The sequence below is a fragment of the Peromyscus maniculatus genome, chromosome 10, assembly GCF_049852395.1.
Source record: "Peromyscus maniculatus bairdii isolate BWxNUB_F1_BW_parent chromosome 10, HU_Pman_BW_mat_3.1, whole genome shotgun sequence".
Lineage (NCBI taxonomy): Eukaryota > Metazoa > Chordata > Mammalia > Rodentia > Cricetidae > Peromyscus > Peromyscus maniculatus.
Window position 1 is genome coordinate 18,294,475 of NC_134861.1, and position 72,089 is coordinate 18,366,563.

The following is a 72,089-nucleotide window of genomic DNA, read 5'->3' on the forward strand; positions in this document are numbered from 1 at the left end:
TGAGAAGGATAGGAAGATTTTTATTATATGTATGCATAAGAAAACTTTGAAATATATTCATGGGTAAGTCTTTGTTCAGAATTCAAGTTATTTTCTTAAAGACACACAAAAAATAATGGAGGAATGAAAACCATCTTTGATTCTATGAGTTAAAAAGTATCATTTGAGGAAAACCATAACCCAGAAAGTGCCTGTGTTTACAGTGATTCTAGTCATTACGTTGCCTGAATATATCAGGATTTACTAAACCACAACTGTCTTCAGGTGTCTATGAAGGGACTTCCTCAAAGCAGCTTGTGGGAAATTTGTTGTTGTCCATTTTCTTTGCCACATAAGCTGTGGGGAAAAAAATAAAGAAAATGTTAATGCTGCTAGCTGTACATGAGAACAGATGTCCTACATTTCCCTCTCAATGATGGTCAAGAATTTTTTCAAGTACATTTCATAATTTTATAGCCCTAAGGGATTTAATAAAGTACCTGGAAGACTTACTTTTAGAACTGTAGCCACACAGCTGTGCCTCTGTGTGTGGGTTCTTACTGGGAAAATCAGAATTTAACTGAGTGACCTGAAGGAATGCTTTCTTTAGACATGTCATCCTTGTGTGCCTAGCTAGCCTCCTGCTTCACTGTGTCACATGACCATTGCGGTAGAGAGATATTCTAAGTAGAACACATTTGGCTTCATTTTGATGATTTAAAGAAATATTTTTGTTTAAAATGCTACTGTTGCATTTTATCAGTTACATTTAACTATTGTTATGATTAACTTGATTTCATTATTTTGAAATACACAGTGACCTAACAGTTTTGTTTCTACTTTGGCGCACAGTCTTTTTAAATAGATCTTTTTTTTTTTTTTTTTTTTTTGGTTTTTCGAGACAGGGTTTCTCTGTGTAGCTTTGCGCCTTTCCTGGAGCTCACTTGGTAGACCAGGCTGTCCTCGAACTCACAGAGATCCGCCTGGCTCTGCCTCCCAAGTGCTGGGATTAAAGGCATGCGCCACCACCGCCCAGCTTAAATAGATCTTTTTGGAACAGTGTCTACATACTATTTGAATTTGTACTGTTCATGAATTACCATTATGATTAAATAAGCAATAATAGTCACTTTAGTCAATGCTGTGCATTTTTGGTAATTCCATATTGGAAGAACACATTCACTATTTTCTTTAATTTGCTGGTGACTTGAATGTAGCTACACCAAAAGATTGGATATTTTCATGAACTTTGTATGGTGGAGTGCTGCATGATTTTTTCAAGAGATGTGATAACCAATGAATTGTGAAACACCCTGATTTTATCTAAGGTGGGCAGTATAAAGATGATTCCAATCATCAAATGTGGTGTCACCCTTCATATGCTGATATGAAAAGGCTTCCTTACTTCAGAACCTGATCACAACAGGTAGAAGCCTGAAAACCATAAAAGGAAACTATAGCTGCCCATTGTCTCATGCTAGGAGCTAGGAGCACTTTAAGAACCATGGGAATATTTTTCTTTTCCTTTCTGGTTTTTTCTTCTTATTTTTTTTTTTCAGAATTTCCTTGTCAAAGTCAGACAACTCTTAGTTTTCACTATGACCAGGAGATTGTTGGAAGACTTCTGCACCATTCTTTCTTGAAGTAGACTCTCTTTTAGACAGGGGGCGGGACTGATTCCTCTGGGCAGTTATGACATATCTGTGGGATCAGCAATGAACAGCTGGCCAGGGAAAATGGATGTTTTGACACATTTGTTAAGATTGGCCATCCTGGTTTCTTGTTTCAGCTTTGAAGTGGCACAACCAAGCAACATCTTGCCTAGTATGGTAGTCATAACACCAAGTTTATCTATTACTTTTACAAATATGCCAGTTTTATTATCTAAATCTGAATCGTTGACTTACAATAAGGAAACTGCTGCCAGAATTCAGCCCTGTCCTAAGGCATCCTGAGTGAACATTGAATCCTCAGGGGTCAGTGTCAAACTGTGTTCACTGACAACTCACATTATTAAAGAAATGTTATTTTTGTTGTTGTTCAATTCTGTCAAGTCAAAATGTTCCCAATATGTCAAGCAATTGCTTATTTCCGGTGTCTGTCAGATTTTCACTGCCACTAAATTAAGGTCAAAGTGGACGATGATCCTGACAGGCAGCGTGAGGCTGGAGTCTTATTTCTTCCTAGTTCTGTTTTAACACTTCAATATTGTACACAGTAGGAATGTTCCTGCTAAACACGTGAGAAGGTACAGGCTGACATTTTACAGAGATTAAGTTCTTGAAAACCATTCTGTCTGCCATGATCGACACTCTGGCTGCTATTACAAATGCAAGCCAATGTCTGCAAATATCTAATCCCCGAGCATCTTGTGGGAGGCAGAGGCTTCCAACGTGTGTTTGTTGTAAGCACACATCTGCTGGTTACACATGACTAGTTTATCCTATCTTGGGGCTGATTATGTAAAAATTCTGGCACCATATGTCATCATCTTACAATATTTATATGGTATATTTTTTTAATTGTAAAATATTATCCTTTACTGAAAACTGAAATAACTTTGGTTGTGCAATCAGGAGCCATTTTAAAGCACATATGTGTCTTAGCAAAAACAGTTCCTGGGGGTGAGACACAGATGCTCTCGCTTAGCATCCTGCAATGGCAACTTAGTCAAAGTTACTTCTATGATGCCATAATTGATTGTCAAGCAAAAGTTATATTATAAAACTTATTATCAAAAGGATAATGTTTCATCCATTACAGGAAAAAAAACTCGTTTGTAAGTCATTCAAAGAATGTTTGATTAATTTACTTTCAATAATCTGATTTTATTTTCAAGCTTAAAGCATTTCCAGCAAACTGGTGTACCTCTCACCAGATAATAACTATGCACACGTATGCTTTGTTTATTCACTCACTTGAAAACATAACATGCTTGATTTCCACATCATAGCTTGGCATAATAAAAAGATACAACTACAGTATATCTTACTACACAACCCAATTGGCTTTTCTTGGCAATTAATGAATCAGGAAGCATCTCATCTGCAAACAATTGTTGCCCTGGGCAATACACAGCATCTAGTTTACAGCTGCAGCCAGCTGGAGCAGGAAGATGGGAACAGGAGAAACTCAGTACAGGCTAGCAAGCGTCAGGTGATTTCATTCCAGTCATGGAAGGGGTTTCCTCACTGCAGTCCTGATTGGGGATTTGGCTAGCATCATTTCTCAGAAGATCAGATCAGCAGTTTTGTGTGGTGTTTTGTGACTTGAGTGTGAGGGTTGCTGTGCTGGTTTGGGTGTGGGGCATGTGCAGAAGCCCAGTGGACACCAATGGCTTCCCCTGTAAGACTTTAACAAGCCTTGGTGTGTTTCTACATTTCCATAGTTTTGAAGAGAATCATATCTCTATTGACGTTACTTTTGAGAAAGAAAGGTGCTTAATAATGTTCATCTAAACCTGCACTTCAGTGTTGGTCAGGCAAGTTTGTTTTGTTTGTATCTAAGATAAAAATATGTTCCCTCAGTCCTAAATTCACTTGTTTTCAATTAGTCTACAAAGACTCTCATGTACAATAGCTCCTCGGCACAGACTTCCTGCAGGCTGTTGTGTGCACAGTGACCCACAGCAGCCAGCAGTTCCTCCAGCAAGGTATTTCACTTTGATCAAATACCAGGAGAATCTCTGGATTGCCAAAGACTATGTAAGTGAAGCCGTATCAAAAGGAATATTCTGTTTGGCAGTTTTTATTTGAAGTAACTATACTCAGACTGAGAGAGTTCAATTTTTTTGTATTCTCTAAAACAAAGACAGAATTTTTTTTCTTTCTCTTTTTGAAAAAAGCATTAAGAAGATAGACTGGGGAGAAACATTGCCTATAAACAAATGACGGTGGGAAGACTGGTAATCCACTTGCAGGAGGATGTATTAAGCTACACACTTACACAAAAATAAATGCAAAATGGGTCAAATATCTTATTATTATTAACATAAATCTATTTTTTCAATTACATCTTACATTAATTAATTTTGTTAATATATTTTCTTCTTTTAAATAAGAATTTTTAAATTCATGGATTTTTTAATGAAATTTTGTACACATAGAATCATGTTGGATGTTGAGATGACTCAAAAGTATCAAAATTTTCTATTTCTAAATCTTAAGGTATATAGGAACATAAGAATATTTTAGTCAATTTTAACTTAAATATAAGGAAACATGAAAATTTTAAAAATAGGTGGCTATCAACACATGGAGTTATTATTTTGGGACACTCTACTCATTTTATTGGTCTACATTTTTTTCAATGTCCTAAATTTGCTCATTGTTTAGGTTTTTTACATGCTTGGTATGGTAGTCTATTACTAGGAATGTTTTTTCTTTATTTTTCAGCAAGACTGGAAGTTATATAAATAATACTAACTTTCGCATATTGCTTTTGTATACTACAACTTTACTGGAAGTGTTAATTAAATATAAGAATTTTCTGGCAAATTTTATGTCTTTTAGAAATATTATCATGTTGTCTGTTCTTTTATAAACTTTACCCCATTGAATGGTCTTTCCACTCTGTTGGTAATCTTGGCCAACTTTGAATACTTTCCCATTGATCTATGTCTATCCAACTCTGTTTGGCTTGGATTTGTATATAGTAAAGTGTGAGGACTTCAGCTTCATTTATCTTTCCAAGCTAGTTTGGAAGAATTTGGTGAATGAACTGTTATTTTCATAAATGGTATTACAGAGTCTTCCCCCAGCACTTTATATCACCCCTTATCTGGATAACATGAGTTCTTTGCAATTTGAATTAAAAGCTATAGGTAATTTTCTCAAAAGCTATAGTTAAAAAGATTTGAGTCGTATGCAGATTAGAGGTCGCATTCACAGCAGTTTATTATTTTTGAAAATTGCAGGTATTTCATTTTATTATTGGTGCTGCAGGCAGTTATTATATAGTGTTTACTTTAGTACCTTAAAGTAATTATAGAAAACACTGGGCTAAAATTGTACTGGGTGAAGAAAAAGTACTATGGAACTGTGTTGTCCAGAAAGTGTCACCTTCCAGGTTCATTCTGAACATACAAAAACTATACAGGGAATGGTTTGTCAAGCACTCTTACCATGGACCTTGGGGGTAGATGGAAGGAACTCCCTCCCCCAAGCACATTCACTGACGAATCTATGAGATAGGGACAGACTGAAAACTCTCTTATTATCTTTTGGGGTAGTTTGAATGAGAATGCCCCCCTTAGGTTCACATATTTGAAGGCTTAGTCTCCAGGAAGTAGAACTCTTGGAGAAGAATTAGGAAGTGAGGCTTTATTGGAGTAAATGTGGCCTTGTTGAATGAAGTGTGTCACTAGGGATGGGCTTTAATGTTCCAAAAGCCCGTACCAGGCCCAGTCTCTCACCCTGTTTCTGCCTGCCCCATACAGATCAGGAAAAACACCAATGCACATAAAAAAAATTATAACAGCATAAATAGTCTTCCCCGGGATAGGCCCCCAATCAGTTATCCAATATCAAGTGATCAATTTTGAAATATATACATATAACTAGCATTATGAAGGGCTGAGCAGATTGTATTGACATATTTAAGAATAATATGTAATATATATACATATTTAAGAAAAATAATGTAATATATATTTAAATAAAAGGAGGTCATAAATTTGAGGGAGCAAGAGAATGTAAATTTGAGGTTACATAAGAAGTGTTAGCTCTGTGAGTTTGAGGCCAGCCTGGGCTACCAAGTGAGTCCCAGGAAAGGCACAAAGCTACACAGAGAAACCCTGTCTCGAAAACCAAAAAAAAAATAAATAAATAAAAAGAAGAAGAAGAAGAAGAAATGTTAGGGACTGAAAGAGATGGAAAATGATGTGATTATATTTTTTTAAATTTATTTTACAATACTATTCAGTTCTACATAATAGCCACAAATTCCCTTGTTCTCTCCCTTCCTGCCCCCTCCCCTTCCCCCCAGCCCACCCCCCATTCCCACCTCCTCCAGATCAAGGTCTCCCCCGAGGACTGGGTCTATCAGGATGTGATTATATTTTAATTTCAAACTATTTGTTGAAAAATGAAGAAACATAATCTGAAAATGTGGCATTTTTTAGTTAACTTTTTATTTTTGTGTTTTTGTAGTGTATAAATTTGTGTGTGGTCATATGTGAGTGCAAACGTGTGTGCATGCATGTGATCAGAGGTCCATGCTGAGTGTCTTCTTCTACCACTGTCTTTTATTTGAGGCAGCATCTCTCATTCTACCTGGAAATCACCCTCTTAAGAAGACTAGTTAGGCCAAAAGCTCTAAGGATTCTTCTTTATCTCCTCAGTGCTAGGATAGGTGGCATCTACCACCATGCCTGTCATTTCTTGTGAGTGCTGTTGATCCAAACTGTTGCATGGTAAACATATAAACACTTCACTGAGCCCTTTCCAAATTCTGATGTTTATAAATTACTCAGAAACTTAGAGAACAACACAGGGCAAGGAGAGACTTATTGAATAATTATTATAGATATTAGTTGAATGAATGATGTTACAATGTATCTTAACATGTATCCAGTGTAGATTATGGTTAAACCTGATGCAGATATTGGGGGATTGTTCTGATCTTATTACCATGTAATCAGATAAATATTAGGGAAATGAGAAAAGGCATCAAAGATATGAACTCAGATATGTAAGTAAATAAGTAAATACATACATAAATAAATACATAAATACATAAAGAGACAGAAGAACACAGGCTCAATCTCAGCAGGCTGAGAATGCTTCATTGTGATAGTGAAGGGCTACAACCTTTCCACAGAAAGAGGTTGAGAGCATTTACAAGACCTAGGGTGTGTGTGTGTGTGTGTGTGTGTGTGTGTGTGTGTGTGTGTGTGTACCTATCAAAAGTCAGAGCTATTTATTTATTTTTTGTCATTTGACTGGGAACAGGGTATGTTGTTTTCCAGTACCTAGGCATACTGTTTCTGCATATAGAGTGGAATGGCCAAGCTGGAACTAAGTCATTCTTCATGGCTATGGGCTATTGCACAGTACAGTCTGAATCAATTCCTCATCACACGAGTATCATCCAATATATTCCAACTCTGGAAGGGTAAAGGAAAAAATGAGGGAGGCTTATAGTTTCAGGAGGCTGCTTCCTGATAAGGAGCAGAAATGGTCTTAGCAATGGAAGGGACGTTTTGAGGTTGCTTTCAGGCTGCATAGGGGCTGCCAACTTTTAGACATGAATAATTAAGTGAACGTCTAGGTGGTAAAAGCTTGTAGTCTTTGCAGGAGGAACTTGGTAAGACAGTTCAAAAAATGGCAGTGACCAAAGAATAAAGTAAGTACAATCATAATGATCAGGCCACCCAAGTGGGCAGTTCACAGTCGAGCATTCTTCCATGAACTATTGTCAACCCTTTCTTTGTGTTTGATTCTTGCTAATGATTGCTTAGCATTTTCCTATACTAACTTTGATTGGTTTTCATAAAAAATAGCATTCCTCCCTCTAGGAAGGCACAGATGCCTTGTTCACAGTGAAAGCCATTGAGAAGACTTACATGGAACTTTTTCTTTAGATATAAGGTGAAGGTCAGTAATTAAAAAACAGGTTAAAATGTGGTGTGAGGATAATAAGGAGGAAAAAAAATAACCCAGAGGAAGAGCCAGAGTGGGAGGGAACTGAATGCCCATACATAGGAAGAGCCTTGTTAAATTTTTGTCTGGTCCTTGTATCTTTGGTCCTCATCTCAAACCAGTTAGAATCTGTTGGTGTGGAAAAAGCATAGTTTGTGGAGGAGGGCACAAACCCCTTCCTTAGCAGTAGTCAGATTTAGTCATGAAGTACTGATGTAGCCAGAGAATTGAGTTGGTCCCTAAGGAAATTAAGCTGATCTGAAATTTCCCTAAGGTTTTTGACAGCTGTTGAGAAAGGGGGTTTATTTGTATAGAAAGGCTTTGGTCCAGCTGTCTTAGTTCTGTTCTGAAAACAATGCCCAGAGTGGCAAAAAGAAGGATGAGTTGAATGGCATTGGATCTCCTCTTTAGCTGACAAGGGCAGCAGCAGTTAAAGTGATTCAGTGGAGGGGCCAACCAAGGGGCCACAATCAAACAACCCATGGCATAACTCCAGAGCAAAAGTCCAGAGGTAATAACTGTACAACCTGTGGGGAGCATGAAGAGACAAAGTTAACATAGGTTCTGTTTAGTAAGAGTAAACGTATTTGCACAACTGGCTAAACCATGTACCAGAGTTCTGTATAAAGATAAGGTAACTGTAACAGCAGTTTGTTACATCAGATTCCTGCATAAGGAATAAGCAGTTGGAAGCTTTGTAAAAGAAATCAGCTAAATTCAACATCTAATTGCAAATTTAAAAGAGAAATGGGATCCTACTGAAACATTTTTATAGAACTGTCTAGCAACCTTTCCAAAGACACTTGGGTAGTCTGAATAATTACCTAACACTGTAAGTTTGATGTCAGACTTTCTGGCAGCCACTTTTAACTGGAGAGCTTGGTTGGTTAGGGTATGTGTACTATAATTAGCCTTTATTAAGAGGAAGAACTAAAAGCAAGGATAAAGGACATGGCCAATATATGGTCCCATATCAGTCAAATTGTAGGCTTAGGTACAAGGGTCCACTTTTCACAGCATCCTCATAGGTCAGTTTGGGAGACACTTAGGGAAGTGTAACTGCTATTTGGCTTACTATTGTTTGAGACATTTAGGGTATTAGTATAGACTATAAGATCCTCCATTTGGCAAAAAAAAATCTATCCCCCTGTCAATGAAACATGAGGATAAGTATAAATAAGGAGGAGGGTTTTGTTGTTTTGTTTGTTTATTTGTTTGTTTGTTTGGTTGCTTGCTTCTCATCTTAGGGAAAGGATGAAAACAAACCCACATTATACAAAGGGTGTGGACATGCTCCATAAGAGTGACAAAGTCAATTAAACATAGGAGGTTCCCAGAAGCTCCAAGACTTTGTGAACCAGAAAAGAAGGGAGAAGCTCCAGATCTTCTGGAGTCCAGTCAGAACACTGGGTTAGACTGGATGGACAGTTACCTTGTCCAACAGAATTGGATGAGTGGATGACAATGTTCAACATTGAAAGACTCAGCCTGGTGATGACAGTCTATGAGGACGAGGTCAGGGAAGGGTCAGTTAAAGATCCTGAGTGAGGATCAACCAGTTCAGGGGAAAATAGGAATAAGAAGAATGTGGCACATTACTGCTGCTGACATGCATGGTGCACAAGTTTATCTCACTAGAGGGCTGACTGCACTGTAGAAGGGCTGCAAGGACCACCGCAGGGATGTGAGCAGTGCCCACGTCAACAGTAAGCTTCCTGATTGTCAGTCTTGACCAAGTCTAGATTTTGGTAATCGCAGCTTGTGACAAAGGCAATAATTTATCAAACACACTCCAAGATGCCTATAACTAATCTATATTTGTTGTAAATCAATTTGTTATTAAAGGGAGAGGTTTGAGTATAAAAGTCTTAGGTGAGGGCAGTTTTCCATACTTCCAAGGACAGGGACAGAGGGGGAAAAAAAACAGGTCCATGGGTCGAATACTGATAGTTTTCACATCAGTCAGCTTAAAAAAAATGTCATTTCTTCATAGTAAACTAATAAAAGATCAACACTTAAGCCCTCTTCAGGGATATCCATCATTTAACCACATCCATTTCTGTGTTGGTTCTGCGGCAATCTGTTGCACTTATGGTCCCTTGACTGCTACACGTTTAGACTCCTTAAGTACTGAAGTGTTTATGAAGTCTCCAGTTTCTTTTCATAAAATAATGTGATGAAGTTTAACACGACATCCTGGTGTGGGGATCTTTACAGTTTCCAGTTGTTATATTTATTATAGTATGTAGAAATATTTGGGTAACTGTGTTTTAATTCAGCACTTCAGTGTTTAAACCTCAGGCTTACTGTGTCTTATTCTACATTTTGAACCTGAATCTCTGTTAATGTAAAAGTCTGACTTGACAGTTCCTAAACTCTGTACACTTCTGACTTCACTGTTGTCATCTGTAATGTGAATTGCTAAATAGTCTTTAATAAAAAACCTGGAGCCAGAAATTGGGGTGAATACTGAAAGACCAGAGAGACAAAGGAACAAGCCACCTCTTACCTCTAGGACTCCTCAGCCAAAGACGTTAGTTCCTGTCTCCTCACGCCTTATATACCTCTCTCTGCCTACCCATAACATTTCCTGTCTCAACTTTCCTAGTGCTGGGATTACAGGCGTGTGACTCCCAAGTTTTGGGATTAAAGGTGTATGCTACTACTGCCTCACTGCCTGGCTCTGTTTCTCTCCTAGACTGAGTCAATCTCACGTAGTCTAGGATGGCTTTGAACTCACAGAGATCTAGATGGATCTCTGCCTCCAGAGTGCTAGGATTAAAGGTGGGTGCCACCACTGCCTAGCCTCAATGTTTAATCTAGTGGTTTGTTATGTTCTCTGATCTTCTGGCAAATTTTATTAGGGTACACAATATATCACCACAGTCACCTTTGGCTTCTCCCATCATTGATGCATTAGAAATGAATTCATTTCAAATAATATTATTATAATTTGTTAAAAATTAAAAGGAATGCCATGTATTGTCATAAAATTATGCTTTAAAAATAAGTATTTTTTTCCAAAATAAAATTATGCATAATCATGAATTTTGTTGCTTTAGAGTTTTGTGAAATGTTAAATGCCTGACTTAGGAGAAGTAAACAGAAATCTCACACCAACTTCCACGTGCAATTGTTTGCCACCTGGTGTTTGGGTTGCAACATATAAAGAAAATCCAGTCTTCTGAACACATATATTAGACACAGAGGATGTTTTAATTAAGTTTTTGTTTGGAGATAATTGTAAATTTGCATGTAAATGTTAGCTATCATAGGGAGTGTGGGTATTCTTTGCCCTGTTGCTCACAATAGTAACACCTTCCTAATTATGCAAGCTATTACAGTCTGGTTAGTGATGTTTAATAAAGTGAAAATACAAGATGCTCCTGTCATCACAGGTACCCAAATATCCCTCATGTTGTGCATTCATTGCTGCATAGCATCTCTCCTCCACACCTAGCAGTCACAGTCTCTTCACTCCCATTATATATGTCATTTTCAGAATATTATACAGTGATATGACCTCTGGGATGAATTGTTTGCACTCAGCAAATAATGCATGAGTGTGCTGTGTGTATACAACAGCCTTTCTTGTTTACTCCTGGATATTATTCCACAGTGAATGACTTGAAATTGCTAAGGACATCTGATTATTTCCAGTGTTCTCTTCTTTTGAGTGAAATTGCTAGAATAGGTGTGAGGTGGTGAGTCTTACACCATTGTGTGTGTGGTACTTTTAGAATCTGGCAATTTTTTTCTACTTTGGGCTACTTCTGCTCTCCTAAGAGTGATTTATTAGCAATCCCGATTCTCTTAACCCTCCTTAGCTTTTGTTATGTGTGATAGCAGTATTTTTCTATGATACCAGGCTAGGAGGGGGGAATGGATGGATTTCTTGGTGAGTTATTTGCCACCTCTCTAAAGGGTGATGATACTGGACATCACTGCATGAAATTATGTACTTTCTGTAAGCTCAATACTGGAATGCACATTTTCTAATCAGAACATTTTCTCCTTTGCTTGTTGAGTTAGGAGATTCTTTTTTTGTATTTAATACATTTTTTTATTTATTTATTTTTTCTTTTATTTTACAATACTATTCAATTCTACATAACAGCCACAGATTCCCTTGTTCTCCCCCTTCCTGCCCCCTTCCCCTTCCCCCCAGCCCACCCCCCATTCCCACCACCTCCAGATCACGGCCACCCCCGAGGACTGAGATCGACCTGATAGACTCAGTCCAGGCAGGTCCAGTCCCCTCTTCCCAGATTGAGCCAAGCATCCCTGTATAAGTCCCAGGTTTCAAACAGCTATCTCATGCAGCAAGACCAGGACCTGGTACCACTGCCTAGATGCCTCCCAAACAGATCAAGCCAATCAACTGTCTCACCTATTCAGAGGGCCTGATCCAGTTGGGGGCCCCTCAGCCTTTGGTTCATAGTTCATGTGTTTCCATTCGTTTGGCTATTTGTCCCTGTGCTTTATCCAACCTTGGTTTCAACAATTCTCACTCATATAAACCCTCCTCTTTCTCACTAATTAGACTCCCAGCGCTCCACCCGGGGGCCTAGCTGTGGATGTCTGCATCCAGATTCCTCAGTCCTTGGATGGGGTTTATGGCACAACTATTAGGGTGTTTGGCCATCCCATCACCAGAGTAGGTCAGTCCCGGCTGTCTCTCGGCCAATGCCAGCAGTCTTTTGTGGGGGTATCTTTGTGGATTTCTGTGGGCCTCTTTAGCACTTTGTTTCTTCCTTTTCTCATGTGGTCTTCATTTACCATGGTCTCCTATTCCTTGTTCTCCCCCTCTGTTCTTGATCCAGCTAGGATCTCCTGCTCTCTTTCCCTCAACCCTAGCCGTTCATTGCTCCCACTCATGTCCAGGCTGTTCCTGTAGATCTCATCCATTTCTCCGTCATTGGGTGATCCCTGTGTCTTTCTTGGGGTCCTGTTTTACAGGCAGCCTCACTGGTGATGTGAGTAGCAGTCCAGTTATCCTTTTTGCACATCTAGTATCCTCCTATGAGTGAGTACATACCATATTTGTCTTTCTGAGTCTGGCTTACCTCACTCAGGATGATTTTTTCTAAATCCACCCATTTGCCTGCAAACCTCATGATGTCATTGTTTTTCTCTGCTGAGTAGTATTCCATTGTGTATATGTGCCACAATTTATTTATCCATTCTTCAGTTGAAGGGCATCTAGGTTGTTTCCAGGTTCTGGCTATTACAAACAATGCTGATATAAACATAGCTGTGCAAGTGCTCTTGTGGTATGATTGAGCATTTCTTGGGTATATGCCCAAGAGTGGTATAGCTGGATCTTTGGGGAGATTGATTCCCAATTTTCTAAGAAAGCGCCATATTGATTTCCAAAGTGGTTGTACAAGCTTGCATTCCCACCAGCAGTGGAGGAGAGTTCCCCGAATTCTACATCCTATCCAGCATAAAGTGTCCTCAGTGTTTTTGATCTTAGCCATTCTGACAGGCGTAAGGTGGTTATTTTGATTTGCATTTCCCTGATGATTAGAGATGTTGAGCAATTCCTTAAATGTCTTTCAGCCATTTGAGTTTCCTCTGTTGAGAATTTTCTGTTTCTATAGCCCTTTTTTTTAATTGGACTGTTGGGTATTTTGATGTCTAATTTCTTGAGTTCCTTATATATTCTGGATATCAGTCCTCTGTCAGATGTGGGGTTGGTGAAGACCTTTTCCCATTCTGTAGGCTGTCGCTTTGCCTTGTTGACCATATCCTTTGCTCTACAAAAGCTTCTCAGTTTCAAGAGGTCCCATTGATTGATTGTTTCTCTCAGTGTCTGTGCTACTGGTGTTATATTTAGGAAGTGATCTCCTATGCCAATACATTCAAGACTACTTCCTACTTTCTCTTCTAGCAGGTTCAGAGTAGCTGGATTTATGTTGAGGTCCTTGATCTACTTGGACTTAAGTTTTGTGCATGGTGACAGATATGGATCTATTTGCAGCCTTCTACATGTTGATATCCAGTTATTCCAGCACCATTTATTGAAGATGCTTTTTTTTTCCATTGTACACTTTTGGCTTCTTTGTCAAAAAGTATATGTTCATAGGTGTGTGGTTAATGTCAGGGTCTTCAATTCGATTCCATTGGTCCACATGTCGGTTTTTATGCCAATACCAAGCTGTTTTTATTACTGTAGCTCTATAGTAGAGCTTGAAGTCAGGGATTGTGATGCCTCCAGAGGTTGTTTTATTGTACAGGATTCTTTTGGCTATCCTGGGTTTTATGTTTTTCCATATGAAGTTGAGTATTATTCTTTCCAGGTCTGTGAAGAATTGTGTTGTTATTTTGATGGGGATTGCATTGAATCTGTAGATTGCTTTTGGTAAAATTGTCATTTTTACTATGTTGGTCCTGCCTATCCATGAGCATGGGAGATCTTTCCATTTTCTGACATCTTCTTCAATTTCTTTTTTCAGGGACTTAAAGTTCTTTAACTATCTCTATACTAGTCTTTTGAAGACGTGTGTTTTCTCAATTATTTACTCCCATTTATTCTCTAACTATGGTTGGGCACAATAAAATATCTTAGTTTTGAGGAAATCAATCATATCAATTTTATCTTTTGAATTCTTTTACACAAAAATTGGTTCTAAAGATGTTCTTTGGGATTTTTTCCTCAGAACATTTTACTGTTTTACATTTTGTGATTGTCTTTGATTTGCTTTGTGTTTATTTTTAAGTAATGTATAAGTTGTTAATTTGTGTGAATTTTCATATACAATATTAGCTCAGATTTGTGTTTGCCTGTAGATGGCCAAATCTAAAGATGCACTTGTTCAAAAAGCTAATATGCCTACACAAATTTCTTTCAAACCATTGGCAAATTTGTTTGGATGTTTAATTAGGTCTGTTTCTGGAGTCTACCTTTGCCCCATTGATCTGTGTATGGTTCTCCTTCTATAAATATTCAAACCTTGATTGTTATAGTTACACGATACTTTTACATATTAAGAAGAGCAATTTTTCACACATTACTTGTAGCAACATTTTTTTTTCTTTTTTCAAGACAGAATTTCTCTGTGTAACAGACCTAGCTGTCCTGGAACTTGCTTTTTAGGCCAGGCTGGCTTCAAACTCACAGAGATCTGCCTGCCTCTGCCTCCTGATAGCTGGATTTAAAAGCATGCACCACTACCAGGTTGTAGCAATATTTTTATTATGGAAAAAATATCTTCAATGAGGTAAGAACATCCTCATATGAAATCCTCACATTTTTAAAATAATTATTCTGCCCATTCTATTCCTTCTTTAAATATCTTAACTATTTTAGTTCTTTTACCTCTTCATATAATTTTTTACTATGAATTTCTTTATAAATATCATTATTCATATTGACAGGGTTTGTTTTTAGGTTTGTTTTTAATTATTAATGAAGTTAATATATTTAAGGCAACAAGTCTTCTATGATGTGAGAGGAATGGGCACCATCCTGTAAGTCTTGTGTTTTACCCATCTGAGTTTGTAATTCTCCTCACGTAACCTGTGTATAAATTTGTTTAATCCACACCTATTTCACATTAGCACTGTAGATAATTCCTGGAGCTCTCTCTGATCAGTGTGTTCATACTACATAGTGATGTTATTAAATGCTTTCCTGCTGAACTCCAACAGCTCTAGAAAGGATAGAAACACCTTGTCATATCCTGGGCACTCATGGCATCTGAAGAACAGAACACTTTCTGTTCTTTCCTAGGCAAACTATATCATTTTTCTGGTCCTTTTATTCTTCTCTGGCCAGACTCCCATGCTTCCTTCTTCCCTAGCTTGTCTTGGTTTTTCATGTTGCTTGGGTTTCTGTGGTAGAAAATAGTCATGTAGCATTAAGTTACTGGTTTTATCTTTTGGTATGGATAACCATTCTTGCTTTGTTGAGTAGGCTTTAGAATCTCTGTTTGCTGGTACCCAATTTTGGCAAGTTTTGGTTCAGCGGGATGACTGAAGTTTAAGTCTTGTGACCACTAACTAGTCCTTAGTGTTTGAGGAAACAAAGGTGGTCCTGATTCAGTTATGAAAAACTGTGGCTTCTGATTTCATGAGCAGACAGGTTCTCACTGTGTTAGGGTCCTGGAGAAGTGTCACAAAAGACCACCATCCACCTATGCAATTAACAAGAGCATTTATTATTCCAGCATGCTGGGACCCTCCACCTTACACAAAGGCAAAATGGTAATGACCCCCAGAAAAGCTTGCAGGATTCTCTTAAGAACTGACAAAGGGAGTTCCTAGGGCAGTTAGGTCATCTTAGATATGATTGGCTTAAGCAAGTAGCAATCATATTAGTATGTTCTAATTGGCTAGGGCTAGTCAGGGGCTGGTTAAGGCTACAGCTTTTCCATTTTGGGGCAAGCCTAGATAAGTCCCTGGCTCTGTCCTTATTTGGTTATTACCATGAGCTATTGGTATGGCTGGCTAGCCTAGTATGTGCTGACTGTGGGGGCTGATTCAGGTCTGGTACACACTATTGCCCTCTTCCCTGCTGTTAGGGGCATTAAAGATTGATTGTCCTTTGTTCATGGCTTCCTCAGAAACTGCCTGCTCAGTTCCAAGAGGCAGGGACTGAGGCCTAATTCTTAACTGAGTTATTAGGGCAGGCTGTCATATTTACCTGGCCCTCTCAAATGCAGTCCCTCAGAATTTGAAGAGATGGTACTAGAGGAAAGTGAAGCTGAGAGCTATGAGTGGGCATACAGTAACTCAGCTAGGTCCTCTGGTCATGGAATTAGATTTTCAGGAAGTGAGGGAAGTAAAACTGCAACAGAGAGAGCAGGGGGCTGACAGAGACCTTCAAATGGCTATGGTAATAGGATCCAAAATAGAGGGAGAAGGGCAAGTTACCTACAGAGTATATGATCCCTCAGATATTACTGATCCTGGACACTGGGGTAGACATGGAGGGGTGGGCTGTATAGGTAGCTCAGAAAGATTGTGCAGGTCCTCGGATAGCTACTACATTAGTGTATCAGTGAACGGGGGTGGGTAGGCTGCCTGAAAAGCACACAAGTAGCTTGGGCATTTGTAGTTATGATTTATGTTTCCTTGATGAATTCATTAGGATTTGAGAAAATGTGTTATAATTTAAGAAATATCTGATACAATTGGTAGTATGAGGGAGTAATAGTGAAGGTCTGCAGAAGTAGAATGGAAAAGTAATGAGGCCAAAAAGTGCTGGCAGGGTGAACATGTTTGTGCCACTCTGGCATGTAGTGTTGAGGATGTCTCAAAATTATACTTCCTTTGGGTCTAGAAAGTCAATATATTTTCCACCTTCCCATTCATTGGTCACTGTTCAGATATACTGCCTACCTAGGTGAATAATTCCTTATAGCATTCACTGTACCCCCAACAGAAAATATCAGAAAGTAAAGCAAACCAGTTAACTTAAAGCCCTCAAATAGTCATATTAAAATGACATTTTATTTTATTTGCTTTGTTATTGTTTAATGTATGAACAAATAGCCTGGATTATGTCCTTGTAAAGGCACAAGTGTGCTGTGTACATTCCTGCCACAGTACAGGATGCCTAGCACATCTCTTGTTCATGCTAAAACACAAAATGTACTTTTAGAGAGAAATGGTAAGGTGTGGTGGAGCTGTGTGAACATCTTTCAAAGGCAGCACTGAGGGGGCCTTAAAGCCAGGGTAGTGGTTTCCAGGGTTTAATGTAGAAATTCTTCAATTAAGTCACATAATGGTTTTAACAATACTTTTATATCAGTTTCTATGTTCCCTCATTTACACTTACTATGGCCTTAATTTCTTTTTCTGGGATAGAAGAGCTTGTCTTTCAGCATAGATCTATCCTATAGAGTAATGATTCTTAACTTTCCTGATGCTGAGACCCTTTAATACAGTCCCTCATGTTGTGGTGACCCCAAATCATAAAGCCATTTTTATTGTTGCTTCAAAACTGCAATTTTGCTACTGATATGAATCATAATGTAAATAATTTTGGAGACAGAGGTTTGCCAAACTGGTCCTGACCCCCAGGTTGAGAACTGCTACAGTATATATTTTTTCCATGTGCACCTTGGAAGAACACATAGGCTGTCACTGTTGGAAAGAATTTTCTGTATTGTGTTTATTGGATGCACTTGCTGTAATACATTGCTCAGGTTCAAGGCTCCCTTTTAATTTTCCATCTGGATGATGGTGCATTGTTGAGACTGGAGTACTGGAGTCTCATTGCTATTATACGTGGCGCAGTATGTCTCTCTCCTTATCTTCTTTCATGTTTGCTTCACACCTTTAAGAACTCCAATGTCAGGCAAATATACTATAATAATTGGTCTAGTTTCTTTGTGAGTTGACACTTTTACCATTAAATACCATCATATGGTGACTTTCTGCATCTCCTGTGACAGTTTTTGTTTAGCTTAAAATCTCTTTTGTTTGTCATAAGTAGAAATACCCTACTCTGTTTTCTGTTTGCGTGAAATCACTGTTTCAATCCTTCCACTCTCAGTCTGTGCATTCTGAGCAGCACAGAGATGGTTCTTGTCAGTTTTTATAAATTGATTCATCTTTTCACCCTCTTTGAGGACCAGATATGTGCTGAATCACTTCAGATCACAAGAGGAAGCAGTGTCCCTACCATGGCCAGGTGACAACACTGTTGGAGTTTAGTCATTGGAGAGGTTAGCAAGAGAGGCCATAAGGTTAAGTAGGGTCTTTGCTTGTGAAGGATGAGACCAGACACCATGCTCTATTGGTTATTTTCCTTATTGCTGTGATCAAATATCTAACAAGAAGCAATTTAGGGGGGGAAGGGAGCTTACTTTAACTCACAGGTTCATGGTAAGGCAGATAGGTAGCTGGGTTCCACCTGGAGTTCTGCTTGTGAACTCTTATTTACATAGTGAAGCAGAAATTGGGTGATAATGACATTCTTCTGGCTTTGTCCTTTCATTCAAATCCCTAAACCAGAGGATGGTGCTAAGCACACTGAGTGTAGTTCTTCCCTGTTGAGACAAACCTTCTTAGATGTTCCCTTGCCAACATTCCCAGAAGTGTGTCCCTTAGGAAATTCCAAATCCAATAATTCTGACAGTGTAGATTAACCATTAAACTGGCTAAGTAGAAAAAAACAAAACATGGTGGTTGTTTGCCTCTCAGGTAGATCAAGGCCTTGGCTGGATGTTAAACTAATGAAACACTGTTTGAACTCATGTGTGGAGGACAATTAGCCCCTGATCTTTGTCAAAACTTACTTTGATTGTCATTACTCGCCCTGGATTTGGTCCCATAATAGAATGCAGGGCTGATCCTGGAGGCTGGTGGGGGCTTCTCCAGATAGAATGCACCTCTATTGCTGACACTAGGAAGCTCACATTTGCAAGTTGACTCTGATCAGACACCATTACTGTCAAGAACAGAGTCGCCACTAAAATACTTCTGCTGATTGCTGCACACTTGATATCCTTGCATTTTTTTAAATCTTTGATTCTGGCTGGTGTAACCACAGAATTTCCTTCTATTTTCCCTTTGAATTAAGACAAAGCAGAGCCTGAGAAGTGTATTGGGATGCTAAAGAAGCTGATGTTCTCTCTCTCTCTCTCTCTCTCTCTCTCTCTCTCTCTCTCTCTCTCTCTCTCTCTCTCTCTCTCTCTCTCTCTTAGCCATGGTCCCTGGTGAATCCCCTTGGTGTGTAGCCTTGCTCTGACTTGAGGAAAATGGAATAATAATACAGTTACGTTAAAATTTCTCTCATGACTTCCATGTGAACTACACAGGTAACTAACGCTAAGTTTAGCACATTTTCACAAAGGTATTCTTCTTTTTAAGTAATTTCTAGTTGAAATACCTGTGAAAGGCAGCAAAGCCTAGATTGTCCTTGTAGTTTAAGGGAGAATGAAGAAGAGTTACAACATATAACAGAACTCACATGGGAGGTTTATTAGGGTGAGAGAGGGGAAGGGACGCAGAGACCGGCCTCTGGGGATGTAGCACATGCACTCAGGAAATGGCTGTAGTTGATGATGTATTCTGCCAGGACCCTGAGTAGGCCAGTGTAAATGCCTGAATGCTAACATTCCTCCCTTTTGTTTATTATAAAAAGGTGAGGAAATAGGAAGGGATGGCAGATGAGGCAGACATGAGGATGCTGTGTTCTTGAGACGACTTCCTGCTGAACTAGGGGCATTGGCTTTTTTTGGAAGACATGAGAAAACTGGGATGCTGGCCAAGTCCTGGGATAGCTGGCTGTTTCACCTCTCTGTCCAGGCTCTGTGGGACTCTCTGGTGATGTTTGGACCTGGCCAGATGCTGGCAGAGAAGAAGATAAAATTAGGTTTAGAGGGATTTTTTTTTAGGTCCTGGTACTTAAGGGAGGGGAGTCCCAAGACCAGGGAAAGGTGGGGAAGCTCAGGCTGTTGATTGACAGTATTTGATCTGGAGTGCATCTGACCTGTTTGAGGTGGATCCAACTTTACTCCCCCCGGAGCTCACAAGAATTTTTTAAGTTTGTAAAGGGATAAGTTTTAGACACATTAACATTCCCACTGTTTAAATCTGTGCTGAAATTTACCTTGTAGAAATGGCAGTATACTCATGCTTTTGAGTCATTAGAAAGCAACCAAAGAGAATTTAAAATTCTGAGCTTGTGGCTTATGTGATAATAGTAGTAGTGTAGTAGTCAGTACTCTGCCAGAGTTAGATTAATGGTTTATCAGAATTCCATCAATTAATGTTTCATTCCTTTATACATCTTAAATCACTTTCTCCTTATCACCACTTAAGCTTTCCTATCTTCACGTAAACAAACCTTAAAGCACCTGGCCCTTTCTCATCACCACAGAATCATCTTGACACCCTCTTAGCCAATTTATCAGGAAACAGGTGATTGATTACTGAGGGCAGTCATTGTAGATAGTACCCTTTAAATAAAGGAATAGTAAGAAGTTACATTGAAATCTGTTCTGTGAGTCTCTTTTTGAGTCTGGGGTTGTGGATGTCTCTGAGGTGCTGTTGGTTCTCAACACCCAGGCATATTTGGTAGTCTTGGTGCCTCGAGCTCTGTGGCTAATAGTTGGAAGTCCTATAGCAATAGCTAATTAGTTGTTTGATTAGAGATTTTTGAATGTGTCATTGGCAATATAGAGAGAAGAAATTGATGAAGCAAGGTATGATTAGTAGAGACAGGAGAACAAGAAAAGGGATCAGGAAGGAAAGCATGTGTGGTCTTAATCCAGTACAGCTGAGCATGGCTGTGGGGTGAAACCTCATTCTTCTGGAACTGGGGAGAAGGCAGTTGAGCTTGGTATCCTCTGAAATTTAAGAGAGCAGAGTTCTGTTGGGTTTGAAGTATACAAAGGGAAACTGTCTTGAGGTGGGAGAGTAAAGGGCTTGAGGTGGGTTAAGTGAATCCAATGAGGGAACTCCGAGCTTAGCGGCTGTGGGGATTAAAAGAATTACCTTGAGGGGGCCCTGCCATCCAGGGAGAAGGGGTGAGGGAGGTTGGTCTGGAGGAGAGAGATCCCTGATGTTGACTGGGGACAGACAGGGGTGGTTTGAGGGTAGGAGTAGAGAGTGGGCAGTAAAGTTCCATAAAGAGTGGATTGATCAGGGAGAGGTGGGGGTTTGGGTGAGGGATGAAGGGTTAGCACCTGCCACCCATACATGACCTCAAATAGTGAGATGGAAAGGGGTCACTTGGGAAGAGCCTGGAGCCTTAGAAGAGCCAGAGGCAGGAGTTTTACTCAATTGAGGTGAAGTTCCTGTGACATTTTAACAAGGGTGTTTTTTAAGGAATGGCTAATGTGTTGTATCTTTCCTGAGGACTGGGGATGGTATGGGATATGGATGTGCCAAGGGATATTGAGGGCTTTAGGTAGGGTTTGGGAAATCTGAGAGGTGAATTCAGGATCATTGTCTTACTGGAGGGAGGCAGGATTCCAAATTGGGAAATCATCTCTAGGAGAAGGAGATCAGAGACTGTCTGAGCCCTTTTGTTAGTGGTTGTGAACGCCTCTACTCAGTTTGTAGTGTGTCCACTAAAACCAGGAGGTGCCTAAATCATCTGATTGTAGGCATGACAGTAAAATTAAGTTGCCAGTCGTTCCCTGGGAAGGAGCCTTTGGCCTGGTGGGTAGGAAAAGGGGGGCTGTGGTATCTGGAGCTGGGGTCTGACATTTGGCAGATTTTACAAGAAGCAGTAATAGTCCTTAAGAAATGCAAGTCCTCAGGGGTGGGCTGCAGGTGGGCCTTGACAAAGTGAAACAGAGCTTGGCTATTAGGATGAAATAGCTGGTGTAGATAGGACAGAATCTATCGAGTGTCAGGAGTGACAGTGGGGGTGTGGATTGTAGTGCAAGGATTCCCTGTAGTGGGTGAGGTGAGTCTGGGCATTGGAAGGCTGCAGTTTTAGCTGCCTCGTCAGCTCAGTTATTTCCCTTAGAGATGATGGAATTGTTGGTCTGGTGAGACTGGCAGTGAATAATCCCTATAGCTGTGGGGAGATGGGGGGCTTTTAGCATGGCTGTAATTTGACCTGAGTCGGTTATGGACCCTCCTTTTGTTGTAGATTTTTTTGTTGTTTGTTTGCTTTTGCTTTGTTTGTTTTGTTCTTTCCAAAAGGCAGTTGGGACAGGGGGATATGAAAAGCACATGTGAAGTCTGTGTAAACATGTAGGGATTGTCCTTGTGCCAATTGGAAGGCGTGGGTGAGAGCTATTAGTTCAGCTTGTGGATTAGTGGTATGGGCAGGGAGGGCCTGTGCCTCAACCACCCCAGTATCTGACACTATGGCACAGCCTGCTTTTCTGGCTCCCTCGTGTAAAAAAGAGCTGCCATCTGCGTACCAGGTATAGATGGCCTGAGGCCATGTGCCTTCCTGTATGTGTGAAGGATGGGGCAGTAGTTCCTCTAGGGTTTCAATGTAGGAGTGAGATGGGGAGTATTTGGTGTTTGGGTGGGGAAGAAGATTTGAGATATTGAGGGGTGGGCAAAATTGGAAAGAAAGTGCTTCTTCTACTATTGCCACCTGGAGAGAAAGAACCTGGGAAGGAGGTAGAGTTTGTCACCTTTGTAAGTTAAGAGGTGGGACATGTTGTAAGAGGAAAAGATAGTGGTTGGTGACCCAAAGTTTAGGGTTTTTTTATTCATGAATGAGCTCAACAGCTACGAAAGTGCATATATAGGGCACCTATCCCTGGATGATAAGGTGTAACACGAATTACAAAACAATCTTATTAATAAAAACCCAGAGCCAGATATTGGGGTGAAAGCTGAGAGATCAGAGTTCTTACCACTAGGAAATCCTCAGCCCAAGAGAACTACTTCCTGTATATTCATGCCTTATACACCTTTCTGTGCCCTACCATCTTACATCCTATCTCTGCCCAGCTACATCACTTCCTCTTTCTGCCCAGCTCTATCACTTCCTGTCTGTCTGTCTATACAGACTCCAAATCTCCATGTCTAACTAGTGCTGGGATTAAAGGCATGTGCCACCATGCCTGGCTCTGTTCCCAGTGTGGCCTTGAACTCATAGAGATCTAGATGAATCTCTACCTCCCAAATGCTAGGATTAAAGGTGTGTGCCACCACTGCCTGATCTCCATGTTTAATATGGTGGCTGGCATTTTCCTCTAGTCCCCAGGCAAGCTTTATTTATTAGAGCACAAAGAAAATATCATCACAGTAAGTTTTAATTTTTTTTGAGAGGTATGCTATAAGTGCAAAGGAAGGTCCCAGTTGGCCTAGGACCCCGAGGGCCTTTTCTTCTTTTTATGTTACATAGAGGGAGAAGGGATGGGTTAGGTCTGGGAGATGAAGTGCTGGGGCCTGTTGGAGCTTCTGAAAGGGCTTCATAATGGGAGTGAGAAGGGGTTCATGTGAGGGGCCAAGGGCTGCCTCATATAAGAGGCAGGCAAGGAGAGAAAAAGCAGGGATCCAAGAACATAAGAAGCCAGCTATTCCTAGGAATGATAGAATCCCCTCTTTAGTAGCAGGGACTGTGTGATATGGGATTAGGTGTTTTCTATCCAAGGAAATGGCTTTGTGGGTTGAGGTAATGGTTAGTCCCAAGTAGATGACCTGAGGGCTGGACAGTTAGACCTTGGAAGTTGAGACTCTATAGATGCAGCTGGACAAGAAATTTAGAAAAGCAGAGGTGTTAGTTTGTCTAATTTGTATGGATGGGTTGCAGAGGAGAAGGTCATCTACCATACTGTAAGAGTTTAGATTTGGAGAGAGACTAAGAGAGTAGATCAGAAGCCAGAGCCTGGCCAAATAGGTGTGGGCTGTCCTGGAACTCCTGGGGTAGGATAGTCCAGGTGAGTTGGGTAGAGAGGTGAATATCAAGGTCAGCCCAGGTGAAAGCAAAAATATTTTGTGATTGGATACTGAGAGATAGAGGAGAAAGCATCTTTGAGATCCAGGACTGAGAAATGGGAGGTCCCTGAGGGGATAGTGGAGAGGAGTGTGTAAGGCACAAGGTAGAGTGGGACCACTGCAGAATTAATGAGCCAGGAGTTTTGAACCAGTTGGTAGGTCCCATTGGGCATTTTAACTGCAAGTATAGGGGTGTTAAAGGGAGGAGCTTTTTTTTAAGGAGGTCAGTCAGAGAGGGTAGGTTTATGTCCGCTGAGGCTCTGGAGTGAAAGTGGGTACTGGGCTTGGGTAATATACTGGGTAGGGTCCTGTAATTGGACAATGATAGGGAAAAGTGTTTAGCAACAGAGGGATTTTGGGATATTCTAGAGTTGGGAGTCCACCTGGGAGGCTGGCAGAGGAAATGAGGTGCTAGAACCAGTAGGGTGGGTGTTTAGGAGGAAAAACCAGTAGGGCGGTGTCTAGGGCGGTGTCTAGGAGGAAGAACCAGTAGGATGGGTGTCTAGAAGGAGGAGGAAAGAGGCTACTGGCAAGTCTGGGGTCAGGTGAATGGGGGGGGCAAAATAAATAGAGGCTCCCACTTTGTCTAAAAGATCCCTTCCCAGTAAGGGGACAGGACAAGTTGGCACCATCAGGAAGGAATGAAAGAGAGGACTATCCCTGAAAATGTAATTGAATGGTGTAGTCTGGTGAGGTAGGTAAGGCTGTCCCCCTACCCTAACAATGGGGAGACAAGAAGGAGAGGTAGGTCCTCAAAACTCTATCAGGGCCGAGTAAGTGGCCCCAGTGTCCAGGAGGAGGTAAATGGACCACCCTGATACTGTAATGGCTACCTGGGGCTCCCTGTCAGAGATGACAGTGATCCAGCCAAGGGAGCCTGTGCTCCTTCAGTCATTTATGGCCAGGCCTAAAGGGTTGACTGGAGGGTGGTCTGTTTATCATGTCCCCATGCTACAAGAGACCTGGGGACACTCAACAGCCCAATGTCCCTCTTGGTGGCACCTTGGACATGGCCTGGGTTGTCTGCAGGGATTAGGGCAGGCCTGGGCCCTGTGACCCTCCTGACCACATCTGAAGCAAGGACCCAGGGGTCCTTGAGCCCTGGGAGGCAAAGGAGCCTGGGAAGTTGCTGAAGCCAGTGGAATGGCCTTGGCCAGCATTTGATGTTTCTATTTATGGGCTTTTTCATCTCTCTCATGGTACACCTTAAAGGCCAGCGCTAAGACTTCTGCTTGTGGGACTAGGAGTCCTCTCTCCAGATACTTAAGCTTGACCCTAATGTCAGGGATGCTCTGGGAAAAGAAATAGGTTATAAGGAGTTGTCTGTCTTCTGGATTTTCAGGGTCAAGATTGGTATACTGTAAGAGGGACTTTGTGAGGCTTTCTAGGAACTAAGATGGATTTTCCTGTCCTGGATGACTTTATAGAATTTTTCATAGTTAACTGTTTTAAGGGCAGCCTGATGGATACCAACCAGGAAGCAGGATATAAACTGATCCCTAGATAGAATGGCCCCTGGGATATTATAGTCCCACCAGGGATCCCAGTCAGGGAACCACCTCAGCCCAGGCCCCTGGTGTCCTGTGTTAGTTTGGTGGATTTCATCTGCATATGCTCTAGCCTGCCCGCAGGAAGTAGGCTGTTAGCATATATATATATATATATATATATATATATATATATATATATATATATATATATATATGTATATATATATGAAGGTGAGACTATATGATTGGGTGATATATTAGATTTATTTCATGAAAGAAGTAGAGTTAAATGTGTAAGACCCCAGTTTTTTCTATTTGACAGAGTTCACTTAATGAAAAGGGGACATGCACCTTAACAGGCTTCATAGCTAGCAGAAGCTGAGTAGAGGAACAGGAAGAAAGAACAGAAGGAGGGCTTAGAGAGAAGATAGGAGAAAGCTTGGACATGGGGTGCCCCATTTGCTAGCAGAAGTTGCAAAGGTCCCATATAATATTGGAATATAGGGTCCTGTGCCAGTAAGTGGCCGTTTTGGTTGATTATATAAGGGGTGCTGGGGCCAGATATGACTGCAAAGGCAGATAAGCTTAGAAGCCCTTAAGTCGAGAGCTAACTGTAGAGGTCTGAGGTTTTCCAAGAGGCATGCCAGGGGCAAGCTTGCTCAAAGACACAGCTCCCAAGAGTGTGAAAGAGAAATAAAATCCAAAGGCCTGAAATTCCTAGCATCTCAGGGATTCAGGAAGAATTGGATTGTGAAGGTACAAGCTGTCCAGTGCATCATCATGCAAGTCCTGTTTAGTACATTATCATGTAAGAATAGGGGCCTAGGGCTCTAAGCCCAGGAGACACGTAGTAGTCACCTGGTAGGAGGGCATGCAGGTGAGGCCAAAGGGCAAGAAACCGTGCTTGAGAGATGAAGCCTCACTTACGGGAAATTGCCATAGGTGAGTGTTGGCAAAGAGAGTCAACTGTAGCCTTAAAGACCGTGGTTGGGTGTTCCTGCACCTCCAAGAACATCAGCAGGGTACCAGATGCTCAATGGTCACTCCTACTGATCCAGCGAAGTGTTTACACCAACTGAGAGAAGGGGAACTTACCCGTTGTTGAGAGTTGATAGAGATCCCAGCGATCTGTTAGGTGGGAAGTGAGGCTGTTGCAGGTAGACTGGGTCCAGGGTCTCAGCGTGTCTCAGACTGCCTGTGGGTAGGAGGGACCACCAGGAGAGCCTTCCAGAGTCTTGGAACTAATATTGTAGCTTAAAAGCAGTGAGAGAGAAAAAAAGTCACACCATACAACAGAACTCACATGGGAGGTTTACTGGGATAATGGAAGGGAACGAATGCAGAGACCAGCCTCTGGGGATTGTAGCCCATACACACAGGGAGTGGTTGTAGCTGATGACAAAGACAAATAGATGCCTGAGTACTAACAGCCTTATTTTGACATCTTACTAACATCCTGTCCTCTCATATGAAACAGAAATGTTATTATGTACCTCATAAGATTAAAATTGTGTTAATGCATACAGACATAATTATAACAATGCCTGGAATTTACTATTAATAGATGTTAGTTTGTGATTTAATAGATATTAATACTTTGTTTCACAAAGGAGGCCTATTAGGTTAGTGTTACATCAACATTAAAGTTGATAATATTTCTGTTGGACTTTGTCCTAGAATATTCTCCATGCATTTTGGAACTCTTTTTGAGACTAACTTTATAGTAATGATACTAATAGCTATTATCATTTTCATGAATATTTTAGTTGAACTTCCAGAGAAAGAAAATTAAAAATACATCGTCTGCTATTAAGTTTATGTAGACCCTCTAAGTCATGTTTTAAGTAAAACCATTATGTAGAGGATATTTGCCTTCATCATGTTTCTAGACTATCTTATTAAATTCTACTCCCAGGATGGCCTTTACTCTTTATCTCCTGTCCTGAAACAGTAACTCACTTAGGCAAAGTCCTCTTCATACTATTTCCAGGTGGGAGGCAGCTGGCATGCCACTGAAAAACACACAGATGTGTTTTGAGTCTGAAATGTGTAAGACAAGACACGGGTAAATGAGCACACTCAGATGCTCTCAGAAATCAGCTAGTTCAAAGCACAGTTTTGGCTCAAGCCTTTCACTCTGGGTCTCAATCTCCTAACTTCATTTCTTTTATGATATAGTGGTCATTTATGAATATGCTGTCTCTTATTCAGACTTTAACAAAGACTACAATGCGTGATCATTTCAATCAATATACCCATATTATTACATTATTACATTAGAAAGAATCAGTATATATAAAGGGGCCAAAATAACAGTTTCTTATTAAGTCACAAAAATCTGTTATTTTTTTGCAACTGTGATAGGAAATTAGTATGCATCTGCATAGAAATAAAACCATGCTTTGTATTTGGATCTTGTATAGTTTGAACCTTACTGTGGCTGTGAGTTTTACAAGATGGTGATCTGTATCATGAAGACATGTTTATCTTACTATACTCTAAATTTACTGCCTTCCAAGTTTCCCTTAGTGTCTCTCTACCAAAGATTATACTTAAGCATTTGGGAAGTCAACTAATTTGCCCTGTTGTTCACAGCTCACTTAATAACCATCATAACAATTTTGCTCTTGCCAGCCACTGGAGTGAAGCTGTAGACTTTAATAAGTTTAAATTTAAAAAAAAATTAAAGCTACAATCAAAATGTTTCATTAACTCATAAGCCTGTTGATAATTGCTTCAAATAATATGGACCAGTTTTTACAATGTTCTGTATACTTCTTTTAAGAACACTAACACAAGAGATGATTTCAAATACTATTCATTAACATTAAATTATTATATTCAAAATTCATAATTTAAATGTGAATATATTTATATAAACTCTGAAAATGTTTATCCATGTTCTTTGCATAAGAATTTTTTGGGCTGGAGAGATGGCTCAGCCATTAAAGGCTAGGCTCACAACCAAAAATATAAGAATTTTTCATTTTAGATTCATTTAAAATTCATAAATAGGGCATAAAGCTATACCTAAAGCTTGAATTATTGCTATTTCTTAGGGAATATAATATTTAATATAAACTTAAATATATATAACTAACAAAATTATAAAAATAACTTTTATGAAAATGTTATATAATGCCAATTGGCAATGGATTTGCTTATGATAACTTATGATGTAGCCTAACTTTGCCCCTGAACTCCATATGTAGCTGAGAATGACTTTGAACGTCTGATTCTCTCAACCCCATCTTCTGAGTACTGGGATAATAGGTGTTTGTTGACACACTAAGTTTCTGTGGTGTTAGTGATTGAACCCTCGGTCTTTAGTACACTCTCATGTACTCCACCAACTATGATACACTCCCAGCTTTTCATTTTCTTTGTTTATGAACAGTTTTATTGAAATATAATTCATGTTATACCAGTCTTCCATTTAAGTACGCAATTCAACAGATTTTGGTGCATTCAAGGGTTTTGCAATCACCACAAGTCAGTTTAAAAACATTTTCATCACTCAAAAAACACAGCATATGCCCATTGATACTCTCTCCCAATTTTCTACAAGTTTCTAGAGTGAATACAAGAAGTAAGGAAGATGAGAGCAGAAGCTGAGATGATTCACAGAAGGAGCCAGCATACAGCAGCATGGGAGCCTACAGGAAGAGAGTAAACAAGGAATCTTTTGGAGGAAATTCAAGTTTGCTTTACTTATAACTCAGACCATAGAGACTCATCTCACATTATTCATCTACAGAGCTAAAAAGATAATTATGTATTTTAGTGGAAGTAGCGGTAGTAGTTTGTGGAACTGAGCATCAAGCCAAAGCTCACACATTCTAGGCAAGAATGGCAACACTCAATGACATCACAACCCCACAAAACAGTTTCATAGTAAGCCACAGAATTTGTGCTATTTTTTTTACAACCATGATAGGAAATAAATATGCATGTGCAAAGAAGTAAAACTGTATTTTGTGTATTGACCTTTGATTTTACAGATTTATCAAACTCCTAACAGTGGGATGGAAAGGGCTCCACAGATAGGCAAAAAAGTCAAAGCCTGCCCTCGCTCCTGCTATTGGGAATCCCACAAGAACACCAAGCTACTCAGGCATAACATTTCTGCAGAGGACCTAGGTTAGATCCTGTACAGAGTCACTGATACATGTGAAGCCCCACGAGTCTAGGCCAGTTGATTCTGTGGGTAGTGTTCTCCTGGTGTCCCTGAGCCCTCTGGGTCCTCCAATCCTTCCTCCCTCTCCTCTGCAAGATTCCCAGAGCTCCTCCTAAAGTTTGGCGATGGGACTCTACATCTGCTCCCATCTGTTCCTTGATGAAGTCTCTCTGGTCTTTTTGATGATGATTCTGCTGGGCTTCAGAACACTCTGCAGGACAAACTATATAGATCTGGATTTTTTATAGACAGCCTCTATAAGGCTATAGATAACCCCTTCTCTTTCTAATTTTCTGGGTATTCTTCTTTTTTCAGTGTATCATTTACTTTTTATTAACTAAAATATAATGAAATATTACAATATTCCATGATGTTAGACAAAGATAAATATTATGAGAGGTTTGTTATATCATGATTATTAACTTGATTTTTTATATATTTTTTTTATTAAAAAAAAGATTTTTCTTGCCTTTTACATACCAATCCCTGTCCCCCCTCCCTCCTCTTCTCCTGCTCCACCCACCTACCCCCATCCCACCCCCATCACCTCCTCATAGATAGTAAGACCTCCCTTGGGTAGTCAACACAGGCTGTTATACCATGTTGGGGCCAGACCTAATCCCTCCCTTCTGTATCAAGGCTGAGTAAGGCATTGCACCATAGGGAATACAGTCTAAAAAGCTAGTTTGTCTACCCAGGATAAGTCCTGGTTCCATTGCCAGGGGACCCACAAACAAATCAAACCAAGCAATTTTCACCCATGTTCAGAGGGCCTAGTTTAGTCTCATGAAGACTCCACAGCTGTAAGACCGGTGGATTTTAAGAAATTATTTTTTGTGTGTGTTTATTGAGGGATCGCCTGGCTTTTTATGTCTTGAGAAGCTGAGTGTTGTTGTTGTTTTGTTCTAAGTCTGTAGTAAGGCATGCAGGCATGTGAACAGCTGATGTAAACCATGAGTCTGCTTAGAGTTCTCTAGAAGGAATGTGCAACAACACACAGGCACCTTCTTGACTTCATCAGGATGAAGGATCAGCAGGTAAAGTACACCAGAAAGTTTTTTCTCCCATACTACGTTTTTATTGAAAAAAAAAAAAAAACTTTTTCATACAATATATTATGATCATGTTTTCTCCTCCCCCAATCCTCACAGATCTATTCCACCTCCTACCCACCCAACCCCACACCTTTTCTTTCTCTATATCTTTATAAAACAAACAAACATCATTTTAATGTCTTCTTAAAAAACAGGCAAGAGCTAATAAAATGGCTCAGTAGATAAAGAAACCATGAGAACTTGAACTTGATCCCTGGAACACATGAAAGTGGATGGTGGTGAGAACTGATTACATAAAGCTGTTCTCTGACCTATATATGTGTTCCATGAAATACACACACACACACACACACACACACACACACACACACACACACCTATTTTTTTTAATAGCAGGCAAGAAAGTTTAAGTATGCTTAGAACTGTATGACTTCACAGGACTGGAGGCTTAGAAGCTCTCCTTGGCAATCATGTTTTGTCTTCATGCTGGGGAAATTGGGAAAGGGGTGTGTGTGAGCCCAGGGAAAGAGGTGGTTTTGTGGATTATGAATCGGTTCTGTGAACATGCAAAGATTTGCTATGCAATCTGTTTACTATCTCCTGGAACTAGGTAGCCCCAGTAACAATAGTTCAGTGTCTACAAGACCCTAGATAAAAGTGTTAACAATAGAGATGATGAACATGTGTAAAAGATAGACAAAGGCATACCCAAAGCATCACATAGTCATTTGATATAAAAATCAGTTTTCAGATGTTAAGTTGATTTTGTGATTCTAAGATTAATTTCACTTACTATGTGCATAATTCTTTCCAATGTGCCTAAAGTTTATTTTCTAATATTCCTTTGAAGCTATGTCCATTAATACTCTTAAAAATATGTTGGTACATATTTCCCCCTCCCAAAACTCCTTAGATTTTAGATTTTATCAAGGTAGAAGACATCACTGGATAAGGTAGGAAAAGGTTTGCATTCATCATTTTGGGGAAAGATATTGTGAAGAATTAATATAAATTCTGCTTTAGACATCAGAAGGACTTCAACCATGAAGCTACCTGGACTAGGATGTCATTCTGAAATATCCTTAATTTACCAATTCAACTCCATTTTCTTTGGGTATAAGTTTATAGAGATTTCCTACTTATTCTTAACTTAGTTTCAGCAATTTCTGTTTGTATTTCAGCATTTTCCACTTTAATCACTTCAAGTTTTAAATATATAATTTAATGGAAAATTTCATATTTATTAAAAGATTAATATATAATTATCTGCTAAGTTATAACTCTTATATTTAAAATTATAACACTTTTCTCTTTTTTCACTTTTCTTGCTTAAATAGAACATTTTCAAAAACATTTTCCTCCTTTCATGATTCCAAGTTAGTAGATTTCTATATGAATCCCACTCCTCTTCAGTTTTTTGTTCCCAAATTGCTGCTTTTGCATTTATTTCTATGTTATACTAATTAGCCTGTGGTAATAAGCCTTATAGAGCTGTACCTTTGAAAGAGAACTGCAATGGTAGGTGGGATCAGCAAGGTAGGTGCTGAGAATGATCTTTTGGGGCATACATTTAAAAGGGTCAAATTATTCTTCTCATTTTTTTTTTGCTCAGCCTAGTTGGTTTGGCCCTTCACACAGACTTGTAGTATATAAGCTAAAAACTATTTCGTTCTTCTTACTATTTGTTGTTCATTAATTTGCCAATTCTTTAAAGCACAGAAGCATAAATAAAGTTTTATATTTGATATTTCAGTTTCTTCAGATGTTTTATACAGCTCAGCCTTGAGCTATTGCAGGATTTTAGAGTTCAGTATGTCTGTGTCTTTTAAATATTTATTTATTATTTTATGCAAATAAGTGATTGCCTGCATGTATGTATGGGTATCATGGACGGGCACAGTGATTGCTGAAATCAGAAGAGAGTGTTAAATCCCTCCCCTGGTGCTAGAGTAACTGGTGCTTGTGAGCCCATGTGGGCTCTGATGGTCATGCCTGGATCTTCTGCAGGAGTAGCAAGTGCTCTTAATAATTAACAGTCTTTGCTGCCCCACCTCTGTGTCTTATATCCAGCTCCTTCTCCAAATCCTGAAAATACAAGTTAAATTCACACTTGAATTATGTCAGATTTAGTTACTGCAATTTTATGAACTAAACAATGCTTCTATCATATACAAGCCATCTGTTTTTACTTCAAGTCGGGAAATTTCCAAAATGAGTCCCAACCAAATCACTAATAGGTTAGTTCTCCCGTATAGCATGAAGCTGCCCTCTCACATCTCAGATTTCAATGAAAATGGTGTATGCACCACGGAGGAAAGGCCCAAATCCACATTTTGTGAACTTATATTACTTCTTCTGATAATTTATTCTTTTCCAGAAATGGATACATTGCTCTGGAAACAGAGTGACTATTTATGTAATGCTTGGGTTCTCCTATTATTCTATAGCAACTTCACAATGAAGTTCAGATGCACAAGGAAGAGCTGTAGTTTCTTCTCAGTGACTTTCCACTTTCTAGATGCTTGTAGTGTAAATAACCATAACTTAGGCTTTAGAAATTCTAGATATCCCTAAGACACTTCTTTTCTTTATGCTTCTGTTCCTTGGTCCATTTGTTTATTATAATATTCATCATAATTTAGAGCTCCAATAAGAATGTGTTAATATTTCAATTCTCAGCTCAAATACTAGAACACAATAGGGGAACATCCCTCTGACCTCTACTGCTTAAATTTAATTGTCACTCTCCACACCTAGTCAAATAAAAATGACAACAAGTTGCTTATGAAAACATGTAAATACATATACACCATTTTAATCCTGCTATTTGAATTAAAGATTATCAATGACAGTTTTTACCTTCTGGGAAGAAAATCCACTACTAACTTTATTGGGGAAGTATTTTAAAAACTCACCCCCAAATGAAAAAAGACACATTTACATATACCAAAAGCATTGTTGAATAAAATAAATTTCAATAAGCAACTCTGTCTTAATTGAAGAAATTATTTACTGGGTGCTTTAGAAGAAGCAATATTGGGCAAAGCTGTACAAAGGAAGAAAAAGTACACATGAAAGTTTTAGGAATACATAAATGGGAGTGAGTAAGACTTTTAGTCATTGTCACAATTTGCAATAAGAAAAATAAGCAAACTAAGTTTGAAAAGGTTAGAATAGCTACACTATTTACATTTTTCATTATACATAAATGTATCTTACAATTACTCCTAGTGCAATTCCTATAGATTTTCCTTCGTCCAACCTTGTTTGCATGTTCATAATAATCCAGGTGCTCCTATACAATTCTGTAATTGTCTTTCATCTGTATTGAAATGTGGTCATAAAAGCATCATATACTTGGTTATATCCATTATATGATACTATAGAAAAGAAATGTTGGGAAATTTAGACCTCACTCTCCTACATGTGGTGATATTGTATTCCCCAATATATCGTGCACCCTAATAAATTTATCTGGGGTCAGAACAGCCACTAGACAGACATAGAGGCCAGAAAATGGTAGCATTCACATCTTTAATCCTAGCCCTCTGGAGGCAGTCTCTGTGAGTTCAAAGCCACACTGGAAATAGCCAGGTATGGTGACTCACACCTTTAATCCCAGGAAGTAATGGCAGAAAGCAGAAAGGTATGTAAGGCATGAAAACCAAGAACTAGAGCCTGGTTAAGCTTTTAGGCTTTTGAGCAGCAGTTCAGCTGAGACCCATTTGGATGAGGACTCAGAAGCTTCCAGTTTGAGGAAACAGGATCAGTTGAGGAATAGGCAAGCTGAGGTAGCTGCAGCTTGTTCTGCTTCTCTGATCTTCCAGCATTCACCCCAATAACTGGCATCAGGTTTGATTTTATTAATAAGACCCTTTAAGATTTGTGTTACACCTACATGTGTAAATTTTAGAACAAAAAGTATGAAAAACTTTAGTTCATTTTAGTACATAATTTCCTTGAAGTCATTTCCACAAGAGAAATAAAGTGAGTTTGATTTCAAATTATAAATCAACTCCAGGATTTTATGTTGCCTTCCATTGTTTCATTTTTCTTTTGTAATATAATATTTTATTGAGTTTTTGAGAATCCCTTAAAATGTGTTTCTATCAAACTCACTAGTCATTACCTCCTCCTAACTACTACCTGGCCTACCACCCAAGTCACCACCCAGGCTACTTTGTGTCCTCTTTTATTTAAGTTTTTATTTCTGTTAAATTCTCATATATAAGCATATTCTATTTACATTTTCCAACACTTCCTCTCCCACCACCAACTTCTCCCATGCCTTCCACTTCTCAATTTACAACTTCTTTCTGTGTAATTACTGTTTATACATGTACACAGCATATTGGATCCAATTTCTGTTGCTCATAGGTACATGTATTTAGGGCTGACCACTTAGGGTTGGATAATCTATCAGGCGTTCATCTCTGGAGAAAACTGATTCCCCATCCTTCAGCAGCCATTGACTGCATGTAGCTCTTTTCTGAAGAAAGAATAGGACCTAAGAGTTCTTCCAACTACATGGGCCCATGAACTGGTGTTTTCCTTGTTATATTTAGTTTGTGCAACCATATTGCTAAGATTTCAAGGGTGCAGTATCCCAGTTATCTCTAAAAGACATTTTCTCACAACAAGTGTCCTGGTTGTCTGGCTCATATAATCTTTTGAGCTCCTTTTCTGTGTTGTTCTCTGAACCATAGGTATAGAGGATGTATTGTACATGTTGGGGCTAGATAACAGATCTGACCAGTTTTGGATCACTGTAGAATTCTCTGTCCACTGCAAAAAGAAGCTTTCAGGAAGAAGAGTAAAAGCTACACTTAAATACAGACATATGCATAAGTGTTTAGAATATATAAGGACCTACATTGATTGATAAATTTAGATTCTCTCCTCTTGAGCCTATGATCTCTCTAGCTATAAGTTCTCAGCTAGGTTTGAAGTACTAAACATGAGTTCCTATTGAGTGAACCTGGAGTCTAATTAGACAATTCTAGGTGACTTCAAAGATATAAATGCTACTGTTCCACTATTGAGGATGTAGTAATGAGATAGTCATTGTGGTTTGCAGGCTTTAGATCTGGGTGGGACTATTATTTGTCTTAACAGCTTGATAATACCATCTGCTTATGAGAACTAGGCCTCAAGGAGGAGGCTTTGGAGTTATTACCAGCTTGATTCTTCCAAACTGTACATCTAAAGTTTGTGGTGTCTTCAATATTTGGATCTTATCTTTGAAGCTCTTCAAGACATCCAAAGGCATTGGTCATAATTTGCATTGTTTTGAGGGCCTCAGGGAGTCTTCTTACCAATAACACAAAAGGAATGGTCCCTTGCCTGGCACTGGAGATTTTGTTAGATAATGTGTTTCCTGAGGTGAGGGGTTGGGGAAGAAGCACTATCACCCACTGTGTACTAACTCCAGTTAAAGGGTGTATAAGTGTGTGTGTGTGTGTGTGTGTGTGTGTGTGTGTGTGTGTGTGTGTGTGCATGTATGATCTATTATTGAGCAGACTAGATTTACTCATTTGCTTCAGAGGAAAATAAGTTGGGAATTGATAACGTGCTACAAAAGTGATTGTAGCCAGAAGTTTTTCTGTGTCCCACATGGTCCCACAGCCACTCAGACCCAAGTAAACACACATAGGCTTATATTATTTAAAACTACGTGGCCATTAGCTCAGGCCTACCACTGACTAGCTCTTACATTTAAACTCAGCCAATTTCTGTTAATCTATATGTGGCTTTACCTGTGTGCCATTACATGCTCCTCCCTGGACAGCAGGCTGGCATCTCCTGACTCAGCCTTCCTCTTCCCAGAATTCTCCTTGTTTGCCTACCCACCTATACTTCCTGTCTGGCTATGGCCAATCAGCATTTTATTAAGCCAGTGTACAAGGGCATTATCCCACAGCATTTCCCCTTTTCCTTCAAATCAAAAAGGAAGGTTTTAACTTCAACACAGTAAAATTACATATAACAGAAGTTATCAAGCAAGAATTACAATTACAGTTACAATATCCACTCTATTTGTATTTGGCAAAATTAAAGAAAATATTCTATCTATCCTATATTTACGAGTCTAAAGTTTCATGTCTAATTTATCTTTTATTATAACTAAGGAAAACTACAATTATAACTATCTAGTCTTTAACTACATCAAACACCCCAGAAGGATATAATATTACCTAAGTAAACAGGAAGAGCATTGTCAACAACTTCCAAAAATCTAGAATGACAGAGATAGCTGGCTACCTGGACCGTCACCCAGAGTCTGTAATGTTGGGGCATCCATTCTTCAGTCTACAGGCCTAGAGTCTCTCAGTTGCTTCTTCTTGTGTCCTATAGAATGTTTGGCAGTTTCCTCTGTGAAGCAGGAACCTGAGGGACCATCCCACCTTGCAAAATTTAGTGGTCACATTCCTATGGGTCCTGCATATCCAGTCAATACAACATTTTGTCAAGCAGTTCAGGCTAGAACAGTTTCTTGCCCAGATGGCTATTTTTGCCAAGAAGATAAACTCCATATGGAGTGTCTTTGACAGCCATCTTTCTCTTTGAAGTAAATCAGTGCTGCCAGGAGCAGATATGTCTCACTGTCCAGAAAGTCTAAGTTTTTAAAGCATTTTACATACCATATTCTGTATGTCTTTGAAGTGTTTGAAGATTATCTATCTAATTTAATTATATCTATATATACCTAGAAAACTTAATATGACTATAAGTTTGACTATCATAGATGACTAATTATTAATTTGTATTTTTAACTATACATTTCAATTTATAGTTACAAGTTATATAAATATAATACCTTAAACAAGAGTATATATATATATATATATATATATATATATATATATATATATATATATAATAGCAAAATCAACTGTAAATTTGTATCAATAAACTAATATCTATAGCAAAGTAAAATATTTATCCTTTATCTCTATATAATCACCCAAACAGCTTTACATGCAAATACTCATTGAAACCAATCATTGGTCTGGTTCAAGGTTTCTGGTTTCTAATGAACTGTAACTACTGAACCACCCCAGAGAGTTGTCTCAGATATCCTGCTGTTCCCCAGGGTCAGGGTGATCTTTCACCTAGGCAGAGAGTCCAGGTACAGCATCCTCAAGTGCTCCAGGCCACCAAACACCTCCCTGCCCTCTGTGCTAGTTGCTCCAAGGCTCACTGACACAGCTGTTGTTTGAGTCTTAGATGGTCTTTTAAGAAAAAAAACCCGGTACCAAATAGATATTGGGGTAAAAGCTAAAAGATCAGAGAAGCAGAGCAAACCACAGTCACCACCTATTACCTCACCAACACCGTGAATCCTCTGAATAAAATCCTGAGTCTTCACCCAAAAGAGTCTCAGCTGATTTGCCTTATACACCTTTTTCCTCATGCCTTATATACCTTTCTTTGCCCTGCCATCACTTCCTGGGATTAAAGGCATGTGTGCTTCCCAGTACAGGGATTAAAAGCCTGTGCCACCAATGCCGGGCTCTGTTTCCAGTGTGTCCTTGAACTCACAGAGATCCACACAGATCTGTGCCTCCAGAGTGATAGGATTAAGGGTGTGTACCACCACTGTCTGTCCTCTATGTCTAATCTAGTAGCTGGCTCTGTCCTCTGATCCCCTGGCAAACTTTATTGGGGTGCACAAGATATCACCACACACAACCATTGGGGTTGCAGCCTGTGGGCAGTGTCATGGCCCCTCACACCCCTCCTCCCAGCAGGGCAAGCAGCATAGGCTGCAGGCCAGATAGATCCATGCTGCAGGCCAGCCGGAGGGCAGAGGCTTAGCCCTACCCAGTAATGACGTGTTTCCGGGGATCTTCAAGCTGCTGTACACCTCCCTGTTCTTGGTGTCCTTGGCACTACTGTTGAGACTGTAGGCTACCCATAACACTGAGGCCCTGCACTCTCCTCATCCAAGCATGGTGAGAAGCAGCATAGGTTCCACGCTGTGGGTGGCCTGAGGGCCAAATGCCATGTTCTTTGTCAGTTGCCCCCACACTCTTTCCCATATCATTCCGATCCACTGTGCCCGCTGTTTGCCTTTCTCTGCTGCGAGAGGACAGCTCTGCTCTGCCATCTTTCTTTCCACTTTCATTAAACCACTTTTTAAAAGCACCTTCTCATAAGAACTGCCTTGTCTTAGCTCTTCCAGGGATATTATGTGCTCTGCATACGCCTTTTCCAAGCAGATTTATGCTCCAACTTGGGCTTGGATTCCTTGGGTAGAAGCTGTGGGTCTTCGGTGATGATTGCCAAGCTAACAGCGAAGGCCAGAGAGGGCAGCGGCCAAATGGGAGCATCTCTCATCCGTGTACCAAACCCTGCTGGCTACTGCAGGTCCTCGGTGTAGGCCTGATGTAGAATACCAGGAGACAGAGCCAGGAGTTTGAGAGAGACAGGACTTTGAATGCACCTCTTGCCTTCAGCAAGAGCTGCGTATTTCAAAAAGATTTGTTTATTTATTTATTTGTTTGTTTGTTTGTTTATGAAGAGAACATGGGAGACATAAAACTGCACACACAAAAATAAAAAAGTTTTGCTTAAAGCCGGCCCAGGAACCCCAGACTGCATCCCCTCCCCTGGGATCCACACTAGGGCCCACAGCCCAGGCAGCTGCACTGGAGACAGGAGTGTCATAGGGACCCAGAGAAGACACTGCCTACCACCTTTAAACCCCTAAAGCCTATCCAACAACCCCGGACTGCACCCCTCCCCTGGGGCACATATCCTGGCCTACTACTTTGGAAGAAATCTTAGGCTTTACCACAGGGAAGACAGGGTCTAGGAACCCCAGTTAGATACTGCCCACAGCCAGCTAACACTCCTTAAAACCCACCAAATAACCACAGAATGCACCCCCTTCCCTGGGCTCCATACTAAGACCCACAGCCCCCAGCAGCCTTATGGGAGCAGACCAGGCTTGTCCTAGGAACTCCAGGTAAGGCACTGCCCACCACCCACAGAACCCTTTAAAGCCTGCCCAACAACCCAGACTGTACACACACACACACACACACACACACACACACACACACACACACCAGGCTCCATATCCTTGTCTACAACTTCGAAAGAAGACTTCTGCTTTACCAGAAGCCAGCTCCCGGGACCCCAAGTCTACAACTTCAGAAGAATTCAGCTCTGCTGGAGTTCAGGTCAGAACTAGAGACCCCAGTGCCAGCAGATGTGCTGGAAGCCAACGTAGTTCTGGGAACCCCAAAGACCAGACGAGATCTAGGGACCCCAGTCTGTACCCCTTCCCCTGCCCTCCACATCCTGGTCTACAACTTTGGAAGAGGACTTTGGCCTTACTAGAGAAAGGCCAAGCTGAATATAGGGACCCATAGCCCAAAAAACCCCAGAGCGGACACCCTACTGAATCTGAAGACACACTAGTCAATAGAACCCTTGGCCATTTAGACCATAAAACCAGAGAGGAAAGAGAAACCAAGGAACAAAACACCCATCTAACAAAGACAAATGCAGAAATCAACACCTAGACATATAATTATCCCAAATCCAAATGCCTAAATGCCAGTGTAAAAACACAATCAATAACAGAAAAGGCAACATCACATCACCAGTTATCCTACAACAGAAAAACCTGAACAGTCCAACACAGATGAAACACAAGAAAACAACCTTAAAAATTACTTCATGAAGAGGATAGAGATCCTTAAAGAGAATATAAATAAATCCCTTAAAGAAATTGAGGAAAAGACAAACAAAATTTTGGAAGAAATCAATAAATCCCAAAAAGAAATACAAGCCAAGAAAAAAAATGAAGAAGTGGATAAAGGAAATTGTTCAAGGAGACTGAAAATGGAAATAGAAGCAGTAAAGAGAATATAAATGAAGGGAATCCTGAAAATAAAAAATCTGGGTAAACAAACAGGAACTATGGAACTAACAGAGCATAAGAGATAGAAGGGAGAATCTCAGGCACTGAAGACACAAAGAGGAAATAGATTCATCAGCAAAAGAAAATGTTAAATTTAAAAATTCCTAACACAAAACATCCAGGAAATCTAGTACACTATGAGAAGACCAAACATAAGAATAATAGGAAGACAAGAAGGAGAGACACTCAGCTCAAAAGCCCAGAGAATATATTTAACAAAATCACAGAAGAAAATTTTCCCAATCTAAATAAAGATATGCCTATAAATGTATAGAACACCAAATAGATTAGAACAGAAAAGAAATCCCACTTGCCACATAATGATCAAAACACTAAAGACATTGAACAAGAAAAGAATACCAAAAGCTGAAAAAGAAAAAGACTAAGCAATATATAAAGACAGACCTATTATAATCACACCTGACTTTTCAATGGAAACTCTAAAAGCCAGAGTGGCCTGGACAGATGTCTTGTAGACTCTAAAAGACTACTATACCCAGCAAAATTTTCAGTTACCATAAATGGAGAAAACAAGATATCCCATGATAAAGTCAAATTTAAACCAAATCTATCTGTGAATTCAGCCCTAAAAAGGTACTAAGAGAAAAACTGTAACCCAAGGAAGTTAACTACACCCACAAAATCACAGACAATAAATAATCTCACACCAGAAAATGCAAAGAACACACACACACACACACACACACACACACACACACACACACACACACACAATGACCACAACCACCACCACCAACAGTGACAAAACAACAGGGATTAACAATCATTGGTCATTGATGTCTTTCAATATCAGTGGACTCAAAAAACAGAATAACATAATGGATTAGAAAACAGAATCTATCCTTCTGCTGCTTACAAGAAACACATCTCAACATCAAAGATAGACATTAACTGAGAGTAAAAGTTTGGAAAAGATTTCCCAAGCATATGGCCCCAAGAAGCAAGATTGTGTAGCTGTTCTAATATCTAAAAAATAGACTTCAAACCAAAATTAATCAAAAGAGATTAATGAAGGACACTTCATACTCATCAAAGGAAAATTGACCAAGATGACATTTCAATAATCATCATGTATGCCCCCAAAGCAAGGGCATCCACATTTGTAAAAGAAACATTGCTAAAGCTTAAATCACATACGGACCATCATATATTAATAGTGGGAGACTATAACACCCCATTCTCACCAATAGACAGGACATCCAGAAAATTATCTAAACAATAAAATAATGGAAATAACAGATGTTATGACTCAGATGGACCTAACAGATATGTACCAAGCATTTTACCCACATACAAAAAAATATACCTTCTTCTCAGCACCTCACCTTCTCCAAAATTAATCAAATACTTGGTCACAAAGAAAGTCTCAGCAGATACAAGAAAACTGAAATAATCCCATGAATCCTATCAGACCACCATGGTTAGATCTCAACAAAAACAATGACAACAAAGAAACAGTAGAAAACCTAAGAACTTATGGAAACTGAAAACTCTATATTGAATGAGAAAATAAAGAAGTTAAAGGCTTCCTAGAATTTAATGAAAATGAATGCACAATATACTCAAACTTATGGGACACAGTGAAAGTGGTGCTAAAAGGAAAGTGCATAGCACTAAGTGACTGCATGAAGAAATTAGAGAATTCTCATACCAGTGACTTAACTGCACATCTGAAAGCTCTAGAAGAAAAAGAAGCAGATATATCTAAGAGAAGTAGATGACAGGAAATAAACAAACTAAGGGTTGAAATTAATAACATAGAAACAAAGAAAACAATATAAAGAATCATGAAACAAAGAATTGATTCTTTGGAAAAATCAACAAGATAGATGAACCTTTGTCAAAACTAACTAAAAGGCAGAGAGAGAATAGTCAAATTAAAGTAATCAGAAATAAAAAGGAGGCCCTACCAACAGACACTGAAGAAATCCAAAGAATCATAAAGACATACTGCAAAAACCTGTAGTCCACAAAATTGGAAAATCTAAAAGAAATGGACACATTTCTTGATAGACACCACATACCAAAATTAAATACCACATAAACAATTTAAGTATACTTGTAGCCCCCAAGGAAATAGAAGCAGGGATTAAAAGGTTCCAAACCAACAAATAAAAAGGCCAGGGCCAGATGGTTTTAGTACCAGACTTTCAAAGAAGAGCTACTACCAATAATCTTCAAATTATTTCATAGAATAATAGAATAATAGAAACGGAAGAGTATTGACAAATTCCTTTTATGAGGACACAGTCACCCTGATACCCAAACCACACAAAGATTCAACAAAGAAAGAAAATTACAGACCAATATCCCTCCTGTACACTGATCCAAAACACTCAACCAAATGCTCACAAAACAAATTTAAGAACACATTAGAGAGATCACCCACCATGATTACGTAGGCTTCATTCCAGAGATGAAGGGATGGTTTATCATGGAAAAATATGTCAATATAATCCACCATATAAACAAATTGAAAGAAAAAAATCCATATGAGTATCCCATTAGATGCTGAAAAAGTCTTTGACAAGTCCAACACTTCTTCATGATAAAAGTCTTAGAGAGCTCAGGGATAAAGGGGGCATAAATAAACATAATAAAGACAATATAAAATCAAACGGAAAAAAACTCAAAACAATTTCACTAAAATCAGGAACAAGACAGGGTTATCCACTCTTTCCATATTGCATCAATATAGTACTTGAGTTCTACCTAGAGCAATAAGAAAATTAGAGGAGATGAAGAGACTACAAATGGAAATAAAGAAGTCAAAGTATTATGATTTGCAGATGATATGATAGTATACATAAGCAACCCCAAAACTACCAGGGAACTCCTACAGCTAATAAACATATTCAGCAAAGTGGCTGGATATAAGATATCTCAAAAAAATTAGTAGCCCTCCTATATGCAAATGACAAACAGATTGAGAATGAAATCAGGGAGACAACACTCTTCACAGTAGCCACAAATAATATAAAATATCTTGGTGTAACTCTAACAAAGCAAGTGAAATAACTGTATGATGAGAACTTCAAGTCTTCGAGGAAAAAATTAGAGAAGATATCAGAGGATGGAAAGATCTTCAATGTTCATGGATTATCAGGATTAACAAAGTAAAAATGGCTATCTTACCAAAAGCAGTCTACAGATTCAATGCAATCTCCATCAAAATTCCAACAGAAATCTTTACATATCCTGAAAGAATAATACTTACCTTCATGTGGAAAATAAAAAAGTCCTGGGTAGCTGAAACAAACCCATACAAAAAAAAAAAAAAAAAAAGAACTGCTGAAGGTATCACTATCCTTGATTACAAGATTTACTGCAGAGTTATGGTAATCAAAACCACAGAGTATTGGCATAGAAATGGACATGTTTGTAAATGGAGTTTCTCTGTCCAGCCCCATCCCACAACTGCTTCCAAATAATCATTCAGAGGCTTATATTAATCATAAATGCTTAGTTGATGGCTCAGGCTTATTACTAACTAGCTCTTACATTTAAATTAACCCATTTCTATTTATCTACTCATAGACACATGCCCTGTGGTTTACCCATTTTCTGGCATCTTATTCCTTGGGTGACTACCTCTCATCTGCCCTGACTGTGCCCTTCTTCATCTCAGTCCTCAGTTTGATTTTACTGCCTAATCTTATATTGCCTCACCATTATCAACCAAGGATAGCAGCACATATTCACAGCATACAGAAGGACCAACCCATAGCACATGTTGATCAATGGAATCAAATCAAAGTACAAGATGTAAATCCACACACTTATGAAAACCTGAGTTTTGACAAAGAGGCCAAAATTATACAGTGGGAAAAAGAGACAGTATATTCAGCAAATGGTGCTTATCTAACTAAATGTCAGCATGTAGAAAAATGAAAATCAATTCATATTTATCACCCTGCAAAAAAACTCAAGTCCAAGTGGATCAAAGACCTCAACATAAATCCAGATACACTGAATTTGACAGAAGAGAAAGTGGGGAACAGCCTTGAACATATTGGCACATGAGACAACTTCCTGAACAGAGCACCAATAACATAGGCACTAAAATCAACAATTAATAATGGGACCTCAAGAAACTAAAAAGCTTCTGTAAGACAAAGAAGTTCACCAATAGGACAAAATAGCAACCTACAGAATGGGAAAAAAAAATCTTCACCAACCCCACATCTGACAGAGAGCTGATTTCCAAAATATATAAAGACTGAAGAATCTAGACATCAACAAACCAAATATTCCAGTTAAAAAATGGGGTACAGATCTAAACAGAGAATTCTCAAGAGAAGAATCTCAAAGAGTCAAGAAACACTTAAAATGTTCAATATCCTTAGCAATCAGGGGAATGCAAATCAAAACAACTCTTGACATTCCAATAATTTTATACATGTCAGAATAGCTATGATCAAACCACAAATGGCATGTGGTAGCATGGGCAGGGGAGAGATTTACCCTACCCCACCCTTCTGCTGCCCATCAACAACTGAGGCAACTATAAGAGCTGGCCTGAGGCCATAAGAGTAGGATAACTGTTCCAGCCCTTCATCAGCTGCAGTACATGGGAGACTGGCCTCTACACCTCACCTGGACAACACAGTAGTCCTGGCCCTGAAGGTGTGGGAGTGGGAGAACTGACCTGAGGATGTGAAAGCCTGAGCACTGGCCCTGCCCCTTGCTCATTGCTGCAGGGATGAACTAGCCAGGGCAATGCTGAAGAGCTCAATCTGGTGGTGAAGACAGGAAAGCTGTCTGGCTGAACTGCAACTCTCCAGGTCCAGAATCAGGGTTAAGTGTTGGCCCATCCCAACATCCACCTCATCTGTGATCTGCTGGAGCATGGGGTAGGGTAGGGTAGGCTGGGATCATTCCTGTGGACCCAGGGCTGAATAATATCCATGACATAGGGCAGCAATAGAATGTCCAGGAAGAGTTCCAGTGAGGGCCCAGTGTTGATGATGCAGTAGAGACCAGGGGCCTTGAACCAGACCAATGATTCTTTGTGATGAATGCCTGCATGTAAAATGTATGGACAAAGGGGTTTACTGCAGAACTCACTGTGTCACACCTCAGCTTTCATAATGAGATTTTGCCTTTCTCCTTTTAAATTTTATTTTGTTTTATTCTGTGCGGGATAGAAATGGGTGAGATCCGGAGGCATGATGTGAAAGACATCAAGAATAAATAAAAGAAAGTTTAAAAAAAACATAAATGATGGCCCATTCTATCAAGAATGTGGAATAAGAGGAATACTCCTCCATTTATGGTGGGAATGCAATCTTGTACAGTCACTTTGGAAATCAGTATGGTGGTTTCTCAGAAAATAAGAAATTGATCTACCTCAAGACCCAGCTATATCACTCATGGGTATATACCAAAAAGATGTTCCACCATACTACAAGGACTTTGCTCTACTACATTCATAACAGTTTTACTAGTGGAAGCAAGAAACTGGAAATAACCTAGATTTCCCTCAACTGAAGAATGGATAAATAAAATGTGGTATATTTACACAATGGAGTATTACTCAACTGTTAAAATAATGACAACATGAAATTTATAGGCAAATGGATAGAACTAGAAAAAAATCATTCTGAGTGAGCTAACCCAGACCTAGAAAGAGAAACATGGTATGTACTCACTTATAAGTGGATATTAGCTGTAAAGTAAAAAATAATCATGCTACAATTCACAGTCCCAAAGAAGCTAAGTAACAAGGAGGGCTCAAGGCAGATGCTTCGATACTTCTAGGAAGGGGAAATAGAATAGATTTTTTGGGTGGACTGGGGAAGAGCGGGGATGGGAACAGGCAGGATTGGGTTAGGGGGATGGAGTGGGAGAATACTATAAGAGACAACAACAAGGAAAACGTTGGTATCTTGATGTGAGGTAGAAACCTGATATAACTGAAAATCTACAAGGGTGACCCTAGCTAAGACTCATTGCAATAGGGAATGTGTAACCTGAACTGGCTATCTCCTATAACCAGGCAAAATTTCCAATAGAGAGATAGGGACACCAACCAAGCCACAAAACCTTTGACCTACAATTTGTCCTGCCTACAAGATGTGCTGGGTTAATGTTGGCACAGAAATTGTGGGAGTGGCCAACCAATGACTGGTACAGCCTGGGGTGCATACCAGGAGAGGAAGCCCAGTCCTGACAATGGAGTTCCAGGACCCATAAACAAACATGACTGACAAAAGAAAAAAAATTCAATTTAATTATGACTAATGATGCCTAATTCTGCTATACTCATAGACTGGTATCTAACTCTGTTGTCATCAGAGAGGCTTCATCTAGCAACTGATGGAAACAGATGCAGAGGCTGACAGAGAAACACTAGGCCAAGCTCAGGGAATCCTGTGAAAGAGAATAAGGAAAGACTGTAGACGGCAGAGGACACTGTAGCATGAATCTTAGAATGTCTTATTAATAAAATCAAACCTGAGCCAGGTATTGGGGTGAACGCTGGAAGATCAGAGAGACAGAACAGGCCACAGCCACCTCACCTCACCAGTTCCTCAGCTGATCCTGTTTCCTCAGACTGGAAGCCTCTGAGTCCTCATCCAGAATGAATCTCAGCTGAACTGCTGCTCAAAAGCCTGAAACCTTAACCAGCTAAAAGCTTCTAGTTTCTGGTATTCATGCTTTATATATCATTCTGTTTTTGCCATCACTCCCTGGGATTAAAGGCTCACTTCTTGGGATTAAAGGCATGTGTCACCAGGCCTGGCTGTTTCCAATGTGGCCTTGAACTCACAGAGATCCAGAGGGATTTCTACCTCTGGAATGCTAGGATTAAAGGTGTGAGTGCCACTATTTTCTAGCCTTTGTATCTAGTGGCTGTTATGTCTCTGACCCCAGATAAGTTTATTAGGGTGCACAATATTTTGGGGAACACAATACTACCACAGGACACCACAAGAAAACCCACAGAATCCATAAACCTGGGCTCATAGGGGCTCGCAGAGACTGAAATAACAAACAGGGAGCCTGCAGGGACTGACCTAGTACCTCTGCATATAAGTTATAGTTGTATAGCTTGCTCTTCTTGTAGGACTCATAACAGTGGGAGCCAAGGCTGTCTGATTCCTTTGCTGGCTTTTGGGACCCTATTCCTCACACTGGCTAGCCTTGTTCAGGTTTAATTCAAGGAAAGGTGCCTAGCCTTAATGCAGCTTGATATTACATATTTGGTTGATATCCATGGGACGCCTGCCCTTTTCTGCATATAAATGGAGGGGGAACAGATTTGGGGGGCAGAATGGAAGGGGGGAACTGTGGGAAGAGGAGGGAGGGGAAACTGCAATTGGTATATAAAAATAATGGTAATAATTATCATTGAGAATAAAGAATAACTTCAGTTTTAAACACCTCAGTGTGATGCGTTAATATAGAATATGCATATGCATGCTATTTTGTACATTATTTCTGTACAGAAGTTTTCCCCACTTTTTTCTTACTTTTAAATCCAATAACCATGAAGTCAGTCTGTTTACTATTGTTACTTGAATTCTATTGGTTTTCTTCATTCCTTACCACCCTTTTCAATTCACTCATTGTTTTGTTGTTGTTGTTGTTGTTAACACTATATTTTCTCATAGTTTACTGAGTTCCTTTGAAATTGCCATTGTCCCTTCTCTGTTGGGCACACTTAAGGTTCCATTTCCTTGGGGCTTATTACTGGAAAACTATGTGACCTCTTGGAGTTGGTAGATTTCTTTAGTATTGTGTGTTTCTTATTGGTTTGTTTCTGTCTGCACATTTGGAGGAGCATCATCTTTTCCAGGCTGGTTGGGTTTCAGTATGAAAAGCACCCCCTGCATATGGGTGGGAGGATTATGTCTCGGGAGGTATGGCAGTTCTGCTTGTAGAAAGGATGCAATAGTGTAACCTCAGTCCTGTAATGTTCACTAGCTCAGGTCAGACTTTTGAATATCACAGGTATCATACAAGTCCAAGTTATGAGAACATCCAACAGTGGTGAAATCTTTGACAGTATAAGCTTTGGGGCCTTCCTACCCTTTTTTTTCTTCATGAAGGCAGTCATAACCAAAGGGATTTGTTTCAGCACTAGGTCTCTCTTACAGTTGTGAAGAGTTATGTAGCAAGGATTTAGAACATAAGTATGCAATGCTCCAAATGCTCCAAATAAGGAAAATGGAGGCCCTGGGGTTTGAGCAGCATGAGTCACAAAATAGCACAGCCATCTGTGGAGCATCTAGAGAGTTGAGGTCTTAAGTACAAACAGAACAAAGCCACAGTGGTCAACATAGTCAGTCAGCGTGTGGCAGTGAGGGCTCTGATGTCTGAGTCATAGACTCTCATAACCTGTGCTCTGGAACATGAACAACTGACAGGGTATGGTGCCCCAGGAGTCCAGTAGAGTAGCTCACTGTGGTGGTGGCAGCTGAGTTCTTGGGCACTGGATACAAAGCTAGAGCCCATGGTGTGGGGAGCTGTTGAGTAACTAGTTCTTCAGGACCAAAGCAATATAAAGGCCACATTTTGCCAGCCTTCTGGTTTGCTTCATGCATCTTCAATTTGTCCATAATACACAGTAAAGGTAGATGAAGATCAGTCATTGGGAGTGGAGAACATCATCATGAAAAATAAATAAAATAATGCCATAATTAAAAAATAATGTACATTAAATACTGATTTTAAACATCAAGATACAAATTAGTTCATATCATCAATTCAAAAGTTTACTATAGACTGATTAACAGAGCATATTGATTGCAAAAGGATAAATTTCACGTTTTACTTCACATTGCAGTATAACTTACTGAAAAGAAATAAATCTGTTTAACTGTGTATGTTCATGCATACATGTTTCTTAACTATTTGAGGCAATTACACATAGGTATCTATGATAATTTGATAATTATGGAGAAGTGAAATTCCAACACTTTGAACAATTGATATTAAGACAATCAATCTTAATTAAAAGATATATTTAGCATCCTAAAAGTCATTCTAATAAAACCTTAGAATTTTAGAAAAAAAAATCACAGTATGTTTGTATAGACAATAAAGGAGCATTTTATGTTCAACTTCCAAAAAGTCTCTGAATTTTCTTATTCCTTCAAAAATACCAAATATACTAGTTTTTATATACCCTTGTAATAAAGAGAGTTACTGTGGAAGTCAGAGCTATTACAGATATTTTACCTTGGATATTTAAACTTTTTCTATGAGTTTTTCTTTAGAGATGATAAAAAGCACTCATTTCTCATTACAGTGTGCAAAGCTTTTATAAATGTCCTAGACTATTGTTGGCAGGGACCATTAGGATGCTGATAATGGCAGAAATGTAACTTTGGTATTGAATTCCACTACTTAAGGCTTTGTTGCCTTCCCCCAACACACTGAATACTGAAACTTGTTAGTACAATAATTACAAACATTTCCTTGAAGACATTTTATGTGCCCACATTTCAAAGAGGCTGGAGGATTAGAATCTGACTATACATGCTAGTTCCTTTGATTCTGTATTGAGTGCTAAACTTTAAAGCAACTTTTATTAAACCCATAGGAAGAGATTTTGTTTCTGCTACCAATTTATTTTTATTTTGACTTGGTAATGAATGCTCCTATTCTTAATATGAACCTGAAGCAAACTACCTGAATGTACAACTTAAATATTTCATAAATTATAGCAAGAGTCAGAATCATAGCCTAACATTGTGTGGATCAGATTTATTTATAATTTGTCAGTACTCATCTAAAGCAAATAATTATCTTTTAAATAAGGTATGTTAGTCTGGTATTAACTAATTTCTTAAAACATTTTCTGCATTGCTCTCTATATCATTGTGCAAAATCTTTTTACACAGCCAAATTAATTAGAGGATGTTGTTTATATCATTGCTATATTTAAAACATTTTGTCAAATTTCATAGCTTCTCCCAGTCGAGTAAACTACATCACTTAAGGTCTGAATGGGTATATGAATTGAAGGTACTTGTCAAAATATTCTTCTAAGTGAATATGGGTAGAAAAACAACATTGAATAAAAAATTAAATACTAGATAATAGGGAGAGATGTTGAAGATTGATGACAAGAATTCATAAAATCAGGGCATTTATATCAGAAATCAACTGAGAAAGTCTTATTGAGGGAGAAGCATCAAACTAAGGGCTTGCAAGCATCTAGCAGAAATCAACTGGGAAAGTTACCTAGAGTTCCATATAGATTGAGTGTTCCCAGACAAAGCAAGTGCCCCTTTCCATGAAGCTTCCAATAAAAGGGCAAACAACAGAGGAGAGAAGACTTAATCAAATTAAAGGTTCACAACATCCAACAGAAACTTACTGGGCAAGTAGAGGCAGCCTGGTGAGGTCCCAGCTGAGCTACCTGCCCACAGATGATTGCATCAAATGACAAACAGTAGTGACCTCCATTGGAATAATAGCTTACTTCAGCTGTTCTCAAGGGTGCAATGCTTTTTTTCACTCTCGGACTTTTGCTGTTCTCTTTCCTCCCTGCCTTAGAGTTGGCGTGCAGGGGAGACCATTCCAGTACAAACGGTCATGAAGAACACTTTGAGACAATCTGGCTTGGATCTGGAGTGAGGAAGACTTAAGGCCCATTTTTAGGGCCAACTTCAACTGCTGGCGATAATTTAGCAATTTACTAATAAAATGTACATTAGAAGACTTCATTACTGATTTTGTTGTTGGGACTTGAAGGCTAGAGGGCCTAAGGTGAGATATGTTGGAAGGAAGATTAGGAAGGTCAGTTACCATGCTGCCCTCTGTGGCAGAGTGTGGAGTGTGGATGTGTTTGTTGGAGCATGTTTCATTTTTCTTGGACTGATCCAAAAGATGATGGAGCATGATCAGGAGCTGGATACAAAGAGCAATGTATTTCTGCAATCAGTAACTGTGGTGGTATTGTGTTCTTCAAAATATTGTGCACCCTAGTAAACTTATCTGGGGTCAGAGAACAGAACAGCCACTAGATACAAAGGCTAGAAAATGGTGGCATTCACACCTTTAATCCTAGCATTCCAGAGGTAGAAATCCCTCTGGATTTCTGTGAGTTGAAGGCCACATTGGAAACAGCCAGGCATGGCGACACACGCCTTTAATCCCAAGAAGTGAGCCTTTAATCCCAGGGAGTGATGGCAAAAACAGAATGATATATGACATAAAGACCAGAAGCTAGAAGCATTTTGCTGGTTAAGCATGCAGGCTTTTGAGCAGCAGTTCAGCTGAGATTCATTCTGGGTGAGGATTCAGAGGCTTCCAGTCTGAGAAAACAGGACCAGCTGAGGAACTGGCAAGGTGACATGGCTGTGGCTTGTTCTGCTTCTCTGATCTTCCAGCATTCACCCCAATACCTGGCTCCAGTTTTGATTTTATTAATAAGACTCTTTTAAGATTCATGCTACAAGTAACAAGGACTCATCAGGAGAGGACAGACTTGAATAAGCTAAGGTCACATAAATTATTAGATATTTGAGCTGACTAGAACGAAGGCAAGATGATATTAAAGAAAAGTTATAGGAAGAAAAAAATGCACATTGTGAGAATTGTATGAGACCATTAAATTAGTGCTTATATATGGTCCTGAAAGTGCAAAAGTTATACTTAAGAAGGCAGAAAAAATAATAGGTAGTATGTACTTGCAACATGAATATTAATTATAGAAAGCTTCGACAATCTAGAGTAGCATTAATTATAGAACACTTTTTATTTTTACGTTTTTAATTTATTAATTTACTTATTTTACATCCTGCAGTTTCCCCTCGCTCCTCTCCTCCCAGTGCCTATCCCATGCCTCTCTGTTCCCACCCTCCCAATCCACTACTCCTCCATTTCTGTTGAGGAAAAGGCAGTCCTCTCAGGAGTTTCAGCAAAAGACAACATGTCAAGTTGCAGTAAGACTAAGCACCTCCCCATGTATTGTGGCTGGACAAGGCAACCGGCATGAGGAGTAGGGTCCCAAAAAACAGTAAAAGAGTTGGAGACAGCCCCTGTTCCCACTATTTGCAGTCCCACAAGAGGACCAAACAACACAACTGTAACATTATGCAGAATACCTAGGTTGGTCCCATGCAGGCTCCCAGGTTGTTGGTCCAGTCTCTGTGAGCCCCTATGAGCCCAAGTTAGCTGATTCTGTGAGTTTTTTCATGGTGTCCTTAACCCCTCTGACTCCTACAATCCTTTCACCTCCTCTTACGCAGGATTCCTTGAACTCCACCTAATGTTTGGCTGAGGGTCTGCATCTGTGCCATCAGTTGCTAGATGATGCCTCTCTAATGAAAACTGGGCTAGGCACCAGGCTGGTCACAGGAGAGGGCCAGTCATATCAACTATTGCTGTGAGACTAAGCTAGGGTCTTCCATGTAGATTCCTGGAGATTCCCTTCTGCCAGGTTATTCTACCTGACACTGAAATGCACACCCCCTTTCCATTAGTCTCTTTCAGTACTCTCTCCATCTGTCCTCCCCCCCCCCCTGCAACCTGGTCATACTCCCTTCCCCACCTGCCCTTAGTCCACTCATGAAATCTCTTTTATTTTCTGTAGATGTAACCAACCGTCTTATTAAATAAGAAACACAGAAACAATGTAAAAGAGAAAGCCAAGAGGTCAGAGCTCAGAGCTAAAATCTCACCCTTCCTCCTGCTGTCCCAGCTTCGCGAAAAGAGACCTACCTCCTGTCGGTTCGTATTTTTAAAGTATGTTGTTCTGCCTTCTCATTGGTTGTAAACCCAAACACATGACTGCCTCGTCACTGTCTGAATGTACAGCCCCCTAGGTCTTAAAGGCATATGTCTCCAATGCTGGCTGTATCCCTGAACGCACAGAGATCTTATGGGATTAAAGGCGTGTGCTGCCACCGCCACACTCTTGCTATGGCTCTAATAGCTCTGACCCTGAATACACAGATATCTATGGGATTAAAGGCGTGTGCCACCACCGCCACACTCTTGCTATGGCTCTAATAGCTCTGACCCCCAGACAACTTTATTTATTAACATACAATCAAATTAATATTTCAGTACAAATCAAAATAATATTTCAATACAATTAGATTACCACCACATTTCCCCTTTTCTATTTTAATAAAAAGAAAAAAAGCAAAAGGTTATGACTAACAAAAGAAAAACTATATACAAAAGTACAATAACTATATACAATATATACAAGTAATAAATACCTAAACAGGTATTTGACAAATCAGAGAAAATAATTCCATTATCTATCCTATTTTGGTAAATCCAAGATGTATCTAATGTACTTTCTATCCTAATTAATGTTCAACTATAACTAACTAATCTTCAACCATAACTAACTAATCTTCAACTCCCTCAGAGACCCAAGAAGGGAATAATAGTAGCTAACAAAAATAAAAACAGGAAGTGCATGCAAGCAACTTCCAAAAAATTTTGTGAGTTGACAGAAACAGCCAGCTGCCTGGGCAGTCACCTGAGGTTTCTCCGCAGTGTTGGGGCATCATCTTCAGCCTATAGGCTTAGTGTATCTGACAGACTCATTTGTGAAGTAGGATGTACACAAGGTCAACAGTTCAACCTCACATTGGGTGAGAGCAGTCCACGTACCAGAAACACCTGAATTCCACTAGTGTCCTGTCATGATTCAGGATTTTAAATTCTGGAAATTGTTGACAGTTTTTTAATTCAGCTGTCCATTCTTCTTGGCTGTGTATATATGGCTTCATCTCAGCATCCCCTTCTTCTCCACATCCCTCTATTAAATGCCAGTCTACTTTTGAGAGGCATGAGCTTTCAGCTGCTGTTCCATTGTACAACAGAATCCATCGGCCCTCTGCCTGTTAAGCTGCCTTCGAAGAAAAGGGCACCGTACCTTTTCCGGATGCGAAGGCCACTTCAGGGATGGGGCCATATTGTCCTGGCCTCAGAAGATGCCTTTTGATAAAGCCATAACCACACTTGTTTTGGCAAGAATCAGTAGTCCCTTGTTTCGTGATCTGTCTGTCCATTTTGTCCTGTTGATTCGAGGATTCTTTGTTGTCCAGTGGCTAACTTTTGCCAGAATGAAAGTTGACTCCATATGCAGTTTCTTCAATGCCCATATTTTCTCTAAAGTAGATTGGTACTGCCAGGAGCTGACATGTCTCAAAAAAGAAAAATTTTCTAAGTTATTAAAACATTTTAAATGCCATATTCTGTAGATCTCTGAAGGGTTTGAAGATGACCTGTCTAAAACATCTCTGCTCAATTTTTAAAACATATCTAATATGACTACAAGTTCTATTGTAATGTCTAACTACTAACTTTCATTTCTTTATATCCTAATAGTTGATAATAATAGCATTCAAGGACCAGAAATTTGCATTACATTGTTAAATGGATGGAATAAATACAATTAGAAATATACATATAGCATTTTCTAACAATATCAGTTTCAAATTTGTGTACAATATAAAACAATTCAATCCAATGTAAAGTATTTAAAACTAGTAATTGTCTTTCTCTTTTCTTTCTTTTTTTTTCTTTCTTTCCTTCTTTCTTTCTTTCTTTCTTTCTTTTTTTTTTTTTTTTAAACAAGAACCTTAAATCTAATCTCCTTTGCTTAGCCTTTTTCCTAACCCTTGACAATAACTTGTAACCAACCCCCCTAAATACTGAAAATTATCCCAGACCCAGAACCCATTAAAAAGACCAAAAAACCACCTGCCCCACACCACCTCTTTGGGAATGTGGGCGTCGTATTCTTAAAATTGCTTCCTGCTGGGTATGGGCGAAGTTTTCTTTATCCTGAAAGAAAAATTTTAGGTTAATTGTCAAATTCTAGGAGAGGTAACTATATCCTTCATTATCCAGTCTGTGTATAATGCCAAAGTTGAGGGTTTATCTCAAGTCCTTATTCAAGTAGTCTTTGAGACTGGATCATCTCAGCTAGTCATCTCAAATTTGCTCTGAGCACCTTGTAGTTCAAAGCTGATCTGTGGATGATGTTTGTCAGCTTAATGATATTATTATTGTCCACGTGGAATTGTTGTTGTTGTGGGGCCCCATCTTCTTTCTGGAGACTTCAGTTGATGTTAGGCCAGGCCGTGATTTCCTGCAGAAAACTGATAAGAGACTCGAACACAAAAACATATATATGCAGCTAGCCTTTTTTCTAGAATTAGTTAGTACTCTATGTGACCATTCATATCTTAACAAAGTTTAAAATGTATATATATATATTAATCTTGTAAATTTTGATATAAAATTTATACTTTGAGAAAAGTTTAAAGAATCAGAATAGAATCAAAGAGTTGAGATTAGTAATAGAATAGTCCCTTAATTAATTTTGCTTTTGTCCTGTACCATAGCAGAAATGGCTCTTATTCTGGCATGATACAGGGAGTTTGCATTTTCCTTTTAACAACATGCTTGATTTTAAAGAAGGAGAGAGCCATTCTCCAACTCCAAAGTCAGCTTTAAATTTTAATTGAACTGGGACTGTTAGAAGACCAATAGTGTTAAATCTTTAGAGAAAAGCAGAAACAAACATTTAGGAAGACATAAAATTTTTTTAGATAATATATACCCATACACCGTTTCACTCTGTTTCTTGGGATAGATGATTTGTCCCTTTTCTTCAGTTGTCTCATTTGTCCAGTGTTCTTCAGATTCCTTAACCTTCATTCTCCTAAAAGACAAAAACAAAAACCTTTCCCCAAGACTAATTTTGGGGATGTTCCTTTTTGGCAAGTTATTATCTGATGAAATGAAAAGGCATGTTTTATTGATACAAGTTAGTTTAAATTGGATGTTCATGCTGGTTGATGAACTATCACCTCCTCTAATTAAGAGGTCTCTCTTGTTCAAATCGAACCTTTATCAATTTTGATGGTACCCACAGCTTATCTTCTCCTGTAGAAACAAAAGCAAAACCACGTCCCCAATGTAATACATACCCTGGTTTCCATTCTGAGGTCAGCACATCCTTAAAGTATATAGGCTGATTTAATTCTGTAGTTTTTTCTATTATCCAATGTCTCTCTGCAGCTGTTGTTCCTTTCTCATTGGCATTCAGAAAATTCAAAGTTAGAAGAGCATTATGCAGTCTATTTCTGGGGGTTTTTGTTACCCATTTCTGTTTATTTAGCATATCCTTTAGAGTTCTGTTTGATCTTTCTATAACTGCTTGACCTGTAGGATTATGTGGTATGCCTGTAATATGCTTTATATTGTAATAAGCAAAAAACTGTTTCATTTTAACAGAGACATATGATGGAGCATTGTCAGTTTTGATTTGTGCAGGTATACCCATGATGGCCATAACTTCTAGCAAATGAGTGATTACAGAATCAGCTTTTTCAGAACTCAAAGCAGTTGCCCATTGAAATCCTGAATAAGTATCGATAGTGTGGTGTACATATTTCAATTTTCCAAATTCTGCAAAGTGAAACACGTCCATCTGCCAGATTTCATTTCTCTGAGTACCCTTTGGGTTACATCCTGCTGGTAATGGCGTCTGATTGTAGAAGGAACAAGTAGGACATTTCTTTATTATTTCTTTGGCTTGTTGCCAGGTTATGGAAAAATCCTTTTTTAAACCTTTACTATTAACGTGATGTTTTTTATGAAATTCTGAGGCCTCCAGCACATTTCCTATCAATAATTTATCAATCTCTTCATTGCCTTGTGCTAGAGGGCCTGGCAGACCAGTATGGGATCGAATGTGAGTTATATATAAAGGATGATTCCTTTTCCTGATTGTATCTTGTAATTGAATAAATAGTGAAGTTAATTCTGAAGCATCAGGGATAAATTCTGCAGTCTCAATATGTAACACCACTCTTTCAGCATACTGAGAGTCAGTTACTATGTTGAGAGGTTCTGAAAAATCCATTAATACCAACAGAATAGCATACAATTCTGATTTTTGCACTGAATTATACGGACTTTGAACCACTTTACTTAAATTTTCTGATTTGTAACCTGCCTTTCCTTCTTTGTTGGCATCTGTATAAAATGTACGAACTCCAGATATGGGTTTTTGCCGTACAATTCGAGGCAAGATCCATTCAGCTCTCTTTATAAGATCAATTCTATTGCTTTTGGGATATTTGCTGTTAATTTCTCCCAAAAAATTACTGCAAGCTCTTTGCCAAGGTTCACTTTCTGTCCATAATTTTTCAATGTCCTCCTTAGTTAATGGTACGACAATTTCTGCTGGGTCTATGCCTGCTAATTGACGAAGTCTCATTTTTCCTTTGTAAATCAAGTCAGAGATTTTTTCCACATAAGTTTTTAATTTTTTATTTGGTTTATTTGCTAAAAATATCCATTCCAATATAATATCTTCCCTCTGCATTAATATTCCAGTAGGAGAACGCCTAGAAGGTAAGATAACCAAAATGCAATCCAGCTTTGGATCAATACGATTCACGTGTCCTTCATGCACTTTCTTTTCTACCAATGCTAATTCTTTCTCAGCTTCAGGTGATAATTCTCTTGGACTATTTAAGTCCTTGTCACCTTCTAAGGTTTTGAACAAATTAGTCAGTTCATCATTTTTTACCCCAACAATAGTTCGTAGATGAGAAATATCTCCAAATAATCTTTGAAAGTCATTAAGAGTCTGTAGTCTATCTCTCCGAATTTGCACCTTTTGGGGTCTAATTTTTTGTAGCTCTATTTTATATCCTAAATAATTAATAGAATCTCCTCTTTGTATCTTTTCAGGAGCAATTTGTAATCCCCAGCGAGGCAAAATTTTCTTTACTTCTTCAAACATTATTTCTAAAGTATCTGCATTTGAGTCAGCTAGTAAAATATCGTCCATATAATGATAAATTATAGATTTAGGAAATTTTTTACGTATCACTTCCAATGGCTGTTGTACAAAATATTGGCACAGAGTTGGGCTATTCAACATTCCCTGTGGGAGGACCCTCCATTGAAATCTTTTAACCGGTTGAGAATTATTATAAGTAGGCACTGTAAAAGCAAATCTTTCTCTGTCTTTTTCTTGTAAGGGTATTGAAAAGAAACAGTCTTTTAAATCAATAACTATGAGAGGCCATCCTTTTGGTAACAGAGTAGGCAAAGACATCCCAGATTGTAGAGAACCCATTGGCTGAATTACTTTGTTAATTGCCCTAAGGTCTGTTACCATTCTCCATTTACCAGATTTCTTTTTAATAACAAATACAGGAGAATTCCAAGGGCTGGTTGATTCTTCAATATGCTGAGCATTTAACTGTTCTTCTACCAGCTCTTCTAAAGCCTGGAGTTTCTCTGTTGTTAAAGGCCATTGCTGGACCCATACAGGCTTGTCTGTTAACCATTTTAAAGGTAGAGCTGTTGGTGTCTTTGGAAGATCATCAGTTATTGTGCCCTGTTCTTGTATAATATGGATGGCTGGTGACCACTCATTAGAACAATATCTTCTAATATTTCTCTCAGTAACATGTGCTAGTTTATGATTTGTTTCTGAGATTGGAGGGATGTTAATCTGAGTATTCCATTGTTGCAACAAGTCTCGACCCCACAGGTTCATAGTTATGTTAGCCACATATGGTTTTAATTTTCCTCTCTGTCCTTCTGGACCTATACATTCGAGCCATCTTGCACTCTGTTTCACCTGAGATAATGTCCCAATTCCTAACAGTTGAACGTTTACCTCCTGAAGAGGCCAAGTTGGATGCCAAAATTCTGGTGCAATTATGGTAACGTCCGCACCTGTGTCTACCAGACCAGACAACAAAACACCATTTATTTTTATCGTTAATTTTGGTCTTTGTTCATTAATAGAAGTTTGCCAAAAAATTTTCTTTATGTTTTCTCCTGAATTTTCTATTCTCTCTGTTTCATCATTCTGACCAGCATGATTTATTCCAATAGGCATTTGGTTATTTAATCGCTCTCCAGAGCAGGCATTTCCTCTATGGCTGCCGGAAAGGTTTGAACTGGATTTGCACTGGGGGCCTGCCTGAGGCCCCTCTGGGAGTTTCCCGAAGACTGAGGCAAAGGATTACCCTGTCTGTCCTTTGTTGATCTACATTCGTTGGTCCAGTGTTTTCCCTTACCACACCTTCTGCATACTCCAGAAGGAAGGGGCATTCTGTTGCCATTGTTCCTTGAAGAAACATTGTTTCTGGAAATGACCTGTCTACAGTCCCTTTTCAAATGTCCTTGCTTTCCACATCCAAAACATCTAACACTCCTCAAACCTTTTGAAATTACTTCTCCTACCCATGTATCATCATGCTCATCAGCTTCAACATTAATTGTTTCTCTAATCCAATCTTCCATAGGTGCAGATCTTGCCCTTAATGGCCTGATTATTCTTTTGCATGCTGCATTCGAATTCTCAAAGGCCAAAGATTCAATTATTGCCTTACCAGCTTCTGAATCCGAGACCGTTCTCTTTACTGCTGAAGCCAGTCTTTGTAAAAAATCTGTAAAAGACTCTTTTGGGCCTTGCTTCACCTTTGTAAATGACTCAGATTTTTTTCCTGGTTCCTCAACTTTGTCCCATGCATTCAAGGCTGCCGTTCGACATAAAATTAGGGTTTGGACATCATATAAACATTGTGCTTGTGCTGAAGCATATTGGCCTTCGCCCATAAGCTGATCTTGGCAAACTTGTACTCCTTTATCCCTCCACTGTTTTTCTATGTTTTTAGCCTCCTCCTTAAACCAAGTCAGAAATTGAAGTCTCTGGCTGGGTTCCAGAACACCTTGTGCGAGGTCCCGCCAGTCCTGTGGTACTATCCTATTATATGTTGACCAAGTGTTTAACATTTGCTTTACATATGGGGAATGCATGCCATAAGATACTATTGCCTCCTTAAACCTTTTTAAATCCAACATTTCAATTGGAGCCCAAGTATTTTGTGTAGCCATTTGATCAGGCATCTGCTGTACTGTTACAGGATAAATTAAGGGTGACTGTGTGAAAACAGGCTTTCTTTCTGCAACCTTATGATCCCGACTTGAAACAACTTCACTGTTAATTTCTTCTGTCTGAATTTTTACAGGTTTAACAAGTTCTTCTAACGCTGTTATCCTGGCACTTAAATGGACTATCTTTTTAAATATTAAAATGTGGATTATTATAGTGATGAGGTGCATAATTCCACCAATACTAATATTATATAGTTGTTCCATTGCCAGACTGCCTAAAATTTCGAACAAAAACCAATTTTCTTCCAATGCACACATAAAACCCATTTGTTTTTTAATGTGGAAAAAATTCTCTTTTAGATAGTTTCCTTTAAAATATCTGATATATTATGACTTACCAAATCTGCGTAGAACAGTAGAAATCCGAGGGGATTTTCAAAGCAGCCACCTAGTGTCCCAGGTGTAAATCCAGAGAGAGAGAGAGAGAGAGAGAGAGAGAGAGAGAGAACGCACAAGAAAGCGTAGCCGGCTAAAGCTTAAATGCAGCCACGTGTTCCCTCTTGTGCCGAGTCAAGGCTTGGGTCTGGCTTCCTTAAGCTCCGACCACGTGCGTTGGCTTTACAGGCAGGGCAGGTCTGAGTTGTTTGTAGCACCGGCTTTAGGCAAGCTGCTCACAGACCTAGGCCCGGGCTAGAAGTTGCTACCCGGACTAGGACGCCAGCAGCTCGGACTAACAAGCCGATCGCCGCCGGCCGCCGTGTGCCGCCGCTGCCGCCGCCGCCGCCGCCGCCGCCGCCGCCGCCGCGGGCCGCCTGCCGCCCTTGCGGGAAAGCGGACCTGCCGCCAAGCCAAGCAGTTTTTAATGGATTCTTGTCACGTTGGGCGCCAGATGTAGATGTAACCAACCGTCTTATTAAATAAGAAACACAGAAACAATGTAAAAGAGAAAGCCAAGAGGTCAGAGCTCAGAGCTAAAATCTCACCCTTCCTCCTGCTGTCCCAGCTTCGCGAAAAGAGACCTACCTCCTGTCGGTTCGTATTTTTAAAGTATGTTGTTCTGCCTTCTCATTGGTTGTAAACCCAAACACATGACTGCCTCGTCACTGTCTGAATGTACAGCCCCCTAGGTCTTAAAGGCATATGTCTCCAATGCTGGCTGTATCCCTGAACGCACAGAGATCTTATGGGATTAAAGGCGTGTGCTGCCACCGCCACACTCTTGCTATGGCTCTAATAGCTCTGACCCTGAATACACAGATATCTATGGGATTAAAGGCGTGTGCCACCACCGCCACACTCTTGCTATGGCTCTAATAGCTCTGACCCCCAGACAACTTTATTTATTAACATACAATCAAATTAATATTTCAGTACAAATCAAAATAATATTTCAATACAATTAGATTACCACCACAATTTTCTCTTCTCAGGATGATCTGGGTGTGTCCCAATGAACCCTTCTTGTTACCTAGTCTTTCTGGGTCTGTGGATTGTAGCATAGTTATCCTTTATTGTACAGCTAATATTGACTTATGAGTGAGTAAATACCATGTTTGTCTTTCTCAGTCTGAATTACCTCACTCAGGAAGATTCTTTTTCTAGTTCCATTCATTTGCCCTCAAATTTCCTGGTGTGCTTATTTTTAATAGCTGAATAATACTCCATTGTGCAAATGTATCACATTTTCTTGATCCATTCCTCTGTAGAGAGGCATCTAGATTGTTTTAAGTTTCTGGCTATTACAAATGAAACTGCTATGAACATAATTGAGCAAGTGTCCTTGCGGTATGATTGAGCATTCTTTGGGTATATCTAGGTCTTGCAGTAGGTTGTTCCCCAGTTTTCTGAGAAACTGCTAACACTGAGTCCCAAAGTGACTGGACAAGTTTGCACTCCCAACAACGATGGAGGAGTGTCCCCCTTTCTCCTCATCCTCTCCAGCATGAGGTGTTGCTTGTGTTTTTTATCTTAGCCATACTGACAGGTATAAGATGGAATCTCAGAGTTGTTTTGATTTGCATTTCCCCGATCGCTAAGGATGCTGAACATTTCTTTAAGTGTTTCTTGACTATTTGAGATTCTTCTATTGAGAATTTTCTGTTTAGATCTGTACTCCATTTTTAACTGGAATATTTGGTTTGTTGATGTCTAGATTCTTCACTTATTTATATATTTTGTCAGATGTGGGGTTGGTGAAGATTTTTTTCCCATTCTGTAGGCTGCTATTTTGTCCTATTGATGGTTCCCTTTGCCTTACAGAAGCTTTTCAGCTTCTTGAGGCCCCATTGATTAACTGTTGATCTCAGTGCCTGTGTTATTGGTGCTCTGTTCAGGAAGTTGTCTCCTGTGCCTATGTGTTCAAGGTTGTTCCCCATTTTCTTTTCTGTCAGATTTAGCATATCTGATTTATGTTGAGGTCTTTGATCCACTTGGATTTGAGTTTTTTTTTGCTGGGTGATAAACATGGATTAATTTGCCTTCTACATGCTGATATGTAATTAGATCAACTCCATTTGCTGAATATGCTCTCCCTTTTCCACTGAATCATTTTGGCCTCTTTGTCAAAACTCAGGTTTTCATAAGTGTGTGGATTTACATCTTGAGCTTGATTTTATTCCATTGATCAATATGTCTGTTTTTATGCCAATACCCTGTGGATTTTATTACTATAGCTCCATAGTACATTTTGAAATCAGAGGTGATACCTCCAGAATTTCTTTTATTGTTATGGGATTAGTTTCAGCCATTCTGTTTTTTTTTTCATATGAAGTTGAGTATTATTCTTTCAAGGTATATAAAAATTTCTGTTGGAATTTTGATAAGGTTTGCATTGAATCTGTAGATTTACTCTGTTCTTTTTGTGCAGGTCTTTCACCTGCTTGGTTAGAATTACACCAAGATATTTTGTGTTATTTATGGGCTACTGTGAAGAGTGTTGTGTCCCTGATTTCTTTCTCATTCTACTTGTCATTTGTATATAAGAGGACTACTGATTTTTTTGAGATTTCTTATATCTAGCCACTTTTTTGAAGGTGTTCATTAGCTGTAGGATTTCCCTGGTGGAGTTTTTGGGTTGTTTATGTATACAATCCTAGCATCTGCAAATAATAATACATTGACTTCTTCATTTCTATTTGTATTTCCTTGATCTCCTTTAATTGTCTTATTGTTCCAGGTAGAACTTCAAGTACTGTATTGATGCAATATGTAGTGGAATTGCTTTGACTATCTCTCTATTTGATTTCATATTGACTATTGGTTTGCTGTATATTGTCTTCATTATGCCTATTTATATCCCTTTTATCCCTGAACTCTCTAAGACTTTTATCATGAAAAGGTGTTGGATTTGTCAGAGGCTTTTTTTAGCATCTAATGGGATGATGATGTAGATTTTTTTCTTTCAGTTTGTTTATATGGTGGATTATATTGACAGATTTTCCCATGCTGAATCAGATCTACATCTCTGGAAAGACACCTACTTGATCATGGTGAGTGATCTTTTTGATGTGTTCTTAGATTTGGTTTGTGAACATTTTATTGAATGTTTTTGCTCAATGTACATGAGAGATATTGGTCTGGAATTGTATTCCTTTGTTGAGTCTTTATGTAATTTGGGTATCAGTGTGAATGTGGTCTCATACAATGAATTTGGCAATGCTCCTTCTGATTCTATTATTCTATGGAATAATTTGATGAGTATTGGTATTAGCTCTTCTTTTAAATTCTGGTAAAATTCTGTGCTAAAAACCATCTGGCTCTGGGCTTTTGTTGTTGTTGTTGTTGTTGTTGTTGTTGTTGGGAGACTTCTATCAACTGCTTCTATTTCCTTGGGGGCTAGAGGTCTATTTAAATTGTTTAACTTCCATTTCTTGTATTTTCTTGATGATACTTGCATCTGTAGTTCTTCTTTACTTACCTAGATTTTCTGTTTCCAGAATTCCCTCAATTTGTATTTTCTTTATTGCTTGCATTTTCAAATCCAGGTCTTTAACAGTTTTATTAATTTCATTTAACTTTCATTGTTGTTGTTGTTTTGACATTATTTAAGGGATTTATTTATTTTCTCCAAATTTTTGATGGTCTTTTCCTCAATTTTGTTAAAAGTTTTATTCATTTTAGGTCCTCTATCATCTTCATAAATTGTTTTTAAGGTCGTCGTTTTCTTGTTCTTCAGCTGTATTGGAATATTCAGGGATTGCTGTAGTGGGATAGCTGGACTCTGGTGGAGACATATTGCCTTGGCTGTTGTTGACTGTGTTCTTACTGATCTTGTGGGCATTTGGATTTGGAGTGATTATAAGTCTAGGTGCCAATTTCTAGGTTTGTCTTTGTTAGGTGGGTGCTTTCTTCCTTGATTTCTGTTTCTTTTCTGGTCTTCTGGTTGGAGTAACCTGTGGTTGAGTAGAAGTTCTCTACCTGAGTGGGGACTAGACTTCTGATGGCCTAGAGGACCTTTGTTCTAACATGAAGTTTCCATGCAAGATAGGGGCTGGAATTCTGGTGGTATGCAGGGTCTCTGATCTGGCAGGGGGTCTTCTGGAGTTCAGGATGCTGGCCTGACTTATAGTGAGTTAGGAGGCTTCGGCTTCTTGCCTGGTCTCTGGGTTTCATAGTGCTGGTCTGGCCTAGGGTTCACAATGTTGGCCTGGCCTATGGTGGGGTAGGAGTCTTCTGCCAGAGGTATTGGACAGGATATGGTGATGAGGATAGAAAGGGTTCATTGGGGTTATGCTGGGTGGGTATTGTTGGGAGGGGTATTCTTATCTGGTTTTCAGGGAGCTGTTTTGCCTATGGTGGCATAGGAGGCTTCTGATGGAAGTGTGGGTCAGAACTAAAGGTTGTTCTTAAAGAGAGGTAAAATGCCATAACAAAAAGTCATTATTTTAACTTTTTAAGAAATATGTGGGTGTGTGCCAATGGGATGTGGGTGTGGGTGCCCACAGACAATAGAAGAATGGGTCAGATCTGTAGTTACAGGAAGTTATGAGCAGCTGTCTTGCATATTGGGAACTGAATTCAGGTCCCCAAGAAGATCAGAAGTTACTGATCTTACCTGCTGAGCTATCTCCCCAGGCCTATGCATAGCAATTATTAATATACATAAGTTAACATCCACAAATTATGTTTCGAGTATATATATATGTGTGTGTGTGTGTGTGTGTTATATTGAGCATATATATGCTCAAAACACAATTAAATACCAAAATATTACTACCAAAATGCAGATAAGTCTTCTAATTATTCAAATATTTTAAATTTGTTTATTTTTTAAAAGATTTATTTATTTATTTATTTATTTATTTATTTATTTATTTATTTATTTATTATACACACAGAAGAGGGCACCAGGTCTCATTACAGATGATTGTGAGCCACCATGTAGGTGCTGGGAATTGAACTCAGTACCTCTGGAAGAGCAGTGAGTGCTCTTAATCTCTGAGCCATCTCTCTAGCCCCCAATTTTTTTCTTAAATTATTTTATTTTAAATATTTTATTACATTACCAAATTTATGTTAAATAAATATTTTTATCAACTAGTTTGGGAATTTTTTTAGTAAATAGAAAACACAAACAACCAACTTGAATATAAAACTACCTCAAAATTATGGGTTTGGGATTGGGGTGTTCAAGAGGAAAATGAGATGTATTACTATAGAGCAAGGAATTTATTTAAAGATTTATTAATCCAATAACAGACAGAGAGGCAAGAGCACGGTGGAGCCTCCAAAGAGTCCAGGCTCCAGCACTAGAGTATGACAGCATGGCAGGGACTCTGAAAAGAGGAATCAGAGTCCATGTAGTAGAACTAACTTCTGTGACAGCTTCCTGAGCACATGGGAGATTATACAGCAAGAGTGAGGCCCTCTGATTCCCAGGCAGGAGGCAGGAGGAGCAGGATGTGCCTGCTAGTACTTGCTCTGATGTTAGCTCACTGCCCAGATGAGAGGCCCTGGCACTGGGAAATCTGTTAGCTAGGGACTCTTGGACAGTGTCTGAGTCATGTACCCTTCAGTATCTGTGAAAAGAGTCCTGAGAAGAAGCTCAAATCTAGTACTACATCCTCACAGCTATCACCAGACATTAGAGCAGAAGATTAAAGCAAAGATGAGATACTTTCTTTCACCAATGAAAACAGAATAACTAACTTAAAGACTGACTTATGAGAGAGTAAATTAAAGCCACCTCTCTAAGAGCAATTTGAAAGTATTAAAATTATCCTCATAGTATGAAATTTACAAATGCGTCTGATATAGGTATCTACAAGTACAATGACACAGAGAGGAAGCCAGAGCAACCACTGAGAAGCTTTTAGTAACAAACACTAGAAGATTTCTAAACACCTATTATCAAGAGAATGGATAGAAAACTTCACAAGGTTTGACTGTAATATTCTCCTAATTGAAAAAAAGGCTAGATCAACATAAACTCTTATAGAGATTGCTAGGAATCATCCTGGGAGGAGGGGAGGAACTGGTTATAACTTACAACTATTAAAACACTCTTCAGGGCAATCCCATGTATTTTTATGAGAACGCATATGCATGAGATATGTGTATCAAAATGTCACATTAAATTGATATACATTATCACCTCCAAAGAATAAAACTACAACTAAATTAGAAAACAACAAAGGATTAATCCTCTATCAAGACTTGTGTACTTGAGTTTGTATGCTAATTATGTAACTAAAATTCATTTTCAAAATAAAACTTTGTAGCACGAATTTAACTTTATGGGTTTCGTTTAGTTCTGAAAGCAAATCCAGCTCATATGCTGATGCTGCCTTCAGTGCAAGCTCAGATGCAAAGCACGTGGCTTCCAGCTGTCAAGTGTGCACACACTAAGCTATTCTGCTGACAACATGCATGCTTTGTTAGTGCTTCGATGGGCTACATCCTTCCCCACAATAAAACTGAAATGACTGTGGGAGGTAAGGGAAAGGGAAAAGGAAATCAAGATACAGAAATAGCTGCTGACCCTCCAATGCAGTATATGTGTATGTGTGTGCGTGTGCATGCGTGCGTGCGTGTGTGTGTGTGTGTGTGTGTGTGTGTGTGTGTGTGTGTATGCCAGAATACGGTAGCCCACAAAACCTATTGCACATTCCCTGTAAGGACAGCAAGACAGATGCTGAAGGTGGGTCAGACTTTTATTTTATGCAGAAGCTGCTGGTAAGAGTCCATTCAGAGGCCCTGCCAGTGCTTTCTGCTGTAAATGAACAAGGAACATGCTCAAGCTTGAGGTGTTTGCACCAAAACCACTTGTAATCAGGGTGTATGTAAATATAGGTGTGTTTATATTTTTCTGAGAGCTACCTCTCACACTCTAAAGAAACATACTGAAAACACCATCAGGAAGTCACTTCGAGAGATGAGGGCTTCTCTAACATGTACACAGAGCACACATATGTAAATGACTGAGTCACGTGCTTCCCTGTATAGAGAGGCAGGACGTTTCCTTGTTCATGTCCTGCTTGCCTTGCCATTAACATACTTCTATGGATAGCAGTAGGGGAAATGCCCACTCCTACTGAATATGGAGGTCAGCTTCCAAGGGCGGAGCTTGGGGTAAGAAAAAGTAGTAAATGGACACACTGAGTTAAAGTAGATTACCCAATACATAGTCTTAGTCTTGAATTCCAAGAGAATTCAAAGGTTTAAGATCAATTATCCAATTACATTTATGGACTATTTTATCCATGCTGTAAATGTAAAAATGCAAAAATAGCTACAAGCCATACTTGCTAGAATTTAATATTATGTCTTGCTAGATTTTATAACATTATGCTAATGGTATAATGTACACACATTTGTGTGTGTGTGTGTGTGTGTGTGTGTGTGTGTGTATTCTTTTTGTATTATAAATAACAGGAGAAGTAATTTATAACAAATTGTAACTTTATGGTAAAAATGTTGTAAAAGACTAAGATCAAGTGATGATTTTAGGATGTTCTTGTGTGTTGTTCTTGTGCAAAGGTTTATGTTTTGGGAACTTGTCAGTAGCTGGGTGATACTGAGAAGAAACCACCTTTAAGAGAAGGAACTAAGCCAGAGGTTCAAGATCATGAAGGAATAGAATTGCAGAAGTACTGTTAATTCTCAGAAGGGTGTTATAAAGGAACCAGCCTCACCCCCACCCTTTCTGGCTGTTTCACTCTGTGGCATTTCCCACTTCTCTATGCTCCTGCTCATACTCATGCGTGAGTCTATAATGGCACAGTGCTGCTTGAATGCCTTTGATCATCCAGCACTATGAACTAAGTCGTCTTCTTTTCTTTATGTGTTAGTCAGCCTCGGATAGTTTATGACAGCTATGGAAAACTATCTAATAAAGTTTTACATTGTGTTATGCAAATGTAATATATGCATATGTTATGCAAACTGCAATATTTGTGAATGGAACATACTAAGTGCAAGAGAAAGTAAATAATTGTTTCTAGAGATATGCACTTCATTAATTCTCAATCCCTAAGTCTTTTGTTGGTGATCTGTAACCCAAAGTGATATCTTAGCTTTTGAATGTTCAGCCTGATGATAAAGCATTACCCTAAATCTCAATATTATTTTGTACTAATTTCTGGATAAAGTTAAAATATTTCTCTGACTAATTGGAACCATTTTTAAATTGGATTTAAACATAGTAACTATAAAACAAAAGCATTGTGCAACAGAATGTCTTTGCTCTTGTAATCAATGATGGACAAGGGGAAGCCACTTCTTTGATGCAGGACCTGTAACCTCAAATTTGTTACTTGTTAGAAAACTCGAATGAATAACACTAAAATCAATTTTTTTCTAAATGCTCAATTGATGAAATATATAACACACAGTTTCCAGTCAGGGTTAATGTTTCAGAATATCCATAATGTAAACGATCATCTTCATGCCTTGGTAAGCTTTGCTCCCAAGCACAGTGGGTTTTGCAACACTAAAATGCCGAATCATGCAGACTGGCACACCACTGTTCTTCACCGTGTTAAAATTTCTATGTGAACCCAGCCTGGGAAATGTGAGACATGTTCTTGGAGCAGACATTGTCAGTAGTTAGAATTAAACCTGCCTTGAGGCAGTGTTCACGATTTCCTGAGAAGGGCATTACTCTGAAGTGAAGCTTTCATCTTTCACTTGCATAAAACGATGCAACTCAGGTTTTACCCTGGCCTGGTGTTTCTGGGAAGTGATGGTCTTTGGAACAGAACAGGATGTGCAGAGTAATTTAGGTGAAGGTGTTTGTCTCCTCTCAAAGTAAAGTGAGAAGAAATTGTAAGGTTATGGCCTTTAAAAAATTTTTCTTATTTCTTTTCTATTCTCTTTAGCTTAATTTTCCCCACTCATGATTTAAAATTTGTTATTATATATGTATATATATTGTGTTATTATATAGATGTATATATATATTTGTGTGTGTGTGTGTGTGTGTGTGTGTGTGTGTGTGTGTGTGTGTGTGTATGATTTGTTATACAAAAATACTGGGTTTACTCCTGCCACACAGCATTCAAGGAAGTAAGAGGACAACTTCAGCAATCAGTTTTTTTTTTTTCTTCCATCCTAGGCTCTGGTGGCTGAAATCAGGTCTTTGAGATTCTGAGGTAAATATTTTTGTCAACTGAGCCATCTGATTGGCTTTGAGTATGCAAACTCTGTATTTGGTAATGATGCATAGTCTCACTGACCTCTGCTTTCTGATGAAGAAAGAAACTACAGAAATCTGAATTCTCTTGGTGAGTTCTTGCTTTGAATGTTTAAAAAAAAAACACATGCAGACTTGAATGTAAAAGAGCTAATTTGGTTAATCCAATTAACTTCATAATGCAAGTGCAACATGTCATTAAGGCTGTTTCCTCCCATTTGTTTAATGGATTATCTAATTGGTATAATATAAAAAAGTAAAAGAGAATTAGATTCAGATGTTGAAGGATTTTATTGAGAAACTGTAGCCTAGAAAAGAAACAATACAGAACGCTGCACTGAAGAGCTGACATGAAACAATTCTGGTGCAGTTCAAAGTCTCCAGGTTTAATTTCAGTACAACTAAGTTGTATCACTCTTATAAATGTCTTGTAGCATTGCTTCTGACTGGATTGTATCTCATAAATGGAGCCCAAAGTGCCTTAAGTTCACGTTTATATGAAGCCCATAAATTTAAGAAAACCCAACCACATGTTATAGGACGTGACATTTGTCAAGTCAGATAGCTCTGTTTAATTCTCACACTCTTTTGACTCATCACGAAATTAGGACTTGATTTTGAGAACAAGGATGTTGAGAGGCTGTCTCTATCCACAAACCACTATCATTGACATAATCTTATTCCCCTTTCTGTCTCTCTCTGGTTCTTATTTGTTAATATAGAAAATGAAAATAAATATTCATATTGAAGAATGCTAAACACTCAGAGTTCAGTGTGGTGTAAGTATAAGCAAAAATAATGTCTCTCTTTTCTGACAGAATAGAGAAAATGTCTTTCAAAACATAGAAACCAAATTATATTTTTTCTTTTATATGGAAAAGAATAGAAAGTAGGGTATCTTCGGGGTCCATTACTAACTGCCCCTCTTATCTTTCATGTCAGTCTCTTCCCATGGATTATATATAACTATTACACACAATAGATGGCTCTGTTCATTCAAACAGAAATTCTAATTTGGTTATGAACACCTTAATTTTTTCTTTTGCTTTCCATCTTTCACACATGCCTCAGCTTTAACTAGACTAAAAGCTTATTTTTATGCTAGTCTTTGCTGGGTTTGTGTTCTTTTTATTCTTCTAATGCTCATTAGTCATGTTTTAAAAAGAATTTTCACTGCATATTTTCCTAACTTCAAGAATTGACTTAATCAGTGCCTACAGAAATAGAAGAATATAGAATTACTTTCTCCCCTCGTTTTATACTGTATAGTCTTTAAAAATTGTTTGAGTTCCAAGTTATTGCTTGCATTAATGTCAGTAATTTGCACATCACACCTTTTTCTCCTCACAATTCTCCTGGGTAAATGTATCAGGTGTTAAATTACCAAAGATGTTTTGGGTATGAGTTTCCGGATTACTCACATGTTACCTAGTGTACTCAGTCACTTGATACATCATTTATGTCAAGATGAGAACTCTATGTGGGTTGGAACACTCTGTGTGTGTGGAGGGGGGGGTCAGAAGGAAGAGGTGGTAACTTGCACATCCTCTGGACCCCTGAATCTGAACTCCACTGCAGTTTCTTGTATTTCTCAAATGTCTGAGCAACTCGATTGTCAGCTTGGCTTTCATCCAGTTCTGCATCACAAACACAGAACATTGCTTTTGATTCAACCCTCATTTATCCAAGTCTTCCAATAAGACAGTGTATATGAAGCATGCTTTGGTGATATTTGCTGTTGCTGAAGGTTTCAAATAGCCCCCAAATACGGTTCCACCTTACACTGAAGTCTTCTCATAAAAATCTTTCAGCCCCCTTCCATTATTTATAAGCTACCACTAAGTTCCAGACTCCTTCACTTAAGCTGCAGTCTTACAAATGTAATGCAAAACACCTATGTCCCATTCCTAACTTCATATATTTTAATAAATTAT